This window comes from Myiozetetes cayanensis, unplaced genomic scaffold, assembly GCF_022539395.1.
Source record: "Myiozetetes cayanensis isolate MyiCay16 unplaced genomic scaffold, myiCay2020 scf6-25, whole genome shotgun sequence".
Lineage (NCBI taxonomy): Eukaryota > Metazoa > Chordata > Aves > Passeriformes > Tyrannidae > Myiozetetes > Myiozetetes cayanensis.
Window position 1 is genome coordinate 24,385,609 of NW_026087853.1, and position 71,776 is coordinate 24,457,384.

A 71,776-nucleotide genomic window follows, 5' to 3' on the forward strand; every position below is an offset into this window, starting at 1 on the left:
AGATAAGGATGTTGTGTGGGACCATGTCGTAGGCTTTACAAGAGTCTAAGGAGATTGCATTGGTCGGTCTTCCCATGTCAACTGTTACAGTCATTCCACCACAGAAGGCCACCATATTAGTCAGGCATAATTTGCCCTTAGTGAATCCGTGTTGGCTGTCTTGGATCACTTCCTTGTCTTACACGTGCCTTAACATTGCAGCCGTGAGGGCCTGGTCCATGATCTTACCAGGCACAGAGGTGAGGGTTACAAGTCTGTAGTTCCCCAGGTCTTCCTTTCTCCCCATTTAAAAATAGAAGTGATGTTTCCCTTTTTCCAATCAACAGGGACTTCATCCGACCACCATGACTTTTCAAATATCATGGAGAGTCATTTGGCAACACCATCAAGCAGTTCCCTCAGGACTCTGGGATGCATCTTATCAGGCCTCATAGACTTGTATCTATTCAGTGTCATCAGGGGATCTTGAACCTGCTCTTCACTTACAATGGGAGAGACTTCACTCCCCCAACGCCCATCTAGAGGTTCAGGGACCGAGACACATGGGAGGCCTGACTGCTGGTGAAGACTGTGGCAAAAAACTTGTTGAGTACCCCAGCCTTCTCTGTAACCTGTGTTCCTTCTTGTTTATCAGATCATTCACTCCTGCCCAAGCAGGTCAGTCCCAGTGATTCCCATTGTTCCAGTGCATCTCACTGAACCTGACCCAAGATAATTTAACTCCTCAACCTGGCATACAATGACTCTTTCTTTATTGTTTTGCTCAGGATACCTTATTTGCCACCTTAGCAAATGGGATTGGCTGTGAAGGAGTCCAAAGTGTGCCAAAGAAAAGTGCAAAGAGAGGTGTGGAGGAAAAGGCGCTGAATGAGTTGCTAGATCACCTCAAGCCATGACACGTACCTTTACCCTCATGCCTGCTTTCAGTATGACATAATATTAAGGGTGCTGACAAAGGAGCTCTGTCAAGTCTCACTGCTGTAGTTGGAGGAGACACCACACCAAAACGTCTGCTCTGCCAGGAGTTGGTACCTGCACTGCAGGTACAGGTAATGGTACAGGTGCTGATGCCTCAGCTTTTTCTGTGTAAAACTAAGCCTCCAGTGAAGGTGGGTGTAAGGCTCCGGACTCTGCACTTTTGAAGGGGCTGAGGCAGAAACACAGGTTCTCTTCTGTCAGAGGAAGCATTGCAACCTGCAGCAGAGGGATGGGAAGGGTAGGTGGGTTAGTGACCTCTCAAGAACGCACGGCAAGGTGTGCAAGCACTGGTGTGCCATCCTTGTACAAACACTGCCTTGGCCAGAGGGGTTGTATAACCATACCAACATCGCCAGAAAAGTAGCTTCTGTAGGCAGGGTTTCAATTAATGCCTTACTAGATCATGAGACATCAGGTCTACAAATCGCACTGTGAGGTATTAAAAATACTATTTCAGAGCTTCTCACTGATATAAAGAATACTTTTCCCTTCTTCCCTTTCTCTCGCTGGGGCCTTTGCAGTTCAGTCCTTGGTACTGAAGTGGTCTGGCTTTCCAAAAGGAAAACTCTGAAAACAAGGCTCAACATGTTTAAAACTCACTGCTCTAAAAAAGTGTGAAGCAGTTCATCTGTAAATTCTGTTGTAAGAAAAAAGCATTAGTGTGTTACAAGTATCCAGATTGACTGACACCAATTATTCTAATCCTCTAAAACAAATCTCCTTAAAATCATTCTGCCAGTGTACTAGTGCCCTGCTTTGGCCTACTGAACTTTACTATGTGCCATAGCAGCAGGTGTACGCAACAGACTCAGAATTTTTGAAAATGAGATTCTAGAATGGAAAGTAAGAAATTACAGAATTAGTTTTAGAAGGGAAAATAAAATTTTCTACAGTGTAAGGATAAACAGGGCTTTACGTGGCAGAGGGATTGCTCATATATAATTGAATGTGATGACACCTTTCATGCCTGTGATACACAGCAATGTAAACAAACTTTATGCATGTCCAAAAGTGTGGGTGACATCGTGAATTGCTTGGTTTCACACCTTCATGCCTTTATTATTTGTGCCCTGTGCAACACTTGTATGTCCTACATGATAGCTTTGTTTGGGGAGCAGTAGAGTGGGGGGGAAGGTTCAATGTCTGGTCCTGCTCTGGCTCTTTTACTCCTCTGGGTGATTCTCCTATTCCTCAGGATAGCATATGCTAAGGACTGCTTTGCACCTTTATTGACAAATTCATAGTTTAGCTAGGGAAATACTACAGTTGCAGCCCAGTATTTCTTGATTCAGCTTTGGTACCCTTTGGTAAGGGGAATAAAAGAGCTCTTGGAGAGTGTCTGTGGGCTAGGCAGGAATCTGTCTTTCCTTGGTGATGATGAAAGTGCCTGATAGAGGCTGTGATTGCTCAGTTTACAAATTCATTCCTGTATAATGATGTGAAGACTGCTGCTGGGCACAGTTTGTATGCATGGAGAAAGAGCTTCTAACCTAAACAATCACAATCTCGATCACAGACCTTCATCAACATCATGTTTCCCACAACCTAAGGGGCAAACAGATGAAGTAAAATAGCACCAGTAAATAAAAATAAATAAAAATCACTACTCTTTGGTTTTGTTTTTTCTGATGTTTTATCTTCACATGTAACAGTAATATGTCTGACTGCTACTGCAGATGCTAGTGTGAAAAGCACATCATGCTTCATGGGACAAAGCACACTGTCCACCAGAAAACCTGATTTGCAAACAAAGGGCAGCAGATGCCCTCCCGAGGAAGACATGACTTATCAATGCTTGAGGAATAAAAGTATTTGCAACTCTGTGAACCTCACTCTGCAACTGGGGCCACAGACTCAGTTTTCTAAGACAAATCTCCAACTCCCTAAGGTGGATTTTCTGGTGCAGATCTGCCTAATTCATAATTTAAAACTCTCAAAAGGAGAAAAATAAAGCTGTAATGACCAACTTCAGCTACTGCTGGAAGACATCCCTCTCAGCTCTTCACTTGTCAAAGCAGCATCATTACACTTGACAGACAGGCTAAAAGGTCAGAATCTAGAAATACCTGATTCTGGCACAGGACTATGTGCTTTCATGGGTGTGTAAAGAGGAAAAGGGGGAAAAATCCAAGAAAAGTCAAATAATTTTGGCACATAATGGATTTTACATGACAAAAAAGTGTGAATAGCACAATAATGCAGCAATAATATTTCCTAATATATCCAAATTTCATAACGTTGACATTTTGTAGTTGAACTGATATTGCATCTCTTGCTGATTATGACAGCTGCTCTTAGTCTATCATGCCTGACTGATTTTTCAGATAAGCATTAGATGCAGAATTGTATCTTATTAGTTATAAGACCACTTAAATGTGAAGTGTGTACCTAAACCAAATGAAGTCCTTTGACAGTCTGTATCTCAGCACATATGAATTTATCTGATATAATACTGCTTGGATCTCGATAGAGTTGTCAGGGAGTAACTTCAGAGGATTATACCTGTGCTTAGTGCTGTGCACTGAGGGGTAGACGCTATTGGATTCAAGGAGAACAAACGTGGGATACGTGACCCACTCCTGCATGTGCCGGGACCTGGAGTTTGCAGCTCGAGCAGCATCAGCAGCACGCACTCCTTGTAATCCCGTCAGGATTCGCGACGTGGAGGGGAAGAAAGGGACCAGCATGGATGTTGCCTTTTTTGGGGGTGAAGCGTGCCGGGTTCCAGCTGAAGGCTGTGCCCTGCCGCTGTGCCGGGCTGTGCGCGGGGCTCGACACGCACAAACCCCCGCCGCGTCTTGCGGGAATCCCGGGCGGCACTGAGCCCACGCTCTCATCGGTGGAATTGCGGGGGGCGGGTGTGCGTGTGCGGGCACGTGGGACAGCACAGGTCTCCGCAGAGCAGGATGGATGCCCTCGTCACACGGAGAGCTGCAGAGTGGCGAAATTAGAGCGGGGCGTGATGCGGGTAACTTCAGGGACACCGAGTTAGGCACGTCCGCCCTGTCCCGAACGGTGTCCCGCCCGGCTTGGCCGCAAGCAGTGTCTCTCCGCAACGCGTCTTTGCTTTGGTTTTGGTTTCTGTAGAGGCTTCGTTTGTTTGTTTAATGAATCCCGGGCATGTTGCGTGTGTGAGCGGAGCTGAGCGGTTATTTATCTTTCCTTTCTCATGAGGCGTTTTTCCGTGAAAGCTTGCTGTTCGGTCGGAGACAAACTGAACAGCGACAGCGGGACAGTATTTCGTGGCCGGCCGGTGCAGGGACAGTGTTACCGGCAAGGGGTCACGCGGAGTAATGCCGAGTTTCGGTCTGGAAGCGAGAAATGAAGTTTTTCACGGTATGACTGCAGTTGTCCCGGCGTGGCACCAAGTCGGGAGGTGTTTCCTGCTAGCAGAGCCAAGCAACCTGGGCCCTTTGGGATACATAACTCAGGGAAGTGTTATTTTATTACATAAACCTTTATAAAGCAGTGCATTCCTCGCCCAGAAAAGCTGTACCTGCTGCCTAATGCGACACTTCTGTCTGGTGCTGAACCTGCCGCCGCAGCAGTCGGAGGTAAAAGGCGGCAGGAGAAGCCCCGGGGGGCTTGGGCTAGTCCAACAGCCCCGGAGCGGCGGGGTACGGCGAGGTGCGGTGCGGTGTCCCCCAGGCGCCTGCGGGACGGCTCGGTGGGGCCGGGGGGGTTCAGTCCCGCCGACATGCGAGGCGAGAATTCCTCAATGGCGCTGGCCCCGCCCACCCCGCGAGGAGGTGGCACTGCGGGCCACGCCCCCCGCGCGCACGTGTGGGAGCCCTCACCCCCCGTTCCCCGCGGGCTGGCCCCGCCCCGCCCCAGGCGATTGGCTGTCCGCGCTGCCGCGGGCGGGGAGTGGGCGGGGCGCTCGTCCCGCGCCGGCGGCCCCACCCTCGCGCGGCGGCGCGAGCACACATCCCGCACGTAGCCGGCGCGTTAATCAGCGCGGGGCCAGCTGCGCCGCCGTCCGCGCGCCGGGCGGGGGCTGCCGCGCCCTCCCGCACGCCCCGGGCGGTCCCGCACGGCCCTGGGCGGTCCCGCACGCTGCTGGGGCGGCGGCAGCAGCAGCGGCCGCAGTAGCAGCGCGGGGCTCTGGCAGCACCGCCGCTCCCGCAGCGCCGGGCCGCGGTGTGTAGCCGAGCCAGCCGCGGCGAAAGTTTTGCCTCGCCTCGCCTGGCCCCGCGCCGCGGCGGAGCCCTTGCCCGGCTCGGCCTGGAGCCGGCGGCGGCCCGGCGGGCATCGCCTCCCGACGCGGGCGCCGGCAGGGCACCGGCGCGCCCGTCCCCGCCGCGCCATGCCGCTGGGGCACATCATGAGGCTGGACCTGGAGAGAATAGCCCTGGAGTACGTCGTGCCCTGCTTGCACGACATCGGCTTCTGCTACCTGGACAACTTCTTGGGAGAGGTGGTGGGGGACTGCGTGCTGGAGCGGGTGAAGCGGATGCACCGCGACGGGGAGCTGGCCGACGGGCAGCTGGCCGGCCCCAGCCGCGGCATCGCCAAGCGGCACCTCCGCGGCGACCAGATCAAGTGGATCGGGGGCACGGAGGAGGGCTGCGAGGCCATCAACTTTCTCCTCACGCTGATAGACCGGCTGGTGATGTACTGCGGGAGCCGGCTCGGCAAGTACTACGTGAAAGAGCGATCCAAGGTGAGGGTCCGCGGGGTCCCGTCCCTCCTGCCCGCCCGCCGGCACCGGCTACCAGCCGGCCCGACCCGCCTCGCAGCTGCTCGTGGGACGTGCTTCAAACTTTGCACGGGCGTCCGCGCTATCTGCCTGTGGGCTCGGGCTGTCCCGGAGCACCGCCCCGGGTGGCGGAGGAGCCGTGCACTGCCCGAGGGACGCTCGCGACGGCAGCCGCTCGCCAGCCTTTGCCGGCGGGCGGCCGGGTGCGGGGGGTCTCGCTGAAAGCGGGGCCGCCCGCTGCGGGTTCCTCGTCCCGCCGGTGTCGGCAGCTCTCCGGGGCGGCTCCTCTTGCTGGGTTTTCCCTGGGCTCTTCGACTGCCGGACCTCGGCCCTCGAACCTTGCCTGTTCCCCTGTGTGGCACCGGCGATTACTTCGCAGCCGTCCAGGGGGCTGCAGGCGGCTCCCCGCTTCTCGGTGGTGGGGCCGGACCATCTGCACCCCGCCACTCGCTGCTGCTCGCCCCAGGTGCAGAGAGGGTGGACCAGCGCGGGGCGTACCCCACCAAAAACGTCTAGCCTTGCCTATGTTTCGGGGATGAGGAAGCTCTCCACCCGCTCCCTGCGAACGTACCCGGCTCGGATTCGATTATTTGGTTGTTTGCACCCATGTGGTAGTATTATACAAAGTAGTTTCGAGGTTCCTACTCATACCAGTGTCCTGTAGCAGAAGAGATTATCGTTATTGCATTGGGTATGTGGCACAAATTAAGGGATGCTCAGTTTGAGCATTGCAAACTTTTGTCTTAAAGAGAAGAGTTGTTTTTTCTAGGCTTTTTTGCTCAGAAATGGAGAGGACACTTGTGTTGTTATAGAACACTTGTATTATTGGTTTCTTTCCCAGTGAAGTTTATTTGCACTTGCAGTGTCATTAGTTTGGGATAACTTGTCTTTTCTTTCCTTCTCGGTTTTGCTGTGGCAAAGTGGACTGGCTTGGAACTAAGTTCATTCATTGTCCTGAATGCTGAAAACATCCCCATTTCTTTATTTCTGTAATACATAGTACATTTTCAAAATGTCCACTGCTTTCAGAGGTATGCCAGAAACAAAATACAATGAAACTTTAAAAAAATGACAATAGTGAGCAGTTAGGCATTTCTTTTGGTCCTTACTTGCACTGGACTAAGGGAATGTGTGAGTGGTGCTGAGATTTATTTTTCCCCACCAGAAAAAGGAAGAAAACAGAATGATGATGCTTACCAGTTGCTTGGGAACACACTGAAACCTGTGCATGCAACCCCCCCCCATATTTCCACTCACTAGTGGCAATAATAAAAGGTTGAAGCATTGCTCCTATGCTTAGCTCCACTGAATTACTGATCATCAATTCAGTTAATGCTTGGGTAGATATGGTTTAAAATGTGGGTAGATTGGATTTCATTTATTCCTATTGGGAGCCTGGTATTAGGAGGTATAAATAACCATTCTGCTTTGGCATACCTTTAAGGTCATCCTGGTCCTTTCTCTGGGTGACTTTGTTTATCTGTTTATAGCTGAAAGTGTGTTACTGCCTAATGGGGTGGGTGTTGAGGGGGTGAGAGAATAGGGGCTTGCTTTAAAGCTGGAGTGAAAGGAGGTTGTCCAGCCTTTTTACAAGGTATTTGGAAAAAGAGACAACTGGATGAGTGAAGGCTTTTGGCACTGGCTAGGGAGAAGAGTCTTTTGGGGAGTGACGTTGGGTTATGGAGGTGATTTTAAAACTGAATTGTGTTCTTCTTGAAGTCATTTTTGTACAAATGGTAATAACAGAAAGGACAGAACTTGTTTTGTGAATAGACACCAAGCTACTTGCTATAAAGAGAGACTTTTGATACTTGTGCTTTAGTGTGGAAAGTGTCAGACTCTGAACAATGCGTGAAAGTGCTACACAACAGTCCAGGACTGAAAGGCACTCAATATTGGTTGTAAAACTAAATGCAGAGAAATTTTTATCAGACATTAATAGCAACCTATCCCCTTGTTATAATAATAAGTACCATGGATATGTGAGGCCCTGGAATAGCAGCTGCCATCTGTAACTGAGATGTGGGATGTCTTCAGCAGGAAGATTATTCCTGTGACTAATCAACTGACTACTACAGTGCATGCAGGTTCCCACGTCGCCTATGGACATTTTTGTTCCACCATTAAGCCTTCCCATTTTGCTTATCATCTAAAGTCTTATAAATGCATATACACAAATACCAAATTTAAATTCAGTGTATTTTTATCTGACAGATTATACACATAAACGGATGCCCACAAACTTTCATAGAACTTCAACTTCTTTACAGGACATGTCCTGTTGTAATTTATTGTTTTGGGATACAGATATTAGACAAGCTAAGAGTCCAGAACACTGTTTAAAATGTAAGCCTTTGGCTACATGGTAACTCCTCATGTCATGAAAATGTATCCATCTCATGTCAGCCCATCATTATTTAAAGGTTTATGCTTTTGAATAAGTAGTATGACTTTAGTCTTCAGCCTAAGTGTTGGAAGAGGGGGAGAGGTTTCCCTGGTAAATGAACTTATGTCAGATTACTATCAGGTTAGTGTGAAGTGCTTCATGTTTTTGTAGCTGCACAGAGGAACACAAGAAGAACTTTTGTCCATTAAAGGAAACTTTCCTTGTAGCTACATGAGTGAAACAAGCCAGTTAGGATTTTGCTGTTTCCAAATGAATTTCAAAAGCATTTCAAGAAACTTAAGATTGCATCGAAGAGAGTGGACAGAAGTAAAATTTTACAAGACTATTGGATATCCTTATGAACTGTTGGTTGACATTTGAGGGCTGATAGTGAAATGTAACCTTTCATCTTTGCAGACTAGATAAAAATCTATCTTTGGAGTAAGTCATACTTTATAATATTAGCTGGTTAAATGATCAAAACATGGTTAAATGATCAAAATAATAACCAGATAACAAAAGGATTCTTCTGTTGACAGACTTGCACTGCTTGCTGGCTTTTGCATTCTCCTCAACTAGAGTCTCCGTTTTCTAGTAAGATATTACAACGGTTCCCCTTCTTTAGTAGGTAAATGGCTAAGTATATCACTGAGGTGTTGTTGACCCAGGTTTAGCCCTCTCCTCAGAGAAGAGTCATGTCCTTGAGTGAGGGATGCTCTGGCCTGGGGACAGAGGTCACTCTGGTTTTGAGGACCTCTTCCTACTCTATTGGAGATTTGCTTGAAGAAAAGCTGGTGGGTGGTTGGGGCCAGGAAGAAAAGCTGCAGCTTGATCTGTGAGGCCAGTCACCTCGAGTGCCCCCCGGGATCAGGTGATGCTCCAGGGACCATGTGTGAAAGGGTGATATACTGCAGCTTCCAATTCCCCGGGTCACAAGGTCTCTTCTTTTGGTTAACTGGCATTTGTGATGGCTTGAGGGGATGCCCTGTGGAAAAAAACCCCCTGCATTATATGTAAGTAAAGGCAGTAACTTTTTTAAAGGCAGGAAAATATTTCAGAGAAGCCCTTTCAATTTCTCCTTCAAGACCTGAGAAATATTTTGGTGGTGGGTGGAGGTTTTTTGTTTTGTGGGTTAGGTTTTTTTGTTTGTTTGTTTGTTGGTTGGTATTTTTGTGTGGAGTTTTGTTTGCTTTGTTTGTTTGTTCTTTTAGGAACAGGCTGGGGAGCCCTGGAAGTCCCTGCAGCAAGGAGGCAGGGGACAGAGGATGGTAGGAGCCAGGTTGGCTGGCTGGTGTGTGGAAACCTAAAAGCTGTGTTTGCGGTGTGATGGCTGGGTAGCTCATCTGCTGCTAAGAGGCTGTGGTTATTCCCTCTTTCTCATTTTGCCTCTGCTGGTGAAGGGCAGCTCTCCCTGTGGTCGGGCAGGGTCCCAGAGCAATGCTGTCAGTGCCTGCTGCCCTCAGCGTGTGACGTGCTGCCAATGGGCTGCATTGGTCCCCACGGGCGAGGGGTGGAAGGTACTTTGAACTGGTGTGGCTGCACTCTGCATGGACTCTGCACCTCGTCCTGACAGCAGCACATTCTGCTCTGAGTCACAGGTACCCTCTTGGGTTCCATCAAGGGCTGAAATCCATGTCAGGTCTGCCACTGGGGACCTTGAGCTCATCCTGCACCTGCTGGATACCAGTGAGTCCTGCTAGTTAGAGAATAAGACAAGAATTCATAATCTTAAGAGCTGATCTGTGTTAAAGGAAGCCCATGACTGATGTTTTCAGCTCAGAAGGAACTGTTCACATTCAGAGTCAAGTATATGGCCTGAAGTTAAAAAAAAAAAAAGTTTTCAATATGAGATTAGTTAATTTAGAAGTCCCTGTGGGATTTGAACCTTCGTGAAAACTTTCTTTGCTTGTAGCCATGAAACCACCCTGCTCACCCCACCCTGTTGGACCCTCTCTGATGGTCACAGGAGAAGCAAGTCTTTTGTGGTGGCACTTCATGCTTGGCAAGCCTTTGCTGAAAACCAGAATGGGTGCTTCTCCCTACCACATGATGGGGTGTTCTTAGGTAGGTTTTGAAACATAGTCTGCCTAGCTGGTTGTTACCAGGATTTCTATTCTTGAGGATTGAAGAAATAGATGAGATGTCACAGTTTTACAAAGTCCCTCATAACTCAGGTATTTTTGTATTTATGTGTGAAGAAAGAAAAGGTCTGTTCTATAGCGTTCAAATTCTATCCTTTGCAATTAAAACACAGTGAAATGCTGAATTTTCTAACCTGAGGTGCAGATTTGAAGAGCAGGATAACAGAAAACTATAGGCATGGTAGGCTGAAGAGCAATACTGCCTGTAGAAATATACTGGTTTATTGTATGTTACAAAGTGTTTTTGATACTTTGGTAGCAACATGCCTTGCAATTAGTTTACAATGCGAGGTCTGATGAATACCACCATCCAGAATAAATATGCATAATTTCTTTCTTTTAATCAAATGCACATGTCCTGGCGTAATGGATAAGTTCATATCTGTTCTTCTGGCCATCTGTCGGCAGAGTCCAGAGCCACTGGAACTGTAAATACAACAGACAAGTCATTTTATGATATCAGACTGAAGAATTCAGCATTGGCACAGATCCTAGAGTGGTTGCTTTGGCTCGGTGTCAAAGCTGATGTTTACATCTGTGTTTGTCAAGCAAGATTAGTTAGCCTGGTTAATTATACACAGGAATGTATAATTTTTACTTGACAATCAGATGAGTATAAACTTGGGCATATTAGCACTTGTTTTTGTTCTTCATCAAATTATTCTCAATGACTTTTGAAACTTTTAAAAGAACTACTTCTCTGAAAGAGGCACTCGGAGAATCTTTCAGATTTGATTTGTTTTTCACTCAGCAGGGACTGGGTATTAGAGAAATGGGTCAATATTTTACAGACAGTGATGCACATATCTGTAAGTGGGTTCAGAAGTGTGGAGAGCCTCTATGAAATGGTATTTGAGGTAATACTTGGGTGTTGAAGTTACAACGAGATAGAATTTGGTACCTGTTATCTATTGTCACTCTTAAAAACCTGACTGTAGTGCACTACTAGACTTATTTCATGGTAGGCATTGGCAAAAATATGCTACCTTCAGTGTGCATTACACCAGAGCCTTTGGCAGCCAGGTGTCTTCTCTTGGTCATGCTTTCCCACTCTTGCAGAGGAGAAGTATGTCTGCCTAGTGACCTTTCTCACACTGTGCTAGGAGCCTTCTATGTGCTTTACAGTCACAGCCCCAGAGGAAGGCAGAAGGTTGTTAATCCTGTAAGAGAAGGGAAATAAGTCAGTGCTCTCAGGCAGTGCTCTCAGACAATGTAAAGATCAGAGTGGTCTGTTTATCCTGAGTTTGTGCATGTGTTTGTGGCATCAGGGCAGGTTGCTTATTTTTTTTTTATTGTCTGTAGTTTTGCAGTCCAGCAAAGACTCTTCATGAGTCTTACTAGACTCTGGAGTTATATATTGATGGCAAAGCAGTGAAGTTTTCCATAATCTCTCCCATACTGGTAGTGCATTTTTCACAGTAAATTCTTATTTGTTGCTGTGCCTACTCTGGTACCACTCCTTTCTAGTAGCACTGTCAGCTCTTACTGCCAGGGACTTGCAGGAGCCCTGTTGTTGTGCCTGCCAATATCTTGATTACTTGTGAGCCCTAAATGCCTATGTGGCTCTCAGTTTATGTTTGTATGAGGGCTCGTTGCTCATTAAATGCCAGTGTAACTGTAATACAGGTGGCATTAAGGGCTCTGCATACAGGGAGTGTTTGTCCTTTGGACTGGCGGGGGAGTGTACAGCATTGCAAGGTGCATTATCCTGGGGAGAGCCACTGGGCAAATGGCAAGATTCAGAGTTCAGTGCCCCCTCCCGCTGAGCTTGCGTTTTGGGAGGGAGGAGAGTTGGCCACAGAATCACAGAATCAATCAGGTTGGAAAAGACCTCTGAGATCATCAAGTCCAACCTATGACCAAACGCCACCATGTCCCCTAGACCATGTCACTAAGTGCCATGTTCAGTCTTTCCTTAAGCACCTCCAGAGATGGTGACTCCAGCAGCCCATTCCAACATCTAATCACCCTTTCTGTGAGGAATTTCTTCTTAACTTTCAAGAATTTCTTGCTAATGGTCCTTGCTATTAATATTTGTATGCCTTTTCCCAAGGTAATTTTTAATGAGTGATTCAGTCCATTACATACAGCTCATTGCTAATAACAGTATATATTAAAATGGAGATTGATGCTCATAACACTGATGCAGGGAAGGATGTACACAGTAAAAGTGTCTTGTTTCTTTGCATTAAGGATTCCAGCTGTCTGAATCCCAGTGTCTTTATTTGATTTCACAGTAAACTCTTCTTTCTTTGACTTCCAAATTTATCTGGATGGTGGCTCAATATAGCCTTACTCTGAATGTTGTTTCCTGAGAAATTTGCTTGATTAATTAGGTGGAAGTATCTTCTCCCTCCTCCTCTTCTATGTTGGGATTTTTTTTTCCTGCAGTGGTGGGGTTGTTCAACAGTGTCTTTACTCCCTCATCCTTTACATATGTGTGTAGAAGGGGATGAGGAAGAGGGAGAAGATAAAATCACAATGATCCAAGCATGAATGTATTTTTAATTAGATGAATTTTTGATGGTTGTTGAATAGACTTGACACACCTGGAAGAGATTAATACTTTTATCAAATGGTTCAAGATGATCTTACAAAGTCAAAGAACTTTTTTTTTTTTTTTGAGGTGTTTACTTTTTAAAAAGTTTTTTTATTGCTCCCCTTGCAATTGGATTACCTTTTCCCAATATGTAAAGGGCCAGGGGCAAGTGGTCATTTGGCACCAACAGGCCACGTAGCACTCATCCATCTTGCAGTGGATTGCTTGAGAGAATGAGGAGATCAGGAAGGGAAGCCTTGGAGTAAGTGTTGCTGGCTTCAGATTTATGGAAAAGGGGTTGGATTTATCATGCCTGTAATCCTTCTGTGACAAAGCTGAAGGCTGAAACAACATTGTTTAAAAGCTGCCAGCAACACAAACCTCCCTAGACTTCTGTGGAAAGGTTTTGTTTGATTTTATAGATGAATTCTTGGTAAGAGGTGCTTTGGAAACTGCTTGTGGTGTCTGTGTCTAGGGCAGAGGATGGCTACTGTGGTGGGCTTCAAGGTGAATAACTGATGCAGTGGTACAGAACATGATGGACCTCGACAAAAGATTTTGACTGGTGCATAGCACTACATTAGCAATTAGTTTAGACCTTTTACTGCTTTGAATATAGCTGACAGGGAGTAGGTCCGAAAAGCAAGGTCTCTGTTCAGGCAGTAAGATAGAGTAAGACCATGAAGGAGGCTCATGGTAAACCCTCCATCTCCTACTGTTTAAACTATTCACAGGTGTGTTGTCCTGTCAGCACACATCTCATGATCATTCCTGTGAGAGATTTGATTCTTCAACTGTAAGGATCATTTCCTCTCCGTCACTCACACATATGCATCTACTGTCTCTCAGTGATAGAAAGGAGCTTTTTCCCCTGTGGTCATTTTTCTCTTGGTATTGTGCTTTGATAAGATTAGTAGAGGAAGAAACTTAGTACCAACATGCAAAGCACTTATTAGAAAGCAGTTGATTAAACAAGTTACTTGTTGCTCTGATTTTTTGCAAATAAAGTAATGCAAGAGATTTCTGCTGACCACAGTGGTTCCATGGAGGCTTACTAAATTTCATGCCTCAGCCATACAGCTAAAAATTAATAGTGTAAATTACAAGAGTACAGCATAGCATGCTGTCTGCACTGACTGGAAAGAGCACAGTTTGTCCAAAGGTTTGACGTTGGAAATGGCAGGGTAGTCTTGTCTTTTGCCAAACATCAGGGAATTGCATCCTACTTTGTAGCAAAAAAGACGATAACCATTTTGAGTCCTGTATCTATGTAGTTCATATGTGTCGTGGTTTTGCCCTGGGTCAGTTTGCTTTTACACCCCCACACAATTACCAATCAGTTGAGAGAAGGTTTATGCAGACAAAAGAGACTGGATTGGGGAAAAAAGTATGAGCATTTATTACTAGCACAATAAAAACTACTAAAGAACTATATCTACAGTAATCTTACTTAAGTAAAAGGTGCCATGTATTTACAGAAAATACTCCTCCCCCCCCCCTTTTATATCAGTCCAAGGAGGAGAAGCAGTTTCCGTCTCCATTCTCAGAGCTCCAGCTCTCTCTCCAGTAACTCTGCAGCGCCCTCGTCGCAGCTGGAACTCTTTCTCCTTCTCTGTGTCGGCCTCTAGGGCTGGGCCTACCCCCTCCTGGGCTAAGACCGAAGGCTGGGGGTTACCCAGGTCCTGAAGGGTCTTCTCTTCCATGGACTTGCAAGGGGACACTTGCCTACCATGGATCTTCTTCCACAGGTTTACAGGGGATAATGGCTTAAGAGTCCACCCCTGTTCCCTATGGAGGTCCCTCCCCTTGGGAGAACAGTCTTTGATAGACCTCTCCAACATGGTCTAGCATGGATTCTTTACTTGAATCCCCACATCTTACCTGGGCCATCCTTGCTCTGGCGTAAGTATCTTTTTCAAGGTTACAAATCTTTAGCAGCAGCATGGGTCCCACATATAGATTCCAACATCCCACCTGGGCCGTCTTGCTCCAGCGTAGGTTCTCTCAGGGTTACAAATTTCAGTAGCAGCATGGATCTCTCACTGAGATCCCAACATCTCACCTGAGCTGTCTCGCTCCAGCGTGAGCCTTATCAGGTGTCTCATAAAGTCTCGGCTTCTTCATGCATTAACTTACTCCAGTGTAGGCTCTTCCACAAGCAGCATGGGGGTCTTCTCACCCCAACAAACTTCTACAAGGTAGCAGGGATTATTTTTTTAGTCTTTACCCTGCTGAAGGGAGAGAGCGAAAGGGGGAAGAAGCAAGCCCCCCTTTCACACTTCTCTCTCCTGTTGCAGCTTCAGCTGCCAGCTTTGACCTTGGACACTCCGTTATCTCTTTGCTGGAATTTCTTCCACAGCAGTTTCTTCGTCCAAGCAATTAGTCTTTTAAAATTTTTTTTTCTTCACTCTCTTACAAGAGAGAAGTGCAGCACTTGCCCCCCCAGCCCAAGCCGGAGGAGGAGGCCACATTTCTCCTACATGGCTGCTGCCCCTAATTTCAACTGCGCAATCAAACTTTCTCTCTGTTTTTCTTAAATATGTAATTAGCAAAGGCGTCACTGAAAGTTTTGATTGGCTTTTTGTCCAGAAACCCACTTGGACAACCATCTACAACCCTAGGGATGGGCTGCTGGGCAAAACCATGACAATTCGAAGTCTGTTTTTTGTGCTTTCTTCCTGGACCTGAAAACCCAAACAAGGAATAGGGCTGCATTTTTCTTGTCTGAAATCATAATAATTAATTAATTAATCATTGCTTATGTCTTCTTGTACTGTCATTTTTTATGCAAATTGGTAAGACAAATGTTTTTAAAGTTTTGGCCCCAGTTCAGCAATTCACTTAACTACTTTTTTTAAAGGCTCTTTCAGATCAATGGGACCTGAAGCATTTGGTGCTTGGCTTAGACTATGCTAGAAGATGTTTAGAAAGCTTCAGGAAAAGCTGTAGTGATTTCTTGTGCCATCCCTGGTCTTGGTATAAATTTTTTTTCTTCCATTTGAAATGCAAGCCATCTTTTATATGGTCTCTTAGGAGGCAGCAAGGAGTCTTACTTGATGGAAGAGATGGCAGTTGTGATTTTTATGACCTTTGCAACTGACTGCCTTGTGGCAAACCTGTCTTATACCATTAACAGTACCAGTTACTCCAGTAAAGCATACAAGGAGATAGGCAGTGCATGGTGGGGGAACAACCCCCTAAATGAGAAAAGCCTTGGGTGCAAGGGCCCCAGGTGGATAGAGCATATTGCTAATAACATCAAGGGTGTGGGTATCATCCCTGTATGGGCCATTCTCTTGGGAGTGTGACTTGATGATCCTTTTGGGTCTCTTCCAACTCAGAATGTGATCCTGAGTGGTTCTGATTCTGAGTGACAGTGGCCTTCATCGTAACTGATGGAGCCTCTTGACTGCCCCAGGATTCCAGGGGGTGAAGAAAGCATCTTGCACAGCCCCTCACTGGACCACGTTAATAGACAGAATAGTGCAGAACCAGGAGGATTTGAGAGAGAAGATAGTAAAGAAGTGGTGGGGGAGGAGGGAAGTGTCTATTAGTCCTCAACTTGCCTGTTTTTCGGTTGTTAACTGTCTTAGGGTATTGTACTTGCTGCTGATGACTGTGTAACTGCACCTTCCCCTTTTGATTTCCCACAGGAAATCTGGTAGAAGTGGTCTGAGAAGGGCAAAAAGAAGCTTCACTGTAAATGCTGAAACATGTCCTGTTGTTAAGACACATAGCTATATTGTATGTGCACAAACAGAACAGGGCCCCCAAGGTTGTATTGATAACTCCGTTCTTTACAATATTCACTAATGTTTCCACTTCCACTAAATTAACCTGAAGCAGGCCAACATAAAGGGTCACTGCCTGGTTAACTGTTTTATAGACTTTCTCTTCATGGAGGAGCAATGAGAAGATTTATGAATGCTGGTCCTCATTGCCAAATTTGCTGTAATTCAACATTTCATGGTGGTCAAACACTGAAGTGTCAAAGTTGTGCATTTTACTATTATATTTCTGAGTGCAAAACTTGATGTTTAACTAGTGACCTAAAGGCTCAGTACAAGTCTCACAATTGCACTGATAATTTCTTGGCAAGGTTAAAAACATAGTTGACTTGTTTTTTGTTTGTTTCTTTACACTTAGATGTTTCTGCAACTGAAACAAATACAATTTTATTTCTTTGTTAGTTTACTTTTGTCTCTTGCTGGCACTTGGCTAAAAGCCTGTTTCACTGCTTACCATATGTAGACAGTACTGCTGCTAGTTATGAGCTTAATTAGTACAATGTGTTGACTGCAGTTAGGAAAGGCACTGGCTGTGCCAGTGGTGACCATACCTATGGGCAGACATGGTACCTACTTCACCCCCACACCTTATAGCTCTGCCTTCCCCGCATTCATCTGTCCTGCCTTTCCCCTTTGTGTTTCCCATTGCAGAGATGTACTTGCACCCCACACCTCTAGCAAAGCCAGCTGCAGGATCCCCCCAAGGGGTTTCTTACCCTGGTTCTTACCACAGCCTGTCATGCCTGTGCAGTCAGCATCTCTCATCTCAATCCCAGATAAGAGACAGGGAGGAGGGCTGCATCCTCCTCTGGCTGCCCAACCAGCTGGCATCCTGTGAGAACAGCGCCTGTCCAACCTCCAGCTTGGCTCAACCCTGGCTGCCCCTGTGGAGGTTCTGCGAACATGCTGCTCTTGTCACTGGCAGCCAGAGAGGAAAGATTATGGAGAGGAAGAGGAAAAAGGAGGGAAATGAGCCAGAAAGACCACTCCAGGCTTTCTGCATCCTCAGGAAACATCCTGAATTCACACTAGAGAGACCACCTCTGTTGCTCAAGAGTTGCTGTGCTTCCTGCAAAAACTACCTTAAATGCCAAAGAACATTATTACTTTAAGACTCAGTCTTGAGCTGGGTCTTGAAAAGCCTTTAAAGGACTGTTGTTTCAGTGAGTTGTGGTGGAATGGCTGGGTAATGTTCTGGAGTGGGCTGCAGCAAAGTAGAGCAGCAGGAGTGAGCAGGCTGGAACCTGTCAGGCATGGCTGTGTCCCTGTGCAGGGAGCCTGTCAGGCATGGCTGTGTCCCTTGGCAGGGCCACTGTCCCAGCAGGAGGGTCAAAGCCTGTGTCAGTGGCTGCAACACAGGCAACCTTTAGGGCTGGTCTCTTCTGTCAGGTGGTGGCAGCATAAATCCATGGGAGAGACTTGACCAGTGCAAAAAGAGAAGTGGGAATTCTGCAGCTCATGTTCAAATCCAGAATCTGACGTCCTGCAGCTGGGTTAAAGACCAGACATCCTTTTAAGAGGTGAGAGCTTTTTGAATATCTTAACGATGTGCAAATGTAAGGCTGGAGCTCAGTTCCTTGTGTGTGTGCATGTCTGTCTATGCAAGCTTGCCTTGATCAGAGTTGCTCAGTTTCTGTCTGCACATACCTTACCGTGTAAGTGGAGGAGAGGGGAGGCACTGTAACACTTGGAAAGATTTTTTGAGTTTTTTTACTAATATATTTTATTGCCTAATGTTAGAACAGGTGTTGTTATATTACTATGAAATTGCCTTGAATCTGAATGTCTTGTTTCCCTTCCTACCTGGAAAGATGGTGTGCCACTCTGTATACATCCATGCTCTTTAAATTAGAGATTGAACTGTTGTAATGTGCATATGTACTCAGAGCAGTACAACTTCATGTGCAGGCAAAGCCTTAGAGGTAAAGACCATACAAGCTATTGAAACATAGCAGAAATTATTCCTGATGGGAATTTGTTACAGGTAATTTTAATAAGTTTTACCAATAAATACTCATTCACACAAAATCCTATGCAGGAATACATGTATTGTTAGCTAGGCAAGGTCCTCTCTAAAGGTGTGGGTGAGCAAAGGATGTGTGGGGGCTGAGACTGCTTCCTTCCAAAATTAACATAGAAGATAACTGATTGCATCAAATTAGCCTTGATTTGGTGCTACTGCTGTGATAACAAACGTTGATGTCTCTGTTTATTCAGTGCAGTAATGTCTTAGCAGGCTCAGAAGCCCAAGCAGCTTTGACAGTTTTGGGAGGACCCTTGAGGAATATTTGGGGTACCTGCCAAGTGTGACGGTGCTTGTCTGAACTCTGCATTCCTCTCTGGCAGTGGAGAGAGACTTTAACTAAGCCAAAAGGGACAAAGGAAAACATTTCCTCGGTGTGGTGCTGCCTCTGCTGTGGGAGCATGCAAGGTCACAAGAGGTGTCCTGGGCGGTTTCCCCAAGGAAGGACTGTGCTGCACAGCTGGGTCGAGGTGGCGGCTCATCACCTCTGCTTGTCAGGGCGCCCAGGGCTGCCCCGATGAACTCTCAGGAAGTGTTTGAAGTGCTGCATACCGTATGTGAGCTGATAAGTCTTATGGGCAGCTTTGCTCACTTGCCCTGGGCCCACAGGCTAAAAGTAAATGGGAAATAGTAAAAAAAGGATGTTGTCCAATTTGGGCGACTCCAACACCAGCAAAACACAGTTTGCCTGTGCTGTGGCTATCATTGGTGACCTTTCTTTGTGCAACCAGAAGAGCATCAAAATGTTCAGAGTTCTTTAAATGTTGGGGGAAAAAAAAAGTGGTGTAATCCTCTGGGTGATTAGTAGCAGAACTGAGAAGGTCTTAAGTGCTGACAAAGGATGAAAGGCTGGAATATTTCAGGAACTATGAAATTATCTTTCTACCACACAGATGAGGATATTCCTCAGAGGATGTCTGTGCTGGTTACCATGCCTTTATTCTCTGCCGAGAATCTGAACATAGAGGGACAATCCTTACAGATTTTCTTAATGAACCTGCATTTACTTATGAATTTGCTTATCTGCAGGGGTGGTGTTTGTCATGGTGTCCCCCCAGGGCTCATTACAGGGGATGCTTTCTCTGTCTGCATCAATTGCTTGAGATGCTTTCTCATTAGTGCAACTTGGCCAGGTTTGGTTTTTAGGCGAGAGGAAGGGACTGAAACCGTTTTCAGGGTGATGAAAGAGAGCTTCAAGAATACGCAGAAATAACCCTAAAATTTAATTAAACAGTATTATTTTTTTTAAGTGTGGGAAATAAGCGCATGTGCCTCCGTGTGCTGCAGGAGGGGGAGAGAGCCCAGTAAGAACGAGAGCCGAGAAGCGCCTTAAGTGCCTGTGCGCTCGCTGCGTGTGTGGGTTTCCCCTCGTCCCTCCGCAGCCTGCCTCTGAAGTGCACTCTGGAGTAAAGTTTGCGTTTGATCGCCGATCGCCTCACGCTCCGCACGTAGCACTGTCGTTAAGCCATCATCTCGCTGGCCCCGAGCCAGGGCTCCGCGGCGCAGGGCGGGCGGTCTCTCTAAACTGAAACAGCCTTTATTGATAGATCGATGCACTGCGCATGTTTACAGCTGCTAATTGGAGACTTAATCTGAATATCCTTGACTGAACTAATTCACTGGCAACAGCCTTTTAAATTTCAGGTCCTGCCGTGATGGTATGCCTGCTCTTCACAGCACGCTAATCGCTTCTCAAGCGGCATTGTAGCTGTGTGCGTGCAAGCCACAACGACCCACTAATGTCGCAGACCAAAGTGTAGTTTTAGGTCAGAGCAGAATGTAAAATAAAAATCTTAACTGATTTTTGCCTTTGCATATGATGAGAGGAGTACTGGAGAAAAGTGTTAATTGACAGGCATACAGACATGCATAATAATTAAGCACACAAGAAAGGAGGTTAATTCTTTTAATTATTAGAACAAAGATGCACACTGCAAGGACAATTGTGATCCTATGGCAATTTCGGATTTGTTTCCATAACTTTCAGTGTTCTGTTTTCTCCTTGCCATACCCAGAGGCTGAATACAGAGAGTTTGGGTGATGGAAAGCAGTCTTATTTTTCTTGTCTTTCTAAAAAAAGCAAGCAATGTAGTCAGTATACAGTGGCAAATGCATGCCTGAGACTCTTCTGTCCAGGCAATCACGCAGTCAGATTCCTCTCCTTGGAAGCCTGGAGAACTTCTCCCTCAGTCAATTTCTTTCAGAGTTTCCTGAATTGCCCTTTCACTTTAGGATCGCATAGGAGCTGGGGATAGATCAACAGAACTCACCACTGTCCCCCAAGCTTGGTTCACAAATGCTACCTATTCTCTTGACAGTTACAGGCGGCCACCACTGACATGGGGCATGACTGTTCCATGCCTTCCCATTTCACAGTGGCACTGCTCTAGCAGCTTGAACTTGAAGGGCATCCAAATTTATTTCTAAGCATGTGTTCTTTGAAGAAAAGAAATTAAAAAAATTGTCACAGGCTAAAGCAGTCTTCCACATTAATAGGACTCTTCAGACCATGAAAACCTAAATTTTGTTGCCAATTATTAGGAAAACTTCTTAAGCCCCATCACATATTCTTTTAACAGGGAGCTCATTTTTCAAGCAGCATCAATCTGTGATCTGGCATCCTTACAGACACATTCCATAAGTTTTGAAAACTTATTAGGGGCTTCTTGAGCTACCACTAGATAACATGCCTGTCATCAACAGCTGTGTGGCACGGAGATAATCCATGAACAGAGCTTTCATGGCTAGTTCTTTCCATCTACCCTTAGTTCTTGGAAGAAATTTAACAAGCAGGAACAGTTTTCCATCTTATGGTAATTAGAATATTTTCAGATAGTAATAGACTTTTGGTTGATAAGCAAAAATAAATCAGTGTCTTGGCATCTTTTTCCTCTAGATGAGAGAACAGTCCTTCCCAGACTCTCGAGCTGTTCCTCAAAATATTCTCAAAAGCTGAGTTTTTATGTACCTGGGAACAACAATTAAGCTACCATAGTGCATGCAAAAGAGTAAATAAAATAATAAAGGAGAGATGAGGTTTCAGTTCTTGGAGGATCTGAATCTGATAATCAAGGTTGCATGTAAGCAGGGAGAAACAAGTATCAGACCTCCTGGCTAAAATGTGTCTAATCCAAACAAGACTTTTGTACAGTTATAAGTACTTGCCCAGCAGGAGGTATTAAAAAAACAACCAATCACCCAAACAAAAAAAAACCTGATGGGCATCATGAAAACAGCGTTATGCTCCTGAGGTGAGAAATTGTGAGAATGGATGTATTTTCACTTGTGTGATTGCATCTCTGGCCACAGAAATGTTCTTCTTTCCTCTAAAATGTTCAGGATTGCTGACACAATAGAAGAACCAGGAGCAAAAATAATTGTGATCATGTCAATCTTGTCTAAGATGTAGTGCTCCAGAGATGAGTCACCTGCTGGTACAGGGTCCTATCTGTCTTTCATATCGTGTTTACCATGGCTCATCTGCCCCTTCATTAGACACTTGTGACCTGCATCCAAGGTGACTGTGTGGGAATACTTCTGCAAGCTAAGAAGGAAGTGTTCAGCAACCTGTTCTTGGAGCTGAGTTTGATCTGCTTTGTGTTTCAGACAGAAAATAACTGCTTCACAGGTGTTTATTGTTATTACTCTTGGCTTTTATGCTTTTCAGATGGCTTCCTTTTAGGCCTCTATATGAACACGAAAGTTGAAGTGAAAAGTTTTGTGTGTCTTGCCCTGCCAAATTCTAGCACTTTCCCCAGTATTTCTTAAGTTCAAAATATAAGCTCCTTCCTCACAAAACTTTTCTTCTCTCTTGCCTCCACCTCTGAGCAAGAAGCTGATAAAAGAGAAGGTGGCAAGGTTTAGCTCTCTAACAGCTGTTTGATTGAGGACTGATAATCCAGTAATGGGTGAGGAAATGAGGGCCTGGTGTCTTATGCAATACTGCCACTGAAGCCCATTTCTTTTGTTGCATGACTGAAGTGAGCAGGGTTTCACCCCCTCTTGGAACTGGTGATTCCCTTTCCAACAGGCACAAAGCTAATGTTTCTGATTTGGTGGTGTTTTAACATAATTTTCTTCCCTCCGTTCCTTCCCATCCCTACAGAGTATTAAATTAGACCAATTTGCCTAGTTCATGCCTCAGTATAGCAGTTGAGTGTTTTAACTTTCATAAATTCAAGCAAACTAATATTTAATAATGTTCATGAATATTTTATACTTAGCATTATAAACTACATGGCAGAAAACACTTGGGTGCAATTGGGTGCAACAAGAAATTACTAAAGAAACACCCCGTTGTGCTTGTGTGTCAGGCAAGCCTCAACTGAGAATCTCTTGTCTTTGATCATGAAATGTCAGACTACTCATGTTCTTTTAATGTAGAGCATGCTGGGTGCCTTTCACTTTCTGGATGTACAGACTGTGCACATCTACGAACTAGAATCAGGCTGAGCACAATATGCACTCAGAACTAAGACCATCAAGTGAACCTTGGTAGTCCTCATTACCTAGAGGATTGGTCAAGTGATTTTTGTTTGCCCTCAAGTTCAGGTCTGAGAACTACATATTGGGCTGAAATTTGGGAAGTGTGTAGCCAAATAAAAACATATTTTAGAGCTGCAGTGGCTATAGCACTGTTAGTTCTTATTAATACATTGGTTTTCTAGGCAACCATCATACTGATGTTGTAGAATATTGTTTTGGGCCTATATAACACCTTTCATCTAACAGACTTTACAAGTAATTTCTGAATTTAACTGTTTGATGTACAAGCTGTACACAGAAATTATCTACACTAGGGATCAAAAGTAGCAGCTGTTTAGCAATATACAGTACAAATCTGGTACAGGAAATGGAAAAGCATATTATTGGAGTCTGTAGCTTAGTCTGCAAGGGTGGTTGGTGTTGGTAGGATAGAGTTACATGGGTCAGGATTTTCTCTGCTAGTTGCAAAGGTCATACTAGTTCTGAGAGGAAAATACAGGATTAGTATGGGGTTACAATACCACCTATGCAGTCTGCACTAGGAGTGCACTGGGGCCCTGGCTTAGTGCTAGGAGGCACAGAGAGCTTTTCCTTCTGACCTGGTGTCATCGCTGCTTCTTATTAAGCAGTGTTCATTTCCACTTACAAGCATCTTCTAGCTGAGGTATTTTCTGAAATGTTTTGTTCCAAGTGTCAGGCTGCTGTAGCACTGCTTATTTTGTGAAATGTAGCAGAATCGTGTCTCACAGCATGATCCTGGCCATCAACTGAGAGAATTTGTTTTTCTCCTTGCTAGAAGCACTGGGAGGCAGGGAAAAATCCTTTCTATGGAACAGTTGTTTATTATCTGCCTCCAAACTTTGCTCGTGTCTTGCAGTTTGACTTGCAGATTTCTCTGGCTGACTTGAGTATAATACTTAGCCTGAGTAATGGATAACATTTTTGCAGGCTTCTGTGCAATGTGGAATTTACTGATGATTCCTGGGTCCTTACTAAAGCTGGTAATTGCTGCTTGTTTAACTTGTGGTTGATTTGCACCCTCTTGGGAAAGCTAACATCCCTGAAAATAACGGTGCAGAAACTTCAGTCTTAATGATTTGCTTTTCATTTTCCAAGTTTTTCAGGCTCTACTTTATGACTGTTGACTAGACTGTCAGAGCATTGGTCTTCATATGATGGTGTGTATGTGTGACTGCAAAGGCATGAATTTGTATATCAGTTTTTAACTTGTTGTTCAAAACCAGCTCTTCTATTTTAACTTAGAAAAGGGTAGTGTTGCTGAAATTTTCTGAGTGTTTAACCTGGGAAATTAAGCCAACTAAGAGTCATTTTAAAGGATTGTATTGGGAGAAAAAAAAGTTAGGTATATTCCTGCTCATTACTGCCTGTTGGAGTTAGTTTAGGTTTGGAGTTGGTTAATGAAGGGAGGAGTTGTATCCAAAAATTTGGAGTGTACTCTTCTGGACACAATAGCCAAAAGTATAGGAAACATTTTTACTCACATTCCATGTGTGCACCTGGTAAATGGTTTGATTATTGTGATGGAGCATCTGGCTTTTGTCGCTAGACCATGCACTAAACTGGCAAATAACAGTGTTCACCAATTATCTAAATTAAGTCTGGGTCACGCATCTCATCTCCTGTTTCTTGTTTGCTTTGAATGAATCCAAAAGTAGTGCTAACAGCTGGAATCCCTGCTGAGGCCAGCTTGATCTGCTCTGGAGCTGCTCTAGCCAGTGCTCTGATAAAGCTTGATATTGTTTCATATAGGAGGACCATAATGATTTCCCTTCATTGTTTAAAGTTTCATTCAAATATTCGCTGTGCCAGGAAAAAGGATATTTCACTTCTGCTTTTCTCCTTTTGCTGCTGCTACTAAAAAACTTTTTTCTCTTTTCTTTTCTGAAACTTAAGCTAGAGTATGGCCAGCGCTTTAGAATTCTGTGGAAATTGTTCCACTTCATCTCCAGGGAATCACTGTTGCAGTTGCAAAAGGTGCACAGTGTAAATAAAGAAATAATGCATCAATGTCTCAGAGACAAAGCACATGTTCAGGTAAGAGAACATATTATGTGGGGGAGGCCAGGGAAAACACAGGCCTTTTGCCCAGGTTTCCATAGTAAGTAAAGCAGCTAAATCCCTTTAAGGATCTGGCCTGCAGTCTGTTGTTGTTCATCAGCTTTTTGATTGTGGCATTAAAAAAGAGTAGTAATATTGGATTAATTTTTAGGCAGTTCAGTAATCTTGGAATAATGTCTGCTCTCCAAAGAGAGACTTAAGGCCTCTATAATTTTGTGTTGTACATCGACTTAAAAGCGAGGTATTATCAGTCAACAAAGTTTTGTTCCCTTCTTGTGTCATTCCTCTGGTAAGGTTAGCAGAGCTCTGCCGAGCTCACACTGCTCTCACTGGTTGTGTAGCTGCATATCCCCTTTGGAAGCAGCTGTGCCTGTGGCAGAGATGAGCACCCAGTTCCCCTGACCCAGCCCTCCTCCCTACCTGTCTGTTGGAATCGCTGCCCCCTCTCCTTTGCTCTCTGCTCCTGGGATGTGTTTGGTTTGCAGGGCAAGGTTTTGGTAGCTGGGGGTACTCAGGGTGGCTTTTGTGAGAAGCCACTAGAAGCCTTCCCCCATGTCTGACAGAGCCAACACCAGATGGCTACAAGGTGGACCTGCTGCTGACTAAGTAGAGCACTCAGAAATGAAGCTCATCCCGGGAAGAACAGAAGGGTAGGGGGAAGGTGTTTTAAGGTTTGGTTTTATTTCTCGTTTTCCTACTCTGATTTGATTAGCAATAAATTAAACTAGTTTCCCCAAGTCAAGTCTGTTCTGTCTGTGACAGTAACTGATGGGCGATCTCTCCCTGTCCTTATCTTGAGCCTTTCATTACATTTTTCTCGCCCCTGCTCAGTTGAAGACGGGAATGATGGAGTGGCTTTGCTGGGCACCAAGGTCATGTTTCCCAGTGTATGAGGATCTGGTTTTGCAAAAGATTACTATTTTAATTGTTAGATCTAATTCAGCTTGCTGTGCATGGGATGGGTGAAGGGTGCACCTGCATGAGTTGCTGTGCTAGTAACTGGGATGGGGGAGGGATGCATGACGTGGGTTATCCTCACCAGTGAGGGCACAGCTCCCTCAGACCATATTTACATTGCAGATACAGCTGATTTGTGGTTTCCACCAGACTTCTGCCCCTAAACAGTGTTTCCAGCACTGGCTGTAGGCTGACCCTTACTGCTGTTATCAGGCTGATAGTGAAATGTGAAGCCTTATATAATGGCAGAATGACAACAGAGCAGACAGGGTCTAGCCCACTGCCAGGTGTGATGGAAGAGAGCTTACAACTTGGACTTAAAGGTATTTGCTCTTGTTTAGCATAATCTCCTGCCTCTGCAGGCCAGCAGTCTCTAAACATCTCTGGCTTGAGGTGTTGAGTTGAAGAACAGGTCCTGCTGAGTTACTTCTGCCTGCAGGTACTGTTCTGGTGCTTGTGGGGAGGAAAAATGTTAATTCATACATGCTGACTCCTGTGGATAGATTTTGTTCTTGGTAGCAAAGGATTCAAGGGGTCTTCTGTGCTGGTGTTTGTTAGCATGGTAAAATTACCTTGGTGATTAAAGCGGCATGTGCTATATTCTAGCTGGTCATGTGCCCCACGAGAACAGCATGGCTTTGGCATGTGCTTGGAAGAGGAAAACAAGACTTCTGGGGTTCCTGGATAAAAATTTCAATTGCTCTTAGTAAAGCCTATACTGTCAATTTCCAGTGCTATCAACTGTGCATGGCCGGTCACTGGGGCAGGTCATGCAAATGGTGCCCAATCATATCCTTGTCCTGTGGGACAGGCATGCACAATACTCTTGCATCTGAAGTTAGGTTGTTATGGTCTGAATGGATGGAAAACTAGATGGGCAAAAAATTGTTTGGATGGTTGGATTTGGAGGGTTGTGGTCAATCAGTCATATTATACCTGGAGGCTGGTAACAAATGGAGCATCACAGCGATCTATCATGGGACCTGTCCTGTTAACCACTATTATTTATCAGTAATCTGAAGCAGGTGGTAGAGTGCACTCTCTTCAAGTGTGCAGAAGGCCCCAAACTATGAGGCCCAGTTTATGCCCTTGAGGGCAAGGCTGCAACCAAAATGGTCCCAGATGGATTCAGAGAAGAGGCCAACAGGAACCTTATGAAAATAAACATGAGCAAATAGAAGTCCTGCTCCTGGGAAGGAAGATCCCCTTGCAGCAGTACAGGCTGGAGGCTGCCAGCAGCTCTGATCAGCTCTGCTCCCCTAGGGAGCCTGGCAACACCCATGTGGTCTTGGAGGGAAATGAACTGAACATGAGCCTGCAGCATGCTTCCTGCATAAGAGGTTCCAGGGCACTATTTACAGGAGCACAGCACATAGATTGAGGGGAGTGATTATTGCCCTCTCATCTCTGGGGAAACCTTATCTGGATACTGTCTGCAGTTTTCCAGCCGAACTCAGATCATCATCTCCCACCGCTCTTGCTGCTAATACTAGCAGGCAATGAAAGAAAATGCCAGAAGATTGGGAACAAGACTTCTATTGCAACAACTTTAGTGGTGATTGGTATCACTACCAAGTAGCCTCAATAATGAAGAATTGACTCTGAGACAAAGATCTAGTACCCTACTGACAGTCTTACCCGCTCTTCCATGCATTCTGCTTAGGCTGCTAATGATGTCAATGTTTTTGCTGTAAAAAACCTTATAAGACATTTTGACTGTCATGTGGTTTGGAGTCATTCATGTTAGGCTTATCTCATCATTCAAGGTGAAATTTAAACTGTGAATTAAGCGATTATATCAGCAAGTCTGAAGATGATCAAAGAGAGAAGTATGCTCTGAAAGCTGTTTGGTTAGTTCTGTGGCTCAGTCCAGGAAAGCAAACATGCACAGCCCTGTACAAACACAGCACAAAGGAGCTGCAGTTTTTTGCAGACTTTGCTCTATGGACTCTTATCCACACTTCCTGGGGACCCTTACTGTGTGTTGGACTAAGGGATCTATATGACAGTGACTGGAAGATATGAACAGAAGAGGATGGTGGTAGTAAGGCATGACATGCTGGGATTGCTTTCTACTTTCATTATGACTGGTAAATCAATTTTGCAATGACTGCTTATCTTCAGAAACCTAAGCAAACTTCAGCTGAAACTGCTTCAAAGTCACGTAGCTTGTAGATGACAAACTTGTACCATATATATCAGTGCTTTAGTTTAATTCAATGGTTTTCTACCTTAGTGTATGTATTGTGAATTATGAAGGGTATTTATTTTCCTGTTTGGAATTTCATGCTGCCTAACCTGCTCTGTGAAAGAAGTTTGTGCAAATATACCGTCTGGTGGTACCTGCTGCAGGTTTTGGATTGATAATCTGAAAAATGCTGAACCAAACTAGTGGTGGGAGGATACTTAGAAAATTAAAACTGAAGGTAGGCACCTTGTAGAATTAATTATTTTATAATCTTTATCTTGCAGGCTATGGTTGCTTGCTATCCTGGAAATGGAACTGGTTATGTTCGTCATGTGGACAATCCAAATGGTGATGGGCGTTGCATCACATGTATTTATTACCTGAATAAGAATTGGGACTCCAAGGTGAGTAAGCCAAAGGTTTGAGGCAGGACATTAAAGAAAAACCACTTCAGAAACAGATCTGTGGAGCTGTCGGTTGTTTCTGTGAACTCTGAACTTCTGAACAGCTGCTCCATTCTTCATCTCTGCTTTTTTTTTTTTCTTGGTGTTTATGGCAACCCTCTGGAAGTAAAAATCTGAACCGTTTCCTTACCATTCTCTCTCCCATCATACACACATACTGTTTTGTTGCTATAAAATAAAGCTTCTAAGCACTGGGCTGTGTGCTCTTAACACTTTGTTTAGAGGAAACAGCACTAGAAAGAAAGAAAATCCACTAAATAATAAGTGGATTCTGGGAGCAGAGTAAAATGACAGCCCAAATTTGTGATTCTATCATTCTTGATACTTCAGGCTAACCTGCAAAAGATCTTCAGGCAGTTCCCTTTGTGGTTTTCTTATTTATGAAGCAGTGGGGCTTAGTAAGAGGAATAAACACATGGTTTGGTTCATGCTCTCCAGCTTTGATTTTACCAGTGGGTTTCTTGACAGCACAGAGCTCTTGTTTCTGCCTATATTACTAAGACAGTTAAGTCAGCCTTGAATGTACCATACCTTTAAGTTAGAAACAAAAGAAGGGTTTGTAAAACTGTAGGATGTTTCTTTACAATCCTCTTTACAAGTAGACTCTTGCAAGTCTCTTTACAATATTACAATTGTCGTAAAGCAGCACAAACCATTCACATGGGTGATCTATTGAAAATTGGCCAGTGTTTTTTGCTTCTTTAACTCGTTTTCAGGCCAAAATGCTCTTTAGGCACATGTAAATACTATGAACCCCCATACAGGGGTTCAGGTATAGAGATGATGCCATTGAAAAATGCACTGTTGCAGAAAAACACATCCCTTTCCAGAAAGTATGACAGTGAAACATCTCAATGTAATAAAATGAAGGAGATGTGGAAGGAAATGCAAATACCCAATTTATTCTGTGCACTGCACTCTTATTCAGATAGTGAGGAAGCACCCAAGTGGGCACTAAGAAAAGCTAAATGAAATCCAGGACACTGATGGAGTTCATTATGTAGGTGTGACAGTAATTTTATGTAAGTGTATGCTGGAGGAGATGCAATATAACAATATAACCATACTGGGCTTTGAAAGCAACCAAGTGGCTTTAAACCTGACCTGGTAGTTTCTCACTGAGATCTGCATGCTGAATGGAGGTACCACGCTGGGTCAGTGCTGGGTTGACCGCATCTTCCCTGTACTCTGGTGCATCATAGAAACCTCCAAAGAACACTCTAACAGCAGCAGGGATGAGGCAGGCCTCATCTTCATCTTTTGAAATTTCTACAGTGCATGAAGATGACCAGTCCTTTTCCTGAAATATTGTGGCAAAGGGAAAGGCAGAAATTATATGGGAGAGAAATGAGGCTATTTTTAATAGGGACAATGATAACTGAGAGCTATCATGTATTAAGGGGAAGCTTTACAAATCCAACAATAGAACAGACTTTACTCTTCCCAGGGCATAAAACTTAATTCATATATGATCAGATGCAGGCACTGAAACACTACAAGCAGTGTCTAGAATTGCTGGGAGGAGAGTCTGAATTCAGGCTGGTCAGGTGGAGCAGCTCTGTGGTATTCACTGGTTCTAGAGATGTGACTGGGAGCTCAGAAGTTTCCCAGTGTTTGCTACAGGGCTAGTGTTATCTTTATCTTGGTTCCACTTACTTTAGACAGAAGGTTATGCTGAAGCATTACAAGCTGTTTGGGAAAATCAAGGTGACCAGGAGATTCAGTAAGGTATTCCAGTGTTGTCACATAGCTGTCTTGGTTATCATTAGATGTTTATTCCCCATTTGTCAGGTGTTCAGGAGGGAGAAATAAATCATTGTTCACATGAATGTGTGGGTGTTTATATGTGTAAAAAGCAATCTTTCCTTTTCTTGCAGCTGCATGGTGGAATTCTTCGAATATTCCCAGAAGGAAAGTCCTATGTAGCAGATGTTGAGCCAATTTTTGACCGATTACTTTTTTTTTGGTCAGACAGAAGGAACCCACATGAAGTCCAGCCTTCTTATGCAACCAGGTAAGTAGCATATTTGGTATTGGTATTTGGGTAGGAAAAACCCCAAAGCATCTCTTCTACCAACATTTGTATCTAACAATATGGTCATAATGTATAAATATACATATGCATAAAAAATAGATTTTGAGTGAATTTTCTGGTTTCAAGTCACTAGGAATTCTCTCATTAAATAAAAAAGAGCAAGCTTGAGTGATAAGTTTCCTTGTGTGATGGAAAAAAAGGCCTTTAACCATTGACAGCAGAAATCGGCAAAACAGGCATAGCTATTTAGCTGGGAGGTGCTGGGTTATTCTTTTGCCCTTGTAATACTATAGGGATTGTTGGGACTACCATCTGTCAGCAGGCTATGAAAAGCTGATGTGATGCAGGGCAACCCCCAAGCTGCCTACAGGCGTCCCAGAGCAGAAAAACATGCAAAGGCCTGAAAGCTACTTTTGCCCTCTGTTACCAGGGGCTGTGCTCTCTGTTGTGCCCCCAAGCAGAAATTCTCACCTATATTTCTATTTGACTTGATAAAATACATGCTAAAATGCTGTCTGTATTTGTCAATAAAGATGAACCATTTTCATCCTATTTTTTTATCTACTAATCCAGTTTTGTGTTTTGCTTTCTCCATGAACATAAAACTCCAAGGTTCTATTTTAATAGCAAAGGTTGAAACAAACGCAAGGTTTCTTTCTTTTATAGATATGCCATGACTGTGTGGTATTTTGATGCCGAAGAAAGAGCAGAAGCCAAAAAAAAGTTCAGGAGCTTAACTGGTATGATTTTTTTTTTTAAAAAATGTTCACCAGAAAGAATTTAATGCATTTTGATATTTCCTAAGTCAGAGACAGACCAGGAATGATTCTGTAGCTAGAGGGGTATGTAATGCATTTTCAGAAAGCTTTTTCATCTCTAATCACTAGTCAGTTATTTTATGCAAAGTGGAGAAGCTGTGGCAGAAGAAGATTTAGGCTTGGCCCTAGTATCCCTGATGAACGTGATGGGGACAATGGGAAAGACAGTTTCTGATTTCTCTCCCAAATGACTGAGATTTTTTCCAACCCAAGGTTCTACTCATAGAGTCAGATTGTCTTTTGTTATTTAGGAAGTATATTTCTAGGTGGAAATATTTGTAATGACCTTGGAATGTATAGATTATGAGTTGGAAAGAAACTAAGTTTAGAAATACGTGTAAGTGCATCTTCTGGCAGGCAGCACTGGAGTAGCTGTGATCATGGTGCCCTTCAAGAGCTACCTAGTAGCTTCAAGTCAGCCCACAGACAGTTTGGCAGAAGCCCACAAAAAGGTGACTCCAGCTTTCTAATGGCAGCCACACTGGCTGCTACTGTAGTAATGGCATATGAGTCATGGACTGAGTTGCCCAGATGTGTCCCAACATTCTACCTGGGACCATGATCAAAGGTTTGCTGTTTGGAGCAGTGTAAGATTTGGTCTTCAGGGGTTGCCTCAGGCAGTTCCTCAAAATACAGTGTGGAGAGCACTTTTCTTTTTGAAAACACGTGCAGCTGGGTCCAGCAAAGTCGTAATTAGTCAAATGATTTTCAGAACACACTGTTGTCATCTCTGTAGCTTGTATGCAAAGCAAATACTGGCTTCACCCTTAAAGGGGATCATGAGCCAAGAAGTGGTGGGAGGAAGTATCACTGATTTGGAGTCTGAAAGTTTATTGGGCTTCTTAAATATTGCATGGGTCATCTTCAGTTTTAATGGGACAAAGGTGCAAAATCTTGGTGTGACTTTCATTAACATGCTGTGGTATCATACAGCATTTCAGGCCACATAGTGGATTCATATCACAATTCTGAAATGGAAAGTATTGTCCATTGAAAACAAACCAACTTGTTTCTGAGCTTTCAGATGAGTACTGTCAGAACCCCCTGGTTTAACCACTTCTCATTTTTTTCTTCTTTTTGATGTAGATGCAAGGAAGAGAGAAGCACCTGTTAATGAAGACTAATCAACTGTTTCTGAACTCTTTGTGAGGAAATAAGATCCCAAAGATGACTTCCATTGTTATTATGCACAAGAACGTACTGGTTGTGTCTAGCACGTGCATCTTATACTGATGGTACTTAAGGCAGCCTCCTGTCATGCTGCATCTGGCAGAAGAACACTTGTTTTGTTTTTACCTTTTGCTGGAAAAAGAAACCAGGGTTAAAAAAAAAAAAAGAGTATCATTAAGCCTAGTAGTAGTGGCTCAGCCAACTGGCTTTTGATCACTCTTGTAACTAAGATAATGATCATTGGAACTAGTGGTAAAAACCTGAGTCTTATTTGCACTTTATGGGAAAGAAAAAATCTAGCTCAATGGGAAGGAGCTTTGCAAGTTTAAAATCTGTGGCAGACTGCTAATGGGCACGGAGGTATATTGGATATGTGAAACTAAATTGGATATTTCACAGATTTGCAGAGTGTCATCTCATGGTCTGTCCCAAGTGGGCCTGTTGATGTACTGTTCATCACTTTGCAGAACATTGGTTCAGCTCTTTGATAGCATGACTTTCCAAAAGATTTTTGTCTACACAATCATTGCATTTCCTGGATTTTATTTGCTCTTCAAGAAGCAAGTTTTAGCTAGTTGCACTACTTGCACTGCCCTTTCTGTCTAAGGACTGAGGGGATAGTAGTTATGTATCTGTTCACAACTTTGTAAAACCATTTCTTTTCTGTTCTGAGTGGGATGGGTTCTACGTTTTCTATTTTCACAGTTTGGTACAAGCAACTGTTTTCTCCCTAAAGTCTGGTAAACTTGGAAGGCTTATGGCACACAATACTTTGGCACTAAAGGCCAGTACTATGTAGAGTTTAGGGTTTACTTTGTGACTTCTCCATCTGTTGTATTCTGTATGACACAGATATGAATCTGAAAGAAAAAGAGATATTTGGCAGTCTGACAAATATATGATAAATAATGGGTAACTTAGACTTGATTTTTATGCTGATTATTCTTAGTTAACACACTTGTTTAATTTTGCATGCATGTGTAATTTAAATGAAATAGCAATTCCATTTCAATTGATCTGTTATGCCAGGTAACTACTACTGTTGTGCCCAAGCTGTGAGATTAGAGTTATGCAATGGCAAAACACACATTTTTTTCTCCATTATTTTTTAAAACTTAATGAGTAAGTGGTCAGCTATCTCTAATCTGTCTAAGCTTCTACAACCAGCACTTACTATGCAGTTCAGAATAGCTCTTAATGAAGCTGGGAGCTGGTGGTGGATGTATTTACTCACGCTAACTGTTCTCAACCTAATACACTCACTTGGCATTCATTTTTATCTCATGCTGTGTATGTCAGACCCTATTAAGTGTTCCAAATAGATGCCCCCTTCGGTGTCCCATGTTTTCCTGTGCCACCTGCCCGCAGGGGTGAGGGTGGTCTGTTTGGACTACTGGCCCCTGCACTGGCACGCTGTGCCAGGCTGTCGTGATAGTGATGGGTCTGCAAGCCAGCTCTGTTGCATTTGAGCTAGGGAATGGAAAAGTAGCATGCAATGGCAACTATTAAATGTCAGCAGCAGAAGGGTAACAGCTGCATAGGACAGAAAAGAAATAACTTTCATAACTTAGAAAATGATAATATAAAAGAAGTATTTTTTAAAGCAGTTTTGTGTCTTAAAAAAGAAAATAAACTGGGCATTCTTCAGCCTGTCCTTGAATGCTGAATGTAAATACAATAGTGCTAAGAAACCCCTCATTCTCTCTGGCTTCTCCCAGAGATCCAGCTATGGTCTTATAGGCCTGACCACTGTGCACCTTAAGAAAGGAGTATGAGGGAACATGTGTGACAAATATTCTTGCAACTCAAGACTAGAAAACAACAAATAATCTGATAAATGTCCTTTAGTGTTATGAAAAACATTATTCCTCTATAGTTGCTTCTAAGTAACACACCATAGATTTGAAGGAAACTTAATGATAATTTAATTCTCATTCTGCAAAGATCGTGTGAGAGGAGAAAGAGTTAGGGCTCTTCCTTGGGAGTGAGAGGTAACCCTTTGAAACATGAGGTGTTGAAAAAGGGGGCCTTATTTAAAAAGTGGTGGAACACAAACTGTTGTATTACTATGCAAAGTTGATAACGTTATGAAAATTTTAAACTCTTACATGATTTTAAAAGGAGCAAAACCAGCTAAAACAGAGCAGAGCAAGTATTGCTTTGCCTCTAGTAACTGTAACCTTAAAAATGCACTAGAAAGAGATGTTAGTTCACATCTTGCTGGAGCCTGGAACAGTGGAAAACCAACGTGATGGGAGGGGAAAGACTTCTGTTTAAAGTCTGAAAAAGGAAGGTACTTTAGACTACTGTTACCACCTGGTTTCTGCAGTGGTCAGCAACACGTGTGTGGTGGATGGAGCATGGAGCAGTATGATTGCATTTATTGTAAATAAAGTACATGTTTTCATTTTTAGCCAATATCTTCCTCATCTAGATAGAAGACAGAACAGAGAGCCCTGTCTTTACTAACATACATAATCAAGTGCAAAAAAGTTGAAACCATTTCCTCACTCCTCTGCTTCAGACTTTTACCCACAAGAGTGGGATTATCTCCTTGCAGATACTGTAGTTTAACTGGGGGTGGGATGTATGGTTTGTTGCTCATGTAGGAATACCCAGGTGTGATGTTTTCTACACAGATTTCTCTTACCTGTCTCTGGAATTGTTGCAAACTGCTCTGTAAGAATGATTAAAGAATTGTGGGGGAAGCAGGCTGCTACAGGGGGGAGGCCATTTCAATGAGGCTCTTTCCTTGGGTATTGTCTTCATGACAAGCTGTTTGAATCACATATGGCTAAACGGCACTTGTTAGACAGTTGGGAAAAAGTGTTTTCTCTAAGGCATTTAATTTTTAATCCTCCAAAAGTTCTGGGCTTTTTTTCTTAACCTTTAGAAAATGTGCCTTCATCATTTGTATCTGTGAAGATGTTTCATGCCGCACGTGCATGTCATGCAAGTTTTTCATGGCTCTTAAGAAATATGGTTGCCTTTTCAAATGCAGTTGCATAGGAAAAATTTGCAGAGCCACCAAACCACAATTTTCAACTGGTGGTTTTTGTTGTGCAGGGAGGAAAAAGGCCAGGAAACAGTGCTGAAAATCAAGAGATTATTTTTATTCTTAAACCTGCAACCACTGGCCTTTTGAGCAAAGTAGCCTCTAATAAATCTTTTTCTCTAGATTACTTCTGGCTCTGTGAGGAATGACTTTGACAAAGTTGTGTGTAAAAAGATCCACTCTTTTTTCCTTCTATCTTTAAACAGTTTTAGCCATTTCCAATTGTGTTTTTTAAGATGTTGGAATTTATTATATGTATTTGTTGTTGCAAAATAGCTGGCTCTAACACCACTTGCATCTAGAAGAAATATCTATTTGCAGGCAAATGACTACTACTTTGACTGTGATGTACTCCCAGCAGATATCTGAGAGTGAGTTATAACTACATCTTCTCTTGTCAGGTTGTATGCTGGTCAACAATGCTGGCACTTTGCATTGGATTCATATAGAAACTCCTAGTAGTATTTTACCATACATCACATTTTGTGTTCCTGTTACTATTAAAAAAAAAAAATGTAGCAGGAGTCAATAAACACTGGGTGATGTTAAACGTTGTCCTGTGCAAATTTCTTCAGTCTTGTGTCTTACTGTGGCCAGGGATGTGAGGGATGGGTGCAGTGCCATGCTGCTGGATGTAGGGTAGTGACACTGCACAGAGATGACACTAAAATCCATATCCACCACTGTCTTCTGCTGTTGGAGAGACCTTTTTTTGTTGTCCTCAGTTTGGCACATTTTGTTGGTCACATCCTGCTATTTGGAAGTTACTTACCTTGCTAGTGACCCTCTTCTTGAAATGCCTATTTGTTTTCGCACTCCTGTTGAACCAGATAACATTCTCATGATTCAATTGTTGTTTGATAAGTTTTATTTTTAACAGTGTTCACATCCTCCCCCTGCTACTTTTCCAGCCCGAGTCCCACAGTTTTCTCCTGTGGCTGTGTGGGAGACTTCTCCTCACTCCCGCTAACACTGCAGTTGAATGAAAGCCAGGGCATTTTCACCCATTTAGTAGAGCTGTGAACTTTCTGATTCCTTTGCAGTATTATGAATAGTGAGAATTTCCCTTTTCCTATTAAAAACATACATTCAGGGCTTGGATTTTACTTTTTTTTTGTTGCTGTTTTGTTTTGTTAAAAAGAAAGGTTCTCTAAATAATTTACCATTTATTTAAGCATTTCTTTTACACTGAGGAGTGCTTAGAGCATGTGGAGAAGACCTCAGGAAAGCAGAGGCGTTTCTCTTCTGAGCATGCTCCTCACAGGCTAAAGGTTTGTAGGGACAGTTTGAGAAGAAGCTGGCTGTTGGCCATCCAGCTGCCAAAAACTTCTCTCTGAACTCTGACTAACCTTTCCCTAAGCAAATATGTTTGCAGTAATTGTTATCTTACAGCTATTTAGGGGTCTCTTTCCTCCCCCACCTACCCAAAGGGATATGGCTAAATATATTTGCACTGACAATTCCCATGACTCTTGAGAATGCATCTCAGAGGTTGCACTGAAAATTGCAAAGTGGAAGAGAGGTTAGTAAAAATTGATTCCCCTTTCCCACATAACGTCTCTCAGAGATTTGGTAAAACTCCCATCCTCTTCCACAAAGCTGCTTTCTTCCACATAGATAAAATTTTTTATCTGTCTTGTGAAAAGCAGGGATAATTTCATCTGCATGTGTGCTTATTTTAAACAAAGTTGGAGGTGCCACACTAGGTCAACTGCAGTCAACAGCAATTCCTACATGGTGGCAAATGCAGTCAGTGCCAGCATGCCCACTGCTCCTGTGCTGGACACCCACGGTGGTAAGTCTTCCTGCTAGGGAGGAGGCAGTTTGTGATCCCTGATCTTAGCCAACACACTGGATGCTGATTTGACAGGAGGGGAGTCAGAATGTAACTGGCTCTTAAAAGTCTGCTTTATGGGGAGTGGGTGAGAAGCATGGAAAGAAAGACCCTGTAGTCTAAACAGTGGAGCTCTGAAGATCACCTGTGGTTACATGCAGCTGTTATTAGTTCCTTTAATTTTGACATTTTCTCAGCTCATACCTGCTGACTGTCTTACGTGAAAACACCTCAGAGCAGCAAAATCAGATTGGAGGTTTAAACTTGTGTGCTTAGGGAAAAAAGCTCTCCAAAGTAGAGCCAGTGCCTTTAAACAGCAGGGTTTCTGTGCCAGAATGTATCCCTTTTTTTGCCAGCTGTGGCAGTATGATTATTAAGAAATGCTATCTCCCCTTACAAGCCTTGTTTCTCTGATACAGCTGTTAAAATTTAGTAACTTCCAGAACTGTGAACTTAAGAGTATTTTCCTGGTCCCTGATGGCCCATGAGCTATGAAGCGTTGCTGCTGCATGATTTGAACACCATAATGCTGTATGCAGCATAGACGATTTCTTAATGAGAAACCATTATTCAGTATAGCAAAGCAGCAGCAGAAGGGTTGGCACTACTTAAAAGAGGTCCTCTTTGCCCTGTACAGCTGCTGGTGGTGCTGTGGCAAGCAAGTTTTGTTGTGCTTTTCTAATATCAGTAATAGGTGAGAGCAGACCTGGGCTGGCAGAAGTGGCCACGGGCCAGTGGTGTGAGCTAAGAGTGGGACACGTCTGCTCAGCACCCTGGGAACAGTGGGCTCTGGCACTGAGCTGCCCTCTGCCAGTGTGAGTTGCAACTGGGCACATCATTCTGCCAATGTGGATGAGCCCAGGAATCTGATATAGAAAGCTGAGAAGGGGAACCTAAGCATTTATATATTTAGGGGTTACAGCATGGAGTTGTGACCACCCTCTGCCTTTGCTCCTTGGCAGAGGGAACTGAAGTCACAGCTTCTGTCAGGATGCTGGGCAGAGGGAGCAAAGCCATCGTTCATTCAGGCTTCTCTTTCACACCAGAGGATTTCATAGATAGGCAAGGGAGCTATTTGAGGAATGAGCCAGCAACACAGCAGTAAAAACCTTCCCCTGGGAAGTAATGATTCTGTTTTGGAGCAACATCTGTCCAAGAACTGCAAATTGACCAAGAATTGTGCAAAAAGAGGACATTTTTCCCCATCTTCAGTATTAGTGGTGGCCTGGCTGAGGTGTTTACATGCCTAGGCTGCTGGCTGATATGGCAGTCAAAAGTGCCTGTCTCTTAGGTGTGGATGTTAGGAAGGGAACTGCTCTGGGAACTGAAGATGTGACCTGTGGGCACTGCAGCACCAGCACTGTAATGCCTGCAACTTGTGAGCTCTTAGTTTCAAATCCCTCCAGTGCATGGAAGGAGTGAAAAGAGAAGTTTAAAAAAACCTCCGCAATTTAGAGTGGTGGTATGTGTGGGAATTGGCAAGAGTCATTTCCCCTTCCATGGCAACACTTGCAGCTGGAGCCCTGAGAAGCAGGATCTCTGTCCTGTTTAGCACAGTGCCTTGCTTGACTGTGAACACAGATACATCCTGGACCCATCTACATGGGTGCTGGGATCCATCATCAGTGCTGGTGAGCTTTACAGAAGGCTGGGGTAGACAAAGACTCGTGGGGATATCCATTGACATAGACAGACTTGCCACCTCTCACAGGGTGAGCCACATGGCCACCTAGTCTCTGCTGGCCACCCCTGTCTGTAACTCACGTCCCACCTTTCTATGACAAATGTCTGGGTTTGTTCCAGTTTTACATTCCTGTTGATTTACTTCCTTTCTATGGAGTGAGGCTGTCCTCACAGCTCCACTGTCACTGCCGTGGCTGCTGTCCTACCTGGGCCAGAAGTAGCAACAAACCCTGTTTTCAGAGTGGAGAAAAGCTGCTTTTGAAGCCAAGCCCCAAGTACCCCTGAGAAGAGTATCCAAAGCTGAGCATATATGCTACCATGGGAGGCCCTGCAGAGGCTGGTCACTCTGGCTCTTCAGGGTGCATTGTCCGTTCCCTGTCAGAGGATGACAAGCTGTTACAGCTTATGAAAAACAACACCTACTGTCATCATCCTCTCTTGCTCTGATACTGGTACAAGAAATGAGCTACATCTCCACGGTGCTGTAACAGAGACTCTGAAGCCATTACCTGTGGGTAGTGGGAAGACAAAAGTATCCAGGGTGGCAGGCAGCTGTGTGTGTTTGCATATGCTAGTGTATGTTTGTTTCCCAGCGCAGCTGGAGGGAAGCCTGATTTCCAGGAGGAATTTGAGATAACTGAAATTCACTCTTCTGTTACCAGCTGAGGTTGGTAATATAAGCTAGTTCTTTTTCCTAAAAGGACTGCAAAATGAAACCACATAACACATCTTTTAAAGTGGAATAATTTAGACAGCAGTAATTTTACTTATTACCACTCAGCTAATCTCCCAGGCTCTTTCACTAGCTACTGTTACTGGAGAAAAGATATGTTGTTGCATTTTCCAGTGTACAGAAGGGACTCATTCCCTTTGCCAAGACTGACATAGGAAAGGATCTATACTTCAAATATTTACTGTTCCTGAAAGGGGCATCTTTGAAGTTCTTTTTTTAAAATTTTTTTATAATTTTTTTCTTAAGTAAACTGAAGGAGAAGAGTTAGAAAAACAGAAGTGTAGCATCTGCTTTTGATATAACTAAAACTTACTAGTGTTGTGCTCACAAGGGAGCAGGCTTAGACTGGACTGCAGCACTGTAGTAAATCACAGCACTTCCCAGTTCTCCTGCCGGTCTCCTGCCAGCTGTTTTGCAACATGGCATTACTGCATGTCAGTCAGGAGCATGCCAAGAGGGAAATATGATTGGTGCTATCACTGTTGTAACAGTTGCCAACTCTGGGTTTGTTTAACTCAGCTGCATCTCATCTCCCATCAAATGCCTCCATAGGGCAAAACAGCTCTGGGCTGTTTTACAGAGGCTGCCTGTGATGGACCTGATAGATCCAAAAAATACATCTCCAAAGCTGTATTCCCAGACCATTTAATGTTCTTACCTGGGACTCAAGGCCTTTGCCTACCTACCTTCAGCAGCCACCCCACATCACCAGCTTCTAAGCTGTTGGGGATGAGCCCTTGTACACCACACAGTGGTGGCAAATGGCCCAGGATGAGCTTCAGCAATTATTTGCATGACTACAAGAATGTGCCCCAGCTGCTCTGAGACCTCAGGGTTTGGAGAGGCCTTCTGAGCGTATGGCCAAGATGTTGGCCAGACCTCAAGGTAGAGATAAGAAAGGACCATTAGTGTGGAAATCGGAAAACAAGCATAAAAACTTTTGAAATTCATGAAAACTGCCCAGCACTTCCATATTTAGACTGAAGAGAAAAAAAAAAAAAAAAAAAGAAGACAAAGAAATATATGAAAAAAAAAAAAAGAGACTGACACTATATATTTGGCCAAAAACTCAGGCTTGATCAACCTGCCAATCATGCTATTTTTAACCATGTGTGAAGAACCCAAGAGGGCTTGGCATTTCCCTCCAGCAGTACTGTAAAATCTCCTGATCACCCATGGGAAATGCCTGCCTTCCTCCTCAGTGACTGCTGATACCCCAGTAAAGTGAGGAAAATGTTGGAGTTTTTTCCCTCCCAAAGACAGAGAGTATAATCCACATTTTCTTCTGGAAATATTTTTGTCTTTCAATATATGTTGTATTCATGTGAAATAAAAGAGTAACTAACCAAGGCTTGGTTTTCTTTTTGAACTTGAATGGAAAACACTTCCAGAAAAGCAAGAAAATAAGATTTAATGGCATTTTTCTGGCAGGGGAGAGAAACAATCCTTAAATCAAGGAGAGAATTAGAACTCTCATGTTGCATTTAAGCACTCTGTCTTGGTGGTTAGTCCATACAGGGAGCAGGAAGTTATTGCACAAAATTATTAAATGCTCTATACAAAAGGGATAAAGTGGTAAATGTAATTGCTGTTTCAATCTGAGTGCAGTGGCTGCCTCTGCTTTTGTCAGGACCCCTGAGTGCATAGCTGGGGCTCCACTGAGGGTGCTTGTGGGTGGCTGGTGTATGGTCTGTTTCACTTGGGTGAAAGTTTCCCCACAAAGGAGCAAGAAGTTGATTAGCTTCTTCAAAGGGACTTGGCATTCCCTGTAACACCTGGAGGTTGTCTGTCAGGGACATGGTGCTGATCCAAGTGGGCCAGGCTTGGGAAAGGTCTGGTCAGAACATAACCTCAGGAGGATATTGTGGCATGCAGTGACAGCAGGTTGCTTTTAATTTACTAAACGCTCCATGCCAGTTTTAGCACTTGTCCCTCCTTTATAGTGGTTCAGTGGATGACCTGTGTTCATCACTGTGATATATGTTAACACACCACCCCATGCTCCAAGCAAGGGAGAAAATGCCTGTTGTTTAGAGGTACCAGGAGCTTCTCTTATAAGAAGAAAAAACTCAAGGAAGAAAAAAAAGACATCTGAACAGACATTAAGTAGTCAGAGTCTTAACAGACTTAAGCTCGGCTGTCTTCAGAGAGTATTCATAAGCTTACTGCAAACATTTCTGTTTCAAAGCTTATGCTCCTTTATCTATGAGAAGCTAAACACTGGCTAATTCTTTAATTAGCTTCCAACAAGATGTTTTTCTCTGTAGCCAAGGCTTGCAGCAGGATAATTATGTCTTTAGTTTAAAAACAAGTGTCAATACAGAAAGTTGTTTTGATTTCTCTTTTTCAAATTTTTTTTTTTTTTGCCTTCTATTTAGATTCCACCGTGTTGATTCTCACCTGCACTGTCTTTCCTTGTTTTGGGAAAGATTGATTACTTTATTTTTAGCTCCTTGTGCTGCAGTTCTAAGGCATGGATATGACAGAGCCAAGCCAGTGCTGTGATCTGTGGTGCAGTTGTAGGAATGCAGTGCTTGAGCCCCTCCCAGGACCAAGGAACAGGAGGAATCTGAGCCACCATCAGCTGAGCAGCACAGTTTATTAAACTGTAATAACCATCTGTCCCTGGGTGCCCAAGTGCTACACTGCATGCCAAAGACCTTCATTTTGAGCTTCCCAATCTCCTGCCTACAACCAGAGTCATCATTTATTTTAGCAGAGTTCCCAGTGCACGAACAGATCTTCTGCTGGTTGGGTCAAGAGCTGACTCAGTCTTGACAGTGCTGAGCAGACATGAATCTTCTAGGCCTGGATCCCCTGTGGATGTCGTGGTTTAACCCTAGCCAGCAACCAAGTACCACGCAGATGCTTGCTCCCTCCTCACCAGCCAGATTGTGGAGAAAATCAGAAGGGTAAAAGCTTGAAAATTAGTGGGTTGAGGTAAACATAGTTTAATAGGGAAAGCAAAGGCTATGCATACAAAAAAAGTGAAAAAAGGAATTCACTGCTTGCCATGGGCAGGCAGGTGTTCAGCCATCCCCAGGAGAGCAGGGCTTCATCACATGCTTACTTGGGAAGACAGATACTGTCAGTCCAAATGTACCCCTTTCCTCCTTCTTGCCCCCCCCATCCCTTTAAATACTGAGCATGATGTCATATGGTATGGAGTATCCCTTTGGACAGTTTGGGTCACTTGTCCCAACTGTGTCCTCTCCCAGCTTCCCATGCACTCCCAATCCCCTTACCAACATGACGATATGAAAAGCAGAAAAGGCCTTGGCTCTGTGTAAGCACTGCTCAGCAATAACAAAAACATCTCTATATTTTCAACCCTGTGTTCAGCAGAAATCCAAAACGCAGCCTGGTACTAGCCACTGTGAAGAAAATTAACTTTACCCCAGCCAAAACCAGCACTGAGACTATAGCGAGAGGGAGGGGAATTGCCCTCTCTACCCCTCTCTGGTCCCTGTCTGTCAATGTCTGGATGCAGGAGGCCAAAGGTCTGACACTAAGCTTACCCAAGGAGAGTCAGACTGGCTTCATACTCCCCCCAGGAGAAGATCCTAAGTATTAGGCTACACAGCATGTCTGTGTGGTGAGGGGGGAGTGTAACCTTTCTGGTTAACCCATTGAAGTTGTTACATGAGGGAATAAATACATTTTCATTGATTCAAGGGGAAATTTTATGTGAACTTGAATATTGTGGATCAGCTGTCTTCAAGAAAGATGTGGAAAAAAATGTTCTCCTATCAGTCCACTGGAAAAAATGAGTATAATTAGAGACCTAGAAAATATAACCTGTGAGGACAAGCTAAAAGACCTGGTACTGTTTCTTCCATGGACAAGGACACTGGGGGAGTGAAGTAAGAAGTAAAAGCATTATGAGTGTCTTAAAATTCAGGAAATGTTGCTGTAAAGAATAAGGAAGTAGTTTGTTCTATACACCTGTGATGGATTACACAAAAATAATGGGATGAAATTGCAGCAAAGAAGTTGCCAGCCAGTTGTTGCAAAAAGCTTTCTTATGGCTGGGATACTGAACCACTGGAGTGCCTGAAGATGTGTAGATGCCATTACCATAGATTTGGTTGCAGAAATGTCTGTCAGGAGCAACTCAAGTAGCAGTGATTGTTTTTCCTGTAGCAGTGAGTAAGGACCAACCAGACTAAACGACATGTCCTGTGTCATGGAAATGTAAGCATTGGATCTGGACTCAAGCTACAGTAGGGAGCAACTTTCCTGCAGACATGAAGTTGGCTTCTCTGTTTTCTAGCAAATGTGGAGTTATAGGTCATCTTCAATCATTCACTACTAATGGAAATAATACTTGGGGGTAAATAAACAGGAACGATGAAGAAATATACAGTGGGGTATCAGAACTTAGCCTTTGGGGGCATAAGGGTTTGAAGGCAGGAACTTCTACTCCCTCCAGCATTTCAGGCTCTGATTATAAAGAATGTGCATGCATCCACTGAGAGTCAGTATTTGCTACCTCCAGAGAACATGTTCTCCCCTTTGCAAATTTGTGCTGCTTTCTGAGTATATTGTAAGTAATTCTCAGTTGAGTCATTAATTCTTTCAACACATCTGAAAGAACTTAACTAATGTGATCATAAATTCAAGCACTCTGAATATCAGTACTTGAGCCTAGATGTGTTTATTATTAATATTAAATAACATGAGTAGTTGTTGCAAACTTTACTTTTAAAACTGGCAGTCCATCAAAATTTTATATAAATTTGGAACCTATACTGTTCTTGCTGCTATAAACACGGTAATATCATAAGCCAAACATTTCCCCCTTATTGTTAGTGTGCTTCCTCTGCTTAATCTCTGCAAATGTGCCCAGAGAGCACACGAAAATTCTTAGTCTCAGCTTCCTTTCATTCCTCTTATCAGCAAATCATGACCATAAGATGTAGACAAGGCCATTTTGGAGGATGTAGGGGCTTCCCAGCCTCTACAGATGGCACGCACTCCCCACACTGGCTCAGCACTTTGAGGGGATGGATTCCACTGCCTTCTGTCTGGATAGAGCATCCATGCCAGTACCCTGACCAGCATCACCCTGTGCAGCAGGCACAAAGGAGACTTCTCCCCTGCAGTCTCAAGACTCAGTGTCTCAATTTGCTGTGTCCACTGCTGATCTCAAGGTCTCTGTGCTATTATATGTGTTCTGTCTCCTGAGAGTTGAGAGATAGATAAAAGCATGTTTGCAAACTGCCTGGAGAGATGCTGCCTCAACTCTGAAGATGGCCTGTCTCTGCAGCCAGACCTGTGCTTCTCACAAGGAGGGTATAAAGTCTCCCTGCCCTGGGGCAGCCTAAGGCTCTCCAGTGCGACCTATGCAGGGCTACAGACACAGGGTCAGCATCTGTCCTGCCACCCTGGCTTGAAGGCAAAGTGAAGCTCAGCACTGCCTGTCCTTGGCACAGTGTGACCACGTGTGTGGCAGCTTCGGGGGATGCCTGGCAGGGTTCCTGGCAGTGAACGTGCTGCACTAGCAGGGATGCAGTTGGACAAAAAGAAGTGAGGACACAAAAAGAAGGGGAAAAGAGGGGGAGAGCCCCAAGGCTCAGGTCCAGCCCTGGCAGCTCAGGTCCCCAGCTGGCCATAGGGACAAGTGACTCATGCTGTGCAGGAGCAAGGGAGACCTGGGCACTGTGGGGCCATGGCTCTGACTGCAAACAAACCCTTCTGGTCACAGAGAAGGGCAAAGAGGATATGAAGATCCACAGCCCATGGGAGTGTGAGACGCTGGTGCAGCTCCAGAAGAAAACCCTGTGGCCATCCTGCAGAGACTGATAAGAAAAATATCATTTGGGATGATGACTGGGCTTGCTGGGAAGCAGGACAGCTGGGGACAGACTTCACAAAGGGAAGGGACAGATGGATAAATGGGAACAGGAATAATTTTAGCCTCCTTCAAAAGGAAAAAACACTTTGCCCACCAGATCCTCAGGCTCACACTCCTTAGCACTTGCTCATATAACAGCCAGAATTGAAGACTTGGAAAAGCAGATTGTCAGCAAGAAGTGATCCTTGCAGAAGGCTGCAGTGCTTGGTCAGAGCATGAGGATGTGGAGTAGCTATGTGGCATTGTTATTGCCAGGCTATTGTAAAGCATCTGTGTTTTTGTACTGCAAAATCCCCAGGGGGATGCATGCATTTAAAACAATAAAAATCTTAAAAACGCACCAAAAAAGAACTTGAACAAAACCCCTGATGCAAAGCCAAGGGTTTCAGCCATCACTGTTGCCTCATTCCTCCAAACCAGCAGGTCTGGAATGATGGAGAATGACTGCACAGGCAGGCTGGTCTTTGAACAAGGAGATGTGACACCTGGCCTTCCCCCAGAGTCATTGGGATAAGCCAGTCCCTGTGCAGCTCCAGGAGCCCTTGGCAAGCTGCTTTGCAAGAGAAAAACCTACAGTGGTTGAACCCTGAGAGCTTTTGCCTTCTCAGCATCTGCTGCTAAGTGATGGAGCAAGGAGAGCCTGTCTGGAGAAGAGAAGGCTCCTGGAAGACCTTATTGTGGTCTTTCATCACTTGAAGGGGACCTATAAGGAAAATGGGGACAGACTTTTCAGCAGGGCCTCTTGCAATAAGACAAGGGCTGATTGTTTTAATATAAAACGGGTAGGTTCAGAGTAGATACAAGGAAGAAAATTTTTACAATGAGGGTGGTGAAACACAGAGACAGGTTGTCCAGAGGGGTGGTGGATGTCCCATCCCTGGAAACATTCAATATCAGTTTGTAAGGGGGTCTGAGCAACCTGATCAATTTGAAATTGTCCCTGCCCATGGCAGGGGCTTGGACTAGACGGCCTTTAAAATTCCCCTCTAACCCAAATTATTGTGTGATGCTGTGATTCTATGATCCCCTATGATCGTAGGACAGAGCTGTGTCTGCGTGGTCCTGTGAGGCTCATTAATGGCTCTTCAATAGATACCAGCCCTAATGAGAATATGTCTCCTGGACTGGGGGCACCCCTTTCTTCCAGTCATCTCAGGGCTGTGGACCTGGCCGGGAGATGGGCAGAGCATCCTCAGCTCTGACCTGGGGATGGATGGATGGATGGATGGATGGATGAAGCTTGGCATAGGGCTGAAAGCACTGCATTGCCTGATAGGGGACATGGGCTACTTTGCAGGGCAAAAGCTGCTCCTTAAGTGCATTTTGCACCCTGCTAAGACTAAGGTTTGGCCATGATCAAGCCCTGGGCAGGGGGTACCATGAGTTGCTGGCCTCTCTCCTTGTCATTCTCAGGAAATACAAACTGGAGAGTCCTGCCCCCATCTGGAAAATGCACCATCTGCTGCAGTATCCTAGTAATAGCACATCTTAGGCCTTGCTGCCTCAGGAAGAGGCTCACAAAAGTGCTTTTCATGGAGAAGAGCATGAGCCATGTGGGATGGGCATGGCTATGTGGGACCCTAGGGCAATGGGTTCTGCACATGTGGCAGAGTGCAACACTGGGATTGCAGGCTGTCCTGTGCACAGAAATGCCATGTTTTGGGTTATTCTGTGGGACTTTACAATAGAAACTGATTTTAGGCTTTTCCACTTGCTATGAATAAAGCACTATCAAAAATTCTTCAGATGGATTTCTTCCTCCTCAGCTTCTCTTCAGCTGAATCCAAGCCTTGCTTCTTGGTCTTTTCTCCTCCCTTGGAGGTGTAGATCCAAGTAACAACTCTGTCAGAACCTGGTACCAGCTGGAAGCACAGCACGATCCTCTCCAGCCCCAGCAGCTGCTAAACAGCATAGGATTGCTTAAAAATTAATCCAAACTTGCATTTCTCATCAAAAATGCTAAACTGTTGATGCAGAGCCCAGAAAGTCTACATGGGTTTGGTAAATACTCTCCCCATTATTTATGAAATGACTTTATAATGTAACCACAGAATCATTAGAGAAACTGGGCAGTAATTAACGGGCATGAGGGGGTACTGCTTCCTGCATAGGTCTCCTGAGGGAGGAGAACAAAGCAAATCCAGAGGTACCAGCCTCTTTCCTCCTAGGGCAGAGTGACTGAAATCAATTCCAGTTTAAAAACAGTGCAGGCACCAAATGGAGAAAGTAGCACGTATGTCTTGGAGACCTTTGTAGCAGTTGAGAAGACAGCCCAGGTCTGGGCACCATCCCAAGGGGACTCAAAGTGTTAGCTTACCATCAGGGCCAAATTCTCCTACGTTTGGATGCACAATATGTTAGTTGGCATTTCACTCGCTAAACACTCTCCCAGTGGAAGTAGTAGCATCCATATATCTAAGAGAGGCTTTTGGCTCAATCCCCACCATGTGCGTGCCCTTAGTTGTGCTTTTCACTGTCTTATTTTCTGTCCTTAAAAAAATCCAAGCAATAGGACGAGCCCTGGTTTTAGGCAGAAACTGGCAAAATGCAGCAAAACATGCAGCTGTGGGGGGAACAGAAGAGTTGCCCAAAGCAGTATTTTTCAGTTTGCCAGTGTGCTCCCCTTCGAGTTGAAGACCATTCCAGTGGCCCAGGGCACTACGATGGGATTGGCTGTCCTGTACGCCATGAATGTGGCCTTTACCACGCAGGAGGGTGTGCACTCTCTGCATAAAGAGATCCTCTTCATTTTCATCATTGTGATGGATGGATGACCCCTCACCACCATGTCACCGAGGTGCCCGCCAAGGCCTGGAATGCTAGTGCCAAGATATATGCCATGGACATCCAGCAGGTACACATGAACTCATTGCGGGCTGTGCCCTCACTACCAGTAGAGGAGCACGTCTTCCTATTGGAGTCCTTTGAGCTCATCTAGCCATTCAGGAATCAGTTCCAGGACAAGCTCAGCAGTGGGTGAAAGCTGCCATTGTGGGGTGGCAAGGGTGGCCCTGGTGCCTGCTTCTCACCTGGGCTAAAAGGTGATCTTCAGATGGGCATTTGGGGTCAGGGAAGCAACTTCCTCAATGGGCCTTTCCTCCTACTCACCTTTCCTGGCATGAGATAAGGGAAGTTTTGAAAGTATTGCAAGTATGTGCTTTTCTTCATCCATGCCTGGTAGCTCTGCACCAAACCAGGACGTTATGGTAGCAGTGATGGGAATGTTTGAGAGCAGAAAATGTGAAGTTGGTTTCCCTGGGTGTGATGGGGCTGGGGGACACATCCCAGAGCCATATATACATTTCAATGTGGCTCTATCAGGTTCTCTTCCTATACAGATACCTGCATGGCATCCTCTGCATGTGTGTTTGAGTTTAATAGATTCCTGGCCACATGGTGCTACCCAGGAGCATCTGGCTGGTCTCGGCTGTGAGCCAGAAGGCTGCTTTGCACTGTGGCTGTGCTGGCACAAGTTGGGACTTGTCTGTCCCACACCATGCTGGTGGATTTTGCTGGAGACCTGGCACTTGTCAGACACTGGATCAGTAAAAGTATTATTTTAATTACTGGGTTGGAACCAACTCTCTGTGTGTGGGGAAGAGCACAAGGAACTCATACGGCAGCCTCAGAACTCACATGGAGCAGCTGTCAGTCAAAAGGGTAGCCTGGGAGCCTGCCTACACCACTCCCTCTGGAACTCCTAACCCAACCTCTGACTGGCTACACCACCCATCACTCCTGCCTGGGATGCACTGAGTGGTCAGTGAACCATCTGTCCCACTGGAGAGGGGATGGCCATGGTGACCAAAACCCATAAATAAAGGAGCACAGTAGTTCAGTCTTGACTTTCCCCTCAAGACCTGCTATTGCTATTTTTCTCTTAATCTTTTTTTTCTTCATGTCTTTTCTGTCTTTTTCTTTACTCCTTTTTCTTCTCTTAATTTCTTTCTTTTCTTTACTCTTTTCATATTTAATATTTTGGGTAACTTAAAGCAAGTGGGTTAGACTCTGCCTCGTGTAGTGGGAGGGTAGTTTGTGGAATAGTCTACTTGGCTGTGTGTTATGCCTTTTAAGCTTTTGTCAAAGTCCTTATTTCCTCCTGAAATTAAAAGTTTCTCCTGGGAAAATGTATCAGCATTCTCTCTTTAGGCTATATAGCTATCTGAAGCTGTATAAGAACAAAGTTAGGTAGGAAAAATTTTGGAGTCTTAAATATATTTTTAAAAGTAATACTCCCAGTTAAGCTTCTGGCTTCAGGAGTGTGGTGTTCCAGCAGTGCAGCAGGATGCCAAGACCTTACTTACCTGCTTCAGCATCTGTTGCAGGGCAGAAGGCAGCAGCCAGCCTCTTTCAGGCAGCATTTCTTTGCCAGGGGCTGCACTGTGGTGAGTCTTAGGTGAGTCTCAGGCCTTGCTGGGTCTAGGGTGTCTAGGGTTAACTAGATACTGCTTTCCAGGGCCCTGATGTGCTCCTGAACTTGATGCTTTTGCCTCCAATGCTCTGCCTGTTGCCTGCCTGCCCTATTGCCCTGTTCTCTCCTGCTCTGGAGGCTTTTGGCAAAACTGACATGCAAACCTGGCTCCTGCAGCACGTTCTGGCTGAGCTCAAGCTTATCCTTGCTCAGTTCAAGTTATCAACAGTATCAGTTAATACTGAGTGTTGATTTGGTGCTTGGGTAGATCAGAAATCTGAGGTGGTTCAGAAACTTTCCCTGCACAGTGTCCATGTCTGTGGGGGAAATCAGTGGATGAGTGTTGGGGCTGGCAGGGCTGGGACTATGTGGGATGTCCTGGTGGCTTTAGCTGCAGTGATGGGGCTCTGGCTGCAGTGCCAGAGCCAGAGTTCCCATGTGTCCAACTTCTCTAATGTCTGCTCTGTCTGGCTAGGTTTGGACATGTGTGTGGAGCAAGAGCATGTCTGCCAGCATAGATGCATCAGCATCCCTGGCTCCTTCTACTGCAAATGCAACCTGGGCTACAGGCTCATTGTGGGTGGAGAGAACCTATTCCTTTAAAACCCCTTTTTAAATCCTAAATCTTGTAGGGGGCTTGTAGTTACAAGTCTCACGGAGGGAAGCTGAAATGCAGCAGAGGACCCGGAGAGGCCAGCAGCAGCCTGGGTGCTCTTTTCAGTGGGCTGCTGCCTCCCAAGTCTGTAATGACTGCAGACATTCAGCATTGCTAAATTCTGGCCAGTCATGTGGTCCTTACAGTGGTTTTTGCATTGTCCCGGTTCTGTCTGAGGCCACTGTGGCCTTGGCTGGTGAGCACTCCTGCAGGCTGTTGCAGCACATGACCCTCACCAACATTATCTGTGAACTGCTTTGCTACCCAGAATCTGCCCGTGGCACTAAACAGAGACCCAGGAGCATCCCCAGTCTCAGTACTGCCCCTGGGCTGCTGTGTGACTTTGGGCTGCTTTTCTCAAAGCAACCTGCCTGCCCCTTCATAGCCTTAGGGTGACATGTTAGTGTAGAGACAGGTGACAGAACAGGACACCACAAACTGCAGGTATGGGCCCTGTTATAGTCAAATGACCAGATATAAATTTTTTCTTTTAAATATATTGTAGAAATTTATTGAAGGCAAATAAGCAAAGCAGCGCGCTGGAAGACCCGGGGAAACTCCTGTTCCACCAACGGTCTTCCCGCCAAAAACGTGCCATGATCTTTTATATGTGCCGCTATTCCCTCCCCTTTAGGCGGCGCCTGGATGCCGGGTGGCAGGTCTCAGATGGAGGTGGTCCTCAGATGGCAGTGGCTGCTCTCGGAGCGGGGCGAGTGGCTCCTCCCTCGGGCCGGCTCCTCCCTCGGGCAGCTTGCTGCCACGGCTGCTCCGCCGCTCCTGGCTCGGCTGCAACAGGCTGTGCCGGGGGTTGTACCGCTCGACTATGCCCCTTTATCCATATCTTTATAGGCTCATTTAAAGCTTACATTCAGAACTTGTTTAACATAGAAAGATATAGCTTTCCATAGTAACATAACATTGTGGTTTGACATTTGTAATTCAAACTAACCACTAACACTAACATTGCAAAGATAATTTGATTAGCAAATTATTTATCTTTACCTTTATTAACTATTTCAGGCCCAATACCAGTGAGTTTGCACATCCTGTAATTCAGGAAATTATTGACATTAATGATATTGCTTGTCAAGTTTAGTGAGGTGCAGGTGGGGACACTGAGCAACCTTAGCTGGAAGAATGAATCTTGCAGATCAAACTTAAACTGCAAGAAAGAGCCATGTCGTGGCTGTTGCTTGTGCACCATACAAGACTACAGCTTGAATGCCATTCAGATGTTCACCTGCAGTGTTAAAACACACTTGCAATGGAGAAACCATCACAGTGGTAGCTATCCACCTTGTCTTTCCTGAGTATCTGGTGCTCTGCAAGCAGCTGGTCAGCCCTTTCTGTCATGGTTCTGGTTGCACACTGAAAGAAATTATCTTCTGCCAGTATTAAGTTGGGATTACTGTACAAGGCTTCTCAGTGATGACTCTGAGGGTTATGAAATTTTCCTGTTAGAAATGTCTCAGGATATAAAGTAACATCCTCTTGTATTTAATATGACTCCTGGACAGAAAGTAGTACCAAAGCCATTCAAAGCTTTTATTTTTATTCTTTGCAGTAATTAATTGCACATATCAGAGCCTACACTTGTCCTTTCAATTATTAGAAGAAAGATTATGAGAAAGGTTCAATAAATCAAACATGGAAGTGTTGCCACCAAGTGGTACAAGTTGTATTAGGCAGTGGCTCATAATTTATAGATCACAGTGTTGTTTGAGATGACCCGATGTATTTATAAAAAGATTCCTTTTTGCTTTGTTTAACTATCTTTTTCTTGTTGTGATTCGTTTTACTTGCCATGATGTTAAATGATCATGCTAGCACCCATCTCGGAGTTTATGGAGTCACGGAGTTTATGACACGCCTCTTTCAGCTTCTTCTGGAGCTATAGGCAGTGGAGAGGCAAATATGCGGGCCTTCTGGATGTATGGGACCATACAGGCAGTCTTCAGTGCAGTCTCTTGTCTTGTTGGGATGTGCCATATCCCTCCCTCCTCAGCCTCATGTGTGGAGGAGAGAGTGACTTGGCAGTGGAACGTGTCCCACAGGCCCTGAAGACTGGCTGAGGAATGTCCCAGACCTCCTCTGACATTTCTTGTGCAGCCCCTCCATGTGGACAGACCAGGGGCTTTGAAATTGTCTGCAAATTTATATATATGTATATTTTAATGGCACATATGTGCTAATGTGTTTTGTTTTCCAAAGTACTAAGTATACTGTACTTTAGCCATATGTTTTTCTTTACTTTAGCCGTATGTTTTTCTTTACAATGAAGGAGCTTTATAATGCCCTTTGCTTTGTTGTTGTTTAGAAACGTTAGAGTATATACATTTAAAAAAAAAAATTGTAGTAAAGAGGTTGAGGTGCTTCTTTGTTATTTATGTTGTGAGGCACACATTATTCTTGAGAGCTGTCTCTCCCATGGGGACATGGCTCTCCAGAGCTGCTTGGGGCACAAGGCAGTAGAAGGAATTCTGGGAGGGACATGGAGACTTGTACACACACACACACACACACACACACACACACACACACACACACAGATCCCACCTCTGGACAAGCATATCTAAATCACCGCATGTGCTGGGGATGTAGAGGGTCTGCAGGTCTTGCACCCTTCTACCTCCCATGCGGTGTGGCTGTCAGCACCAGCAAGCCCACCAGCAGAATGGTTCTTTTCCACTGGTGGGTGGAAAGATGAGTGTGGTGCAGGAATCTGGAGAACTGAAAGTCATGTGGGCCTCAGATAGATGGTGGTAGCAGTGCAGTGCTGGGTTGGCTGCTTGGATAAGCTGAACATATGGAATAGGAACCCAACAGGAAAGATTTAGGTCAAAAAGATGCTGACATATTTTCTCAGCTTTTTTCTCAACAACCTCTCCCTTTCTTTCTGTCTTTAGACAACTGTCTTGTGTTTCTCAGAATGTAACCCTGAAGTACTCCTCTTTTTTTTTTTTTTTTTTTGCCATTGTCAATGTTGCCACCATTATCTTCAGACCAAGCAAATGATAGCAAAAGGCAGAATCAGTCACCAAGCTCCTTTTATCCAAGGTTCAGTCTCCTGAAATTACAGTAGAGGAGTTAAATTAATACAGCTGATCTCCTGAAAGGAACCACTAGAAGGGAATTGGTAAGTATACGTGTTAGTTAAACCTGACAGGAGAAAAGGTCTCCAAAAATCTTGCTGCATAATTTCCAAAGCCCTTACAAGTGTGAGTGTGAATATATTTAAATTTTATTTTTTGACATTATAAAGAGAAAGAAAATAAATGCAAAGGGTGACGTTAACCTGAATAACACCTAGCATTGCTAGCCAGAGGGAAAAGAATAAAATTAGGATATCAAATCTAAATTAAAATATTAAAAATCTACATTTAAAATATGTCTTATCAGTAGCAGGGGAACTTGCCTATAATAGCTTATGTTTCAGTCTGTTATACAGAGTAAGTTTAACTTGACCACTTATGAATAGCTAATTATTTTCCAATATGATGACTGCTCTTTAAACATCCCATTTGCATGTGATTCTTCTACCTGTTATTTTTCCTACTGCTCCTTTAAAAAATAATTAGCACAGATAAATCAAGCAGACAGATTAATATAATAAATTCACTAGCAGATGGAGTAATTATTTTCAAAATTATTGTAGCAAAATCAGGTTTTCTTTATTTTCCTGTGAGGTTTTGCAGATGGAAGAGGCCAAATATTTAGACATAGTTTGTGCATGGCTATATCTGTTGTCTATCTGCATATCTGTCCCACCTACATTTGTAAAGAGAATATATACTTTTCCCCTCTCTATTAACTGAAGAAGTAGAAACATAAATAGAAACTGTCATAAGACCATGTAAAAATGAAACACAAAGGAGTCACTGAACAACTATGACTCCAACTATAAATCTGTTGATCAACAGAGAATAGTTTTGAGAGAGGTATTTGATAACTATTTAGAACCATCTTATTTTTCTTGAAATTTTATAAAATCCAGGAAGCTTTCTAGTCATTTCTACTTTTGCTTATGGTACAGTGCCTGTACCAAAGTTGTTAAATCTCTAGTGAATACTGTTCTATATCTTGTTGGGAAAAATAGAAGCAAAATAAAGGAAAACCAAAATGCTCAGATATATTTGGTTGAGCAGAATGTGTACATTTTGGTGATCAAAATGGTAGGCCAAATATTTTCGGACTATAATGAGGTGAGAACAAATTTGTCTGGAAGCAGGCGTACACAATCCGTTGGGGATGAGAGGGTGAATGATTGGCTTTGTCACTGCTGACTTGCATGGTGACTGAATTAGGTAGTCTTCCAGGGTAACCTCTCCAGGTATATGGAGATCAAAGAATGAGAATAATTTAGGTTGGAAAAGACCTCTAAGGTCATCGAGTCCAACCATTAACTCAGCACCACTGTGTTCATCACTAAACCATGTCCCTAAGAGACACACCTCCATGTCTTGACACCTCTAGATCACAGCCCATATCTTGCCTGGCTTGAATCACTTCTGGTGGTGCAAGCTGCTCCCACTGATGAGGCCATGCAGCTGTTTTTGAAGGAAGGGGAAAAATTATCGTGGGCCGTTAAAGCTGAAATATCTAAATTCCCCTGTTTTTGGTGTGTAAAAAGAGGCTTAAGCATTTAAATAATTGAGCTATATGGCTAATCTATTTTGAACTTTAAATTAGTTAAAAATTTAATAAAAGATTATAAAATAATTGTTGTATTAGAATTACAGAGCATGAACATCAGCACAAAGAGACCTTTCCAGACCCTACTCATGCACATCCAGTGAACATGTGCATTGGAGAACCCTTTTCTGCACATGTGTTTTCATCACTGTGGCACTTTCCGCAGACACATTCCTGGGGTAGCACACAGCAAGAGAGGATGCTGCTAGTTTTTGAAAATATCTCAAGCACTTGGAGGAAGAGAAGATCGACATCCTTACATTCCTGAGATTTTTTTTTTTTTAATTCTCCCATATTATTTTTCTAAGAAATATCCCATTTGAAGTCCCCTATCCAGAATTTTCTTTTTCTTGCTTTCTCCACTATCTCCTTCTGTCATGATGTAAGAAATGTCGTCAGGGTTTTCTACTGTTTAACTGTGGCCTGGTTAATGGTGTCACTGGGCTGTTTCTCCAGCAATAGCTTTTGGCATGAGCCAACCTTGTAATTTTCCAGATGTGATGGTTTCCTCAGTTTGTGTGGAAAAGCCCAGGAAAACAAAACAGCACCTGCAAAGAACAAATATAACTAGTTCACTGTAACCTTTCAGTACAGAGCTGTGAAAACCTTACTAAACCATATATAAGCCTTCACTAGATACTGAGGCCTTTCCACTAACAATTTGTCATTGCTGTCATAGCTGTCTTTCATCCTCCCTGTCCATCTCCCTGCTAACCCATGTGTATGCATTGCAGGGCTGGTAGGCACCCAGAAAGGCTGGGGCTTTTGTTTAAGCATTTTCAGAAAGAAGGGACCATTGATGGGTTGTAACCAGAACACAGCACTCACCTGTACTCAGGGGCACTGCATATGTGCCAGCCCTACAAGGGATGCAGTGGGACACTGGTCTATGCAGTATGCGGGGAGACAAAGGCTGCTGTATAAAGTAGATGTAGATAAAACAATTAAATTTAGATTAAATGCAGAAAAACTAGGATGCAAATAATCAGGAGAAATCTTTCCTCTATTTAAAGGACAAATGAGGTGCAAAGGTGCTGGATTAGCCAGTGGAATGGGGGACATTGATGTTGCCTACATGTATGACTCTGTGTTTTACCTCAGACATAATTTTAGCATTACAAAGACTATAAATAGAGCATCCAGAGCAGAAAAGTACAGGAAGGAAGAGGAGACCTCTAATAAATTATATCTTAAAAGGATCTGAGTGGAGGGACTAAAACAACAGGAAAGTTTAAAAGAAGCTTGTACTGAATATTATAAATTCATAAGAGAAAAAAGGTCTTTACTTCTCTCAGTGTGGGAAGACACAAAAGTTTCAGTACTTTGTGCTTAAGTAGGGAAAAGGTCAAGACTGCTTTTGCCATGCTGTGATTAAAAAATCATGCTGTTAAAATTGTATTAAATGGAACTCTGGATTTCTTGCAGCCATGGATTTAAGAGCAATTGCTCCACATTTAGCTTGTCCAAAGGTTTGTCTCCGAAGAAGCTGGCATTACACTAAACAAAAAGCATTGTTTAACTTATATCAAATACAGCAATCTCATCTCAAATACCTACAGTTGTGAGCCGTGGACAGACCAGGGACACTAGGCCTGATTTTGTGTGTGGGAGCCTGGGAAATGTTTTGAATACTAGTATGATTTGTCTTGTAATGAGCTATTGTGGCAAACCAGATTCCCCGTGCAGGGTGCAAATGGCAAATACTCCCCCAGCAAGCAAAGTTTTTGTGCTGTGCCTTGCTGGGGACTGGGAGTGTCCTGCAGAGAGGTTCCCAACCAGCCCAAGAATTCCTCTGCAGATAGCTGCTGTTGGTGACCCTTTGCACATGGTCTGTGAAAGCTGCTTGCCTGTTGGTTTTGCTGGGGGACTGTGGAGAAAGGGACCTGAATTTGAATGGAAGGTGCCACAGCATGAAGACAAAATTGTGTTTTTCAGCCTTCAGTGCCAGCACTTCAAAACTCTCCTGTTTCCCTTTCTAGTAAACATGAAGTAAAGAAGACATGCAATATAAATTCACATGCACACAGAGCGAAGGATCATGCAGTTTTTACAGTCAAACCTGAAGATGAATTAGTTTGTGAGATACTGTCTGTTTAAGGATTATATTGTTAATAACCTAAATTTGACACACATTTTCCCCCCTCTTTAGTCACTACCTGCAAAACCTCTCTGAAAATTATCTCTTATGAAGTGGTGTCATTAATGGCTTCCTGTGAGGTTTCTTTTGGAAGTGGCAGAAAGGTAAATAAAAATGAATTAATACAGCATTTTGGGTTTGTAGGCAAAATATGCAAATATCTTACTGACAAAGCCTTAGTAGCATTAAAGGCTTTCAGATCCTATCCTCAGAGGCTCTGCTTGTGGAATCAGAAGCCTTTATGCAACCTTTAACTTAGTTTATGTGTAAGACACACACATGCACACACACACACACACACACACACACACACTCTCACTCACTTTCTCTCTTTCTCCCTCTCCCTCTTTTTCCCTAATGTCCTCTTGGACCAGTTCCCTCTGGTGCAGTTTCCAGCTTCACAGTTCATGAATTTTATTTGCAATCAATAAATAAACCTATTATCAAGTTTTGTATTCTCATCATATATCGTCATTTCTCATAAACAATTTCACTGTATAGGTCAGCTTCACTGAGCACGTGACACTCACCTTTATGGCTCAGCAGAGGGCTGTCAGGTATATGGATGGGATGTGTATGATGTAATAAGATTTCAGATCTAACAAATGGTTTTGAATAAGACTGCAACAATTCATCATTATTATCATTATTATTAATATTATCTTACTGTCGAGTTAGTGGTCAGCGTTTTCGTGCTCTTTGAGCCATGTTCTTACAGTACAGAGTAGAGGATTGCCTTGCAGTGCTCCAGACCCACCCATATTATCAAAGAAAGTGTTATTTCTGACATATAACATCACAGCATTTCTCAGCCATTTTAGACAACTAAAGAAAAGCTTTTTGCATGCCCCTTACAAAGTTGTCAAGTTCCCACTGTAGCAAATTATCAGTGACCCACCATGACGAACCCCTCCTACTAGCTCATGCAGATTTCTTCAGGCAGCATTAGTTTGGGCGTGGTGTGAAAAGGCAGGCCATCTTTGTGGTGATCAGGCCCTTAGACAGTTACTGATTTGTGCCTTGGATTTTATCTATCAACCCAGACAGAGTATTAAAAGCTGGTGTCATATGCAGTTGTGAAATGATAGCGTTACAAGGTCAACTGACAAATAATATTCTAAAATGAAACTCCAAATTGCCTACTTTGCTAACCTCTGACAGTGTGTAATCTTGTACACAAATGAAAAAATTAGTCTGTCAGTGACCAAAAAGGGAAGACGCAAGCAGAGAGGGTCAAGGAAGACATTCACAGTTATGTGCACTTTCACAAGCACAGGAAAATCAGCGGTACTTAGGACTTATCCTAGTAACACTACCATCACTACTACGAGATAGTGGAAGTGATACTATTACTACAGTACATGACCATTACTACTAATGCTAAAAAAACTGCTACTGCTAACAGCATCAGCATCATTACTCATCAGTGCTGCTAAATAGTATCACTAAACACTTGCAAAGGTCTAGGATATTGTAGTGGTTTAATTTAGTTTGAAACAAACCTCCTTTTGTCTGCACTGGAACATGAATGTAAGTAATGGAAATAAATGCATGTCTAGGTGGCAAAGTCTGTGTTTCATTGCAGCACCATGAAGCCAAAGAAGTGATGTATATTTGAGGTGATGCCATTAAAGCAATGAAAGAGTTTTTGAGCTTTCTGTTCTTTTTTTGAGCATGGTGCTAAGCCAGTGGTGAAGTTAATATTTATGAGGTTTGGGAAAATTCTTTTCAGGGTGGGATTTCTGGTCATATGAATTTTAATAGTATAAGCAACTTGATTGTAATTTAGATGGCCCCAAGAATCTTTAGAAATTTTGTGCTGTGCTCACACCCACCCAAGAGGGTATATCCCTGACACCGGCAGCCAGGAATGAAGTATAGAAGGGGCAGCATGCAGAGTGTGATGGCTGACCACAGCAGGACTGTGGTGGAGTTCCTTGTCCTGTGCTGGGCTGCTGTGACTTTGCCACTCTGCTCAAGCTGTCTGGCTGGTGTAAGTCTCTGCTTATCATGGGGAACCAGTTCAGTTTTGGTGTATGAAGATGTTTGAGCTATGATCCGAAGAAGCAGAGAAGGCAAATATCCTGCAGACACCTAATGGTGAAGTTAAAGGATCTCCTATCTCAAATGTCAGTTCCCACTCTCTCTTCTCATGGGTGCTTTCTCTGAAGTGGACTGCTGAGCCCTGTAAGTAGAAGTCATCTGCTGTAAGAGAACATGGAGCCAACACAATAATGAAAAGATACTTTTGATCCTTTACAAAATGTCACTATTTGCTCACAAAAATGTACCAGAAATCATAAGCAAAATCTTATAGTAATGACAAATGATTTTGCTGCTGTTTTTGGTTCTCATTTTTGGTTCACTTTTAATTGTTCCTGATTTGCCTAATATTTACCTCTAAAAATTGCACACGTGGTGTATCTTATGCCAATCACAAGACTACATGTTTTAACTGCAGACACTAGCAATGTGAGTACTCTAGCAACTAGGTTTGCTTTTTTTTTCTTTTCTGCTTTTCTGTTTGCCTTAGAAATACATGATTGTCTTACTTCCTCTTTACTTTCTCTTCAGAACTCTTTCATCATAAAGCATGTGAGCAAATCTTTTCTTTCAAACATGGAAGACATGCTCCAACTATTTCTTTATACCCTTATAACCCTTATCTTTAAGTCATGTTCCTCTGTATTGACCTACTGTTCCTGCAAGTTATTTTTCTGAGCATGTCTGTACTGGCTGTTACAGCGTCAAGGCCTTGAACGCATGCCAGACTGTTTGGGGGGCCTCTTTCCTATGTTTCAGTGGATGTTTGCCAGAATATGTAAGTCTGCAGCAGCACTGACTGTGCTGAACTCTTCCAGAACAACATCTCTCCTGCCATACACAGACTACCACATTTCTGATTTGAAGACACAAGGGAACCATATGTGCGTACATAGGATATAAGTACTTTGGCCTTCTGCCTCATAGCACACCCAAGGTGCACAAAGGTTGGTTTCCCAAGGGATGCCTTTGACTTCCTCTGGATCTCAGTGTGCTTGATGCATATGTTGTCAAACAAGCTCAAGACAGACTGTCGAGATTGATTGGCCCTCTACTCCTAAATTAAAGAGACCTCTATTATGCTTACAGCACTGAGGGAGATATTTCCAGTCACTGAGGTAGAAAAGCTGGCAAAATGTACTTAATTTATACCTAAACTGCTGCCAGTATTCACTGCTGAAATACTGTTTCTCCATCCTGCTTGTGCAGGCTGCCATCTTCATACCTCAGCAAGTAAGAAAGGCAACATGGTCCATGATTCTACACAGTGTACCTTGCAGTTCCTGAGCCCACCTCTTGCAGAGGAAAAAGTTGCTTCTCTGGCATCAGTCAGTAGTGACATGTACTCAGAGCAGGAACATGTTTCATCAGAAGCAAGATGCCAAATGTCTTAATGGGATATTGGGAAAATCGTTGCAGGTGATATAGCACGCATGCTCTCCAGCACCTGAGCCATGGTGGGAGATTCTCTTGGCATCCTTTGGCTTTGTACAGGAAACAAATGCCAGTGCTGTCTTTTGACATACACATTAGGCAATGCAGATACAGCTCTTCTCAGAAGCTGTGGGACAACATTCTGTTGAAAATTAGGTTTTGGAATGTCTTTGTGATTTTGACTTAATCATAAATGAATAAAGGCAGAACCCAGTTCTCATCCTCAGTGATCGCATTCACTTCTGTAATTAAAACAGGCTAGGCAAATGCAGATAAAAGGTTTTATTCTATCCAGAGGAGTTCTGGTTAAGACTCTGGGGAGGGATATGGCCACTAATAAATTATGGCAAACCATCAGACCTGGTACTGCTAACTTTAGTGTATCAGCAATTCCCATCTCCCATCTCCACACGAAGCAACCTTAGGTTGCATTTATGTAGCAGGCCCCCTTTGAGTCTGTGTCCTGATTTAATATCGGTCTAATATAGATTGGTTAGAGGTAGTCAGCATGGATTACAAAAAGGAGGTCAGGCTTAACAATCTTGATTCATTTCTCTGAGGAAGTGACAATGAAAGTGGACAGTGATAAAGAAGGAGACATAATTTAGTTGGACTTGAAAAGGCTCTCAATACAGTGCCACATAACAGATTAATTTATAAGGTTAGTAAGTATGGGACTGATACTAAAATACTCAATTGGATATAAAATTGGCTTGGTAACAAGGCCCAAGGAGTGGCAGTAATGGTTATAGATCATGCTGGGGAAATGCTATGCACCCTTTGAAGACATTCTGAAGATAATAAGGATGGGCAAAGCTAAAAACAAACCTGGTGGAAAAAGGAGGAAAAAATGGCCATACAGAAAAGATGAAGGCTACAGTCTCATGGGAAGCAAATGATGATGCCAACATGTGTGGTGGTTTCAGCTGGGGTAGAGTTATTTCCCTCACAGTGGCTAGTACAGGACTGTGTTTTGGATTTGTGCTGAACATGGGGTTGATAATACAGAGATGTCTTTGTTATTGCTGTGCAGTGCTTACACAAAGCCAAGGCCTTTTCTGCTTTTTGTACTGCCACTCTTGCAAGGAAGTTGGGGAAGCATGGGAGGCTGGGAAATGACACAGCTGGGACAGGTGACCCAAACTGACCAAAGGGATATTCCATACCATCTGACATCCTGCTCAGTATATAAAGGAGGGGAAGAAGGAAGAAAGGGAAGATGTTTGGAGTGATTGTGTTTGTCGTCCCAAGTCACTGTTATGTGTGACAGGGCCCTGCTCTCCTAGAGATGGTTGAACACCTGTCTGCCCATAGGAAACAGTGAATGAATTCCTTGTTTTGCTTAGCTTGTGTGTGTGGCTTTTGCTTTCTTTCCCTGTCTGTATCTCAACCCCACAGTTTTCCAGCTTTTATCCCTTTAATTCTCTCCCTGATCCTACTGGTGGAGGAGAGAGCAAGTGGCTGTGTGGGGCTTGGTTGCCAGCTGGGGTGAAACCATGACAACATGCAATTGGAAATTTCAGGTATTGTCCAGTGAAGAAAATTGTCTAGGAACTGAAGGGGCCTAGCCAGGCTCATCAGCTGCAGATCTTTCAACAGAGGCAAAAGTATACAGAGCAGCAAGGACTTTTCCTTTTAAGTGGAAAAGAGGGCAAAGCTTACAGCTTGCTCCAAGTGCCAATGAGCAATAAGTGGGAGGCCTGTTCTCAGAAACCAATCTTACCCTGAAAAGTCAAAGATCCCTGGGTCCTTGCTATGAGGATGAATCATAGCATTTAGTTTGTCCTTTCACCTCAAAATAAATCTTTGGAGAATACTAATTCTTTCCATTTGCTATAATCTAAGCAGACTGGACTTTCAGAACTGAAATAATTTTTTGTCTCTAACATAAAAGATCCTATCATACATGCTGTAATAAAGCAGAGAACTGACTAGAAGAAAAAAAGTGAGAGACAGGAGAGACAACAGAGGATGCTAAGAGACCTTGGAGATTCATAGTACTGAACAGAAACTGGAAACTGGTTTCAGTCAGTACTCACCTCCTTAAAATGTGAACATTGCCATCTCTTGGATGATATTCAAAGAGGGTCTGGGAAAGCTGTACTGGTGATTCTGGTGCTGCCATCAGGTAGCACTGCTGGCAGTTCAAGAAAATAAAAGCTTTGATAACCAGCAGAGTTTCCACCTTGGAGTTCTTTGCTTTCATATTAAAGACCTAGACAGCCAGGTCCACCCCCACAGAGCATGGGTGAGAAGGCAGTCTTTGCAGTCCTACCTGTGTCTTTGACTCACTCCCAACATGTTTTAAAGATAGGAACCTCTGAAAGGATCAGATCATGCAGCTCGGAAAAACTGAAACAAATTTTAATGAAAAAAAAAGAGCTGCTCTCTTGGCCTGTGACTGGTGTGGTACAGGATTAGAAAGGAAGCTTGACGCAGTGTAACAATTAGCCACAGACTAATTTGTCTGTGGCTCATGCTATAGGCTCTGCTTTGTTATTTGATTATGAATATTGGATCAAGACTTTGGTCCTGGAGCCATTAAAGTAATTAGTCAAGCTCTCATTAATTTGAGCTGGACCAAGACTGGACCTTTTGTGGCTATTCAGAGGACATAGACAAACTTGTACATCAGTCAAGGGTGCAGGCTCACTCTGCTGGGGTCATATGGTTAATGCATCCTGCTCCTGTCATTTCCACTATAAATCTGTGAATGCTTTTAAAGCAAGAGGAAAACCCAATTCCTTTCCTTTTCCCAGAAAATATTATGTTCACTTTTATTCTAAACAAGACAAGGGGTCTTTTTTCTTGTGAAAACTTGTAAGAGGAAAGGTAATCTCAATATTTGCCATGTCTCTAGAGTCAGTGAAAGGTAATTTGAGACAAAGCACCAGACAATAAAGTCTCCTGTCTGCAAAGCATGTAAGCCTTCTCCCACTGAGTTCCCATAAGCCTTTATTGGGTCCTGATGGTCTTTTTGCCTAAGCATTAAGTCAGTACTTATTGTGCTGTTGGTGTCTACTAAAAGATGCCTTATTTTCTGCATTGTATCTAATTTACACAGCTCCTTCAAAGTGGGAAAATATTTATAACTTCCTACACATGTAATCAAACTCATAATTATTGACTTAATTTGCATGGCTTTGAACTTGAGTCACTAAGCTAGGTTTTACTTCTAGAGTATGATACTTCTAGAAATTTGGTTATATATATGAAATAATTCCAGACTACTCTTTTTTTTTCTTTTTTTTCTTTTTTTTCCTTTTTTTTTTTTTTTTTTTTTTTTTCCTGAAAGACCCACTTCATGGTGATTATGGGAATAAAAGCTATTCTTCCACTCTCTCCAGAGTGGAGGGCCTGAGCACCTTTCCTATGAAGACAGGCTGAGAGAGTTAGGGTTGTTCAATATGGAGAAGAGAAGGCTTCAGGGACAAATTTTATCAGTCTTCCAGTACATTAAAGGGGTTTATAAAAAGGAGGGAGAGGGACTTTTTATATGGGCACATAATGACAGGACAAGAGACAATGATCTTAAACTGAAAGAGAGTAGGTTTAGATTAGATGTGGGGAAGATGTTCTTTACTCAGAAGGTGGTGAAGCACTGGAACAGGTTGCCCAAAGAAGTTATGAATGCCCCATCCCTTGAAGTGTTCAAGGACAAGTTGGCTGGGCCTGTGAGCAACCTGATCTAGTGTGTGACATCCCTGCCCATGGCAGATGGGTTGGAATTAGATGACATTTAAGGTTGCCTCCAATCCAAACTACTCTATGATTCTATGATTTGCTGAAAAAAGTGTGGATGTGATTTGATACGTTTTATGAAAACAGCTTCCAGCACTCACTTATGAAAAGATGAAGGAATAGATGAAAGAGGGGAAGAAATGACCTTTATTATGCATAATAATAATGGTAATAATAATGGCCAGTCTTCGCGAGCGAAGATCCGGGGAAGGTCTTTACACCTTCCAGCCTGCGCATTGGATTTTTTAGGTGAGACACAGTGTGCGCGGAACTGAGCCCACCCTTTAATCCTAAGGTTCATCTGCCGGGGCCAAGCGAGCTTGGACGGTGGCAGCGAGGTCCTTAGGACGTAGATGGATTGCCTTTACAGGGTTAATGAGCTCCATCTGCCCGGGGAGTGTCCCTGACCGGGAATTGGGAGCCCCTGGTGGTCTAGTGGTTAAGGGTGCGGCACTGTCACCTCCGAGGCCCGGGTTCGATTCCCGGTCAGGGACACTCCCCAGGCAGATTATTATGCATATATACATAGGTACCACCCTGCCCAGTTTGAAAGCTCAACTGGCTTTCAGAGGTAGTAGATCTGAGTGTCTGTGTGCATGAATGTGCATGTTTTATAAATGGTTTGATCTTACCTGAGCATTCTGTGGCTCTGGTGACATCCCATTTGTTCACATTTCTGTAGGCTCTTTAGTAAACTCACTGGATAGATGACAGTTCATTAATTTAGCTGACAATGCACATCAAGTCTTTCCACCCTCCGCCCCCAGCCCTAAAATGAAAATAAAGAAATTACAATGATACGAAGGGAAAATATTATGCAAATAACTCTGAAAGCACTGACACATTTAAACAAATGCAGTTCCTAGAATCATAACAATAAATGTGCTGTCAAGAGCATCACAGTTACTCCAGTGACATGACCACCTTGCAAGAGCACCAATGCAAGCTGTCAGAGTACTTACCTAAGTACTCCTGAAATATTTTTCTTTCACTGTAACTTTTCATGAGTCATGAGGCTTTGAAAGAGCCCTTTTCCCCTTACAACCCTTTGGGTAGCTTTTAAATACCTGCATATATCACCTTGCAAAACAAACGGTTCAGGAACAAATTTTCTAGAGATGGCTGTTACTGAGATCAGTTGTTTTAGAAAATGTTCTTTGATGAAATGACTTGAAAAAGTTTGCCCAACTTCTTGCATGGAAAACAGTTTTTCCTCAAATATTACAAAGACAGCAGCTAAGCCTACCCCAAAGAACCCTTTTCAAAGGGCTCAGCCCTTTCAAGCAGTTGTTTTTGTTTATTAAAGTTGCTGCAGATAATTTACAAAATCCATTCCTCAGAGATTAACCAGTGCAGTAACATCACTATGAAAACCTCCCAAAAAATGGCTTTTCCATAATTTTCTTTAATGCACAAACTTCCTCATTCAACTGAAAGTCTTAGAGCAGTCTGTTCATTTTGACCATCAACTCCATGCTCTGATGCAATGTATAGGTGGTATGGTTAAGATTTAAAAAGCCTTTATAACAGCTCAGAAATGCCTCTCTCAAGCCCCTTCTTGGAATTAGTGGCTTTAGTTAATATTGGTGTTAACACTATTTGGAACAGGCATGTTATTCTTCCATTTAGCTTTATTCTGGTCATTCTTCCAATCTCCATTTAAATTCAGTTTTCTTCTCAGTTGGCATCCGTACCCTTAGCTACCTCATAAACAAGATGCATTGCCAACTGGAACATGCAAGCAGAGCTGAAAGCAACATTGCTAACCTCTGCTCCTTTCTACCCCCTGGAAGTTGGAGACGTAGCAAACTCAGTGCTTGGAGCCTGGGAAGTGGGAATCCTGAACTGATTGGAAGCTCAAAGAGCCAGACTTCAGGCTATTAAGGGACTGGGCTGGCTTATTGAGCTATAACTGTGCATATATTTAACTCTTTTTTTATTTAATCAGCCCAGCCAGCCAGATGCATATGCTCTTATTCCAGCTGAATGTATCTTTCACTATGAAGAGATGTGCTGAAAACTGTGAATAGACAGTTTTACTCAGCATTAATAACGCAACTAGAGTCTAACCCAGAATGACTAGCCTGGTAGTGTTAATTTCTAAGTACAGAGGAGAAAAGATTTAGGCACTCAGAGTCGCTTAGGGATTTTGGCTATAGGCAGCACTGTCTTGATTGCCTCAAATTTGCGTTCTTAGAGACTGCACACTCAGCAATAACAAAATCTTTGTCACAGGTCGGGGAGGCACTGTAAGGAAAGGCAGTGAATGAAGGAGAAATTTAGAGATCATGTAAGTGGTGGGTGAGAAGGCTCCCACTCCCCACATCTCCCACCACCCAGCCCCTCCTCCGCACATGCAGCAGCCGCCACCAGAGTTGGCACAGAGTGATGGGTACCTGAGGTGGCATCTCCTATACCACAGCTTCTCTCTGCTTTTCACTGCAGAGACTAAAACCGCTTGCCTCGGGCCTTTTTTTCCAGAATTTATGCAGATTGTTCCCTTTTTAGCCACTCTGTGTGGATATCTGGGTAATCAAAACTGGTTTTGACTTTTTTTTTCCCCCCCTTCATCTGTGGGGTCAAGGCTTTTTGCCTTATCAGTTCTGCACTGGTAAATGTTTCTGTCCTCAGTTAGTAAGGCAGTATGTCTAGCCGCACAACACCAACAACTTACAAGTTGCCACTCTGGGGAAAGAAAGTACACATTTAAAAGAATCAGCAGCCTAGGTAGGATATAATGTGACTTAAGAGTTTCACTGTAACATCGTAGAGTATAAAAATGAAAATATAAAGTGCATTTTAAATGATTAATGTACAAAAGCTGACCTCTTCCAGTGTGCATTAATCAAGAAAAAATGCACACTTTCTGTAGTGGTTAATGTTGCAGGTCCATTATTCAGCTTTGATAATGTGCATAAAAATGCTCAATATGACAATGAGTTGGGGTAGCTGAGAATTTAGAATGGTGGCAAGTTTGTTGTAGTATTTGGATTAGCATTCTTAACCTACATCTTGACAGCTTCTTTTCTTCATTTCACAAGTGTTAATAAAAATCTAGCTTTATCTTCTTTGATTTTTGGTTATTTTTTCTTGTATTTTAGTTATTTTTTTTTTTAATGAAACAATTAAAAAATACCTGCTCAAACAAATACTACCAGCATTCATTAGTCAGGATGGTTATATGTAAAAGAAATGATGCCAGATAGTAACAAATCCAAGAGAAGTTTATTATGAAAATGGCACCTGCGGGATGAAAAAAAATTAAGTTACATAAAGACAACCATGTATGACATGTATGAGAATCTACAAAAGTATAAAAAGAACCCTGTTGTAAATGAAGTATGTACATTTCTGATTTGCAGCATTATCAATGATCAATGAAAAAATGTTTCAAATAAGCCAGGCACTCAAGAAGTTAGATTCGGTTAGCTTAACACAAAATAAATGTACCATAGCTGTCACTTTTTAACATTTTAATTTTTTTTATATTGTAGAGTTGGTAACACTGCTAAGATTTATACGAACAGAATCCCTTTCCCCATTATTCAGCTACTTGGCACCAGTCTCCTCATAAAAGATTTCATATATTTGTACAAGAAATAGTTAAAAACACAGACACAGTCTTCACAGGTAATGAAGTTTTTTTTTCATTTTGTAATTTTAAACACTATGGATTTAGACAGCAGCTGTGATTATCTGTTAGTTTAAATCACCAGAAATCATTTTGACACAACACAGTAACATTTATAAAAAAAACCCAAAACAACAACAGCTGTCTAGCTGTTCTTTGTAGCTGATAGGTGCACTCCTTTGATTGTTCCATAGCTAGAGCAGAGCTTCCAAAATTAAACTTTGAATTTCCCAATCAGCTTTCTTGCCTTTTTTAAACCTACTTAAATCCTTCCTATGAAACCTTTAAAAGCTCATTAATTAAAGTTCTGGCATCCAATTCCTTTTTCCCTGTCACTCCTCTGTGGCTCGGACCTACTTCTCAAATTCAAAGCTACCACAGAAATTGACACAATGCAGTGAGTGATCAAAAAGGACAGCTGAATTAATACATTAGCTTTGCACACATAAGCGAATATATATGAAAATTCTAAGCTCAGCTTCCTTTTTAAACAATGCCAGTCGACCTTTGAAAGAATTTCATATCTCACTGGTAATTGTTCTATGTATTGCTCCACCAGCCTACCTTGGAGAAAACCAAAGAAATGCACCCTCTGCTTACAGTTCGAGCACAAGGACTCTGGGAATGTTAACAACTGAGGCTATATGGCGTCAATTTGCTTAATATATCTGAGCATTACTCTGTAGTGCATTGTGGGGTACACTGGAAGAGTAAGTCATACCCAGAATTCCTCTGTGGGAATAATGGCTCCATTAACCTTGAGCTAGTTAAGAGTCTTTTATCTCTGAGAGTGAAGAAGAGAAAACGAGAGAGCAAGAGAAAGAGAGAGGGGAAAAGTGTGGAGGAGGTGGGGAGAGAGGAAGGGGGAGAGAGAGATTTGAGAATACACAACAGCAAAGCAACAGCAGAAATTAAAATGTATACAGACAGTGGAAGCAGCATAAGGTGACATTACAGAGGAAGGCCACCACACAAAAACCACTAACCCCCAAGAATCACTGGTTCACTAGGACTGCAGGAATGGGACTTTACCACTCCGGACTAGAGATAAAGCACAGAGAAGACAAAGGACAAAACAACTACATTAGCTTAGTATATACTGCATATAGTAACACACATTGAAACTGCAATGGGACTGACAGCCAAGGACACTTACACATTGTACACATTACAGTTCTCACATCTGTTATTAGATGCCTTAACAAACAGCTGCCAAAGATGGAGTGGAAGAAGAATTTATATTTGACAGTCATTTGGAGTGTTTGACACTACACTGTGATTTCTGGCAACAAAGACAAAATAGGAGATTTCTTTTCTTTTACTTAATGTGCAGTTTTCAGTTGTAGTTATCTATTTCAAGCTTATTAACCCATTCTTTAGTTTTAAAACATATTGGTTTCAATACTAGAAATAAGGAAAATATCAACAAAAAATACCCAAATCAAAGAAAAAAAAAGAAATTTACAACCTTCCCTCTATAATATTAAATGAAAAACAAAACAAAACATGTTAAATAGTACTGTTGTTTTTTTTTTTTTTTTTAACTCTGAGGTGTTATTTGACGTTGTAAAATTAGCCTCAGTTACACTGAGAAAAAAAATAAAGCAAACCAATATGCACCTAAGAAACTGCTCCTTGCGTCAATTAAAGTGTTTTTTTTTAAGCACTTTTTGAAAAAGGCTTCCTGACCCATTTAAATTTGATGTGAGGCTATGCTTGTTAGTTTGGAGGTAAAAAATTTTAAGTCCTGCAGCAAATGTTAATGAGGGCTTTTGTCTTAACTAACCAAGGAGACTGCAGCACCCCACTATAAACCAGTACGGAACACATTCTTTCCAAAAAACCCAGCCCACAAGCTGCATATTGTATGAAGACATTACAGATTAATAAATGATAGCACCATGGTTTTAGAAATTAAGTTAAAGTTTCAGTAATTAACATTTAGTCCAACTTTTTAACATTCTAGTCACAGGCCAGAAATTAACTTTTTAAGAACCCAAATTATTTTATGTGCAAGTAAGAAAATCTTAACCATAAAAAGAGAATTAAACTCTGCATAAAATTCTAAAATACTATCCCCTATTTAAAGGAATTAGGAACAAAACCCCCTTTTCATTTGACTTAGTCAAACAGGGCACAATTTTTATGCTTGTTTCTTTTAATCTTGATCATATCAAGATCATTTTGAAGTAAAACCAATGGTTGTCACTTTAAAATCTCTTTACCACAACACTGAGTATTCTATGGCAGAGGCATACACATATTAAAGGCATCTTAATAAAGATGCAAAGGAAAAAACACACATCTTAGAAGAAGACAAAATGGCAGGCAACTGGTACTTCGACTCTCTGAAGGCAAAAATAAAAAAATATCTTTACATTAAAGAATAAGTCAAGTTAAAGAGAAAGGGAATGAAATGGGGACCATCATATTGAGATAATAAGCTGACCTGCTCAAATTCAAAGTGCTAGAATTAAAGGTCTAAATTAAAACATAGTCTATGCCTCAGAGTATAACACTGAACACAGTATGTGGTCATATTTCAATCCTCCTTCCGTTCCAGAGTCTGTGTAGTGTGAATGCCATTGCTGTACACAGGAAATGGAAGAGTGGAAAAAAGTCCTTCGGCAGTTGTGAACACATTCCCTGCAGGCATTTGGGTCAGACTGGCCCCGCTCACAGCACTTCCAAATGGTCCCGACATATTGAGTCGGTGAACATGGTGGTAGAGCATTTCCATCGGTGTTTTAGGATCTAGCCCAAAGCTGGGGCTGTTAACATCAACAAAGTTAACAGCATGGGTGTTGGGGAGGAGGTTGCCCTGCATGGCTAAAGTAACTTCAGCTGGAGCATACCGAATAGTGCCAGTGGTGTAGACCCTCTGAGCAGCAGTGCTGGTCGCAGCAAGGGTTCCCGTTACCCTGTGAACCAAAGGAAGCACCACATTGCCTGCTTGTAACCTCTGAAGGGCTTCCAGATCCCCAGTGTACAACAAAGAGTTGGAAGTCGTGGGACCTCCTGGATGTTTGTCCCTTGGAGATGCTGAAAGTGGGGGTGACAAAGGGTCAGAGGACACAGGAGCCAAGGCTGAGTTGGATGAGGTGCTGAACTGAGTTTTAC

The 71,776-nt window shown here is 43.2% G+C and overlaps 2 protein-coding genes across 5 annotated transcripts in view; one reads left to right on the forward strand and one right to left on the reverse strand.

The window, feature by feature from the left end:
• Window positions 1-5,128: 5,128 nt before the first annotated feature.
• EGLN3 (egl-9 family hypoxia inducible factor 3) lies at window positions 5,129-36,359 on the forward strand. Its single transcript, XM_050335789.1, has 5 exons — window positions 5,129-5,641; window positions 28,548-28,667; window positions 30,605-30,741; window positions 31,429-31,502; window positions 32,667-36,359. Exons 1-5 carry the CDS (start codon window positions 5,285-5,287, stop codon window positions 32,702-32,704), a joined length of 726 nt encoding a protein of 241 aa, XP_050191746.1. The 5' UTR covers window positions 5,129-5,284; the 3' UTR covers window positions 32,705-36,359.
• A 31,872-nt stretch (window positions 36,360-68,231) lies between these two features.
• NPAS3 (neuronal PAS domain protein 3) overlaps window positions 68,232-71,776 on the reverse strand; it is a 609,449-nt gene continuing 605,904 nt past the window's right edge. For all 4 annotated transcript variants that reach the window (XM_050335759.1, XM_050335760.1, XM_050335761.1 and 1 more), the window contains one exon: window positions 68,232-71,776. This exon is cut by the window's right edge and continues 732 nt beyond it. In XM_050335759.1, the coding sequence (XP_050191716.1) occupies window positions 71,199-71,776 (578 nt within the window). In that variant the 3' untranslated portion in view covers window positions 68,232-71,198.

Bases quoted from the DNA above. Each gene is read 5' to 3' on its own strand.
- EGLN3 (XM_050335789.1), top strand. From the start codon at position 5,285: ATGCCGCTGGGGCACATCATGAGGCTGGACCTGGAGAGAATAGCCCTG. The intron at 28,668-30,604 runs GTGAGTAAGCCA...CTTTTCTTGCAG, and splicing joins ATAAGAATTGGGACTCCAAG to CTGCATGGTGGAATTCTTCG. The intron at 30,742-31,428 runs GTAAGTAGCATA...TTTCTTTTATAG, and splicing joins CAGCCTTCTTATGCAACCAG to ATATGCCATGACTGTGTGGT.